General features: G+C 48.4%; 1 protein-coding gene across 1 annotated transcript; it reads left to right on the forward strand.

Annotated features, from left to right (window-relative positions):
• The first annotated feature begins 30,127 nt into the window (after window positions 1-30,127).
• Window positions 30,128-60,034, forward strand: LOC140694344 (RING finger protein 17-like). Its single transcript, XM_072957622.1, has 9 exons — window positions 30,128-30,265; window positions 32,608-32,702; window positions 35,588-35,679; window positions 38,590-38,701; window positions 39,599-39,679; window positions 40,983-41,083; window positions 45,192-45,363; window positions 46,575-46,651; window positions 59,872-60,034. Exons 1-9 carry the CDS (start codon window positions 30,136-30,138, stop codon window positions 60,032-60,034), a joined length of 1,023 nt encoding a protein of 340 aa, XP_072813723.1. The 5' UTR covers window positions 30,128-30,135.
• Window positions 60,035-60,436: the final 402 nt, after the last annotated feature.

The following is a 60,436-nucleotide window of genomic DNA, read 5'->3' on the forward strand; positions in this document are numbered from 1 at the left end:
CAGTGAACCTGGCGTAGCACAGGGCGCCCCCTGAGCAAGCTGAGGGCTCACCAGAGGAAATCCACAGGCTTACCTGGGCAGCCCTCGCCACCGCTGCTGACCTCTCTGCAGCCTCCCCTTCCCCGCCCCGGGCCACCATCCCCTCAGCGCACCGCGCCTGCCTCCTGGGAGGCATCCAACACCTAGGCGTGCAGCCAGGGAACCTGGGGTATCAGAGTCCGACCCCAGGCCAGGCCAAGGGATCATGGGAGCAAATCCTCGGGCTTCTAGGGCAGCCCCGCCTCCTCTCTGCAGCCCCTGACCGAACCTCCCCAGCCTCCCATGACCTGGCTGACAAGGAGACTTCAATCCCGCAAACCTGGGGTGGCAGAGGCTGTCCCCAGGCCAAGGAGAGGGGGAGATGGGAGGAAACTTGCCAACTCGCCAGGGCAGCCCCCTTAGCCGCAGTGCCTCCGGCCCCTCCACCACTGACCTCTTTCACTGACCGCACCACGCCCGCTCCCAAGAGCAGGCTGATTAAATGGCTTCAGTCTGAGGAACGTGGGAGAGCGGCGGTCGCCCCCAGGCTAGGCCGTTGGGGACATGGGAGAAAATCCTCTGGCTCACCAGGGGCACCCCAGTCCCCGGACCCTGTCCCCATCACTGTCCCCTGACTGCACTCCGCCTGTAGTGAGTGTGTCTGTCCGTCTGCCTGCCTGCCTGCCTGCCTGCCTGCCTGCCTGCCTGCCTGGCTGTCTATCTATCTGTTGGAGGAGGGGAGAGGCTAGTCTATGTCTGTGTGTCTCTGTGTGTCTATGGAATGGAGGAAGAGGAGGCTAGTATGTCTATCTCTCGGCCTATCTATCTCTCTGACAATCTATCTAAGCAATGGAGGAGGCAGAGGAGGCGTGTGTGTTTGTCTATCTACCTAATTGAGGAGGAGAAGGAGTGGTGTGTGTGTGTGTGTGTGTGTGTGTGTGTGTGTGTAAGTGTGTGTGTGGGTCTGTCCATTTCTGTATTTGTCTATCTAATGGAGGAGGAGGTGGAGGAAGCTAGCGTGACTTTCCGTCTGTCTGTCTGCATACGCACCTAATGAAGTAGGAGGAGGCTACTGTGTTCGTCTAAGTGTCTTTCTATTGGAGGAGGTGAGTGTGTCTGTCTCTCAGTCTGTCTGGGTGTTTCTTTATCTACTAGAGGAGGAGGCTAGTGTGTCTATCTACTTACCTACCTGATTGAGGAGGAAGAGGAGGCTGCTGTGTGTGTGTATCTCTCTGACCATCTATTTCATGGAGGAGGAGATTGGTGTGTCCATCTACCTACCTAACTGAGGAGTAGGAGGGGGCTTCTGTTTGTGTGTGTGTGTGTGTTGGTGTGTGCCTGTCTGTCTTTGTATGTATGTATCTGTGTACCTATGTAATGGAGGAGGAGGACGAGGTTAGTGTATCTATCTGTTAATAACAAAGAAAGAGACTAGCGTGTCTGCCTATTTATATGTCTGTCTCTCTGTGTATTGGAGGAAGCCTCCCGGGACTCCATTGACCTGGAGAGATGTCAAATGCCACCCTGAGGCAGAAGAAGGCGCCCAGAGAGCTGGCTGAGGGGGACTCGGGAGGAAATCCACAGGCTTGCCTGGGCAGCTCGCGTCCTTCGCTGCTGCCCTCTCTGCAGCCGCCCCGCCCCCTACCCCAATCCCGGCCCCTGGGCGTACAGCCCCAGCATACGCAGAAATACATTCAAAATGGCTTAGACACTTAAACGCAAGACAAGACACCACACACCTCTCGGTAGGAAACGTAGGCCAAACAGTATCCCACGTACACCTCACCCATTTTCTCCTAGGGTAGTCTCCCCAAGCAACAGAAAACTCAGCAAAAATACAAACACAAACGGGAGCAAACTGAATTCATCAGCTTTGGCACACCAAAGGAAACCAGAAGCAGAACTAAACCACGGCCTACGAAATAGGAGACAATCTTTGCCAAACATGAGACTGACTAGGGGTTCATTTCCACCATATCCAAACAGCTCATCCGACTCAACGGACAGAAGACGACCCAATCCAAAAATGGGCAGAAGACGACCTCAGGAAGCAATTCTCCAGCGAAGACCCACCAGCGACCAATGAGAGGCACATGACAAAACAGGCTCAAGGTTGCTAATTATCCGAGGAATACAAGGCAAAACTACAATGAGGTGGCATCTCGCCCCAGTTAGAGTGGCCACCATTCCAAAGCCCACACAGGATCAAGGCTACAGAGGCTGTGGAGAAAAGGGATCCCTCCTACACTGTCGGTGGGAATGTCGTTTGCTGCAGCCACTGTGCAAAACAGGAGGGAGAGTCCTCAAAAGACGGAAAATACACTGGTCAGAAGCTTTGGATCTCGGGGGGAGGCCAACAAGCTCCCAAAGGCCCGGCCTCGCCCCTGCTTCTGCCCCAGCTCGCCTGTGCCCCACAGGGTCCGGGGCGGCCTCCACTCCCAGGGCAGGGCCACCCGCGCGGGAAGGCCTCGCAAGGCCTGAGGGCCAGTCTCGGCTGGCCCGGGGCCGTCCAGCGCCCTCCCATCTCCCGGGGCTGCTCCCACTTTGCCAAAGCCGCCTGTGAGCGGCGGCCAAGAAAGCCGCGCGGTTCAGCCAGTACTAAGGAGGGGGAGGAAGGCACCCCAACCAGGCCGGGGGGGGGCCCGGGACCCGCCTCACGGTCCCAACCTGGACGCGCGGCCTGGACCCCACCGACGCACCCCTCCCCCCACCCCCGGGCGCCTCCCCAACTGCACAGCCCAGGCCTCACCCGCCGACTCCCCGACCTGCGCGCCCCCACCAGCGCCCCCTTACCTGGCTCGCGACGGCAGCAGAGGCGACAGCAAGCGGCGGGAGGCCGAGACCCCAGGCAGCCTTCCTCCTCCGGGAGCTGGTCCAGGAGCACCCAGCTCCCGCCCAGCTTCCTCACGTTCTGGGCGCGCCCCAGGGCCCTGGCGTCCTGGCGCCCCTGCGCGCGCGCGCACGAGCAGCTTTCAGCGCCCCTCCCCCTCCCGCCCGCCTGACAGCAGCATGGAGGCTTGGCTGCGACTCCAGCAGTAGGGATGCTGCGAGTGGGGCCGGGCGGTGGGCCGGTGGAGCTTCGGGCGGCGGGGCGGTGGGGCGGTGGGGCGGTGGGGCGAGCCCAGCCCGCGGCCAGGGCTGGCCGGGTCCCCAACACCAACGCGGCCCCCCACGCCCTCCTCCAGGGTCCCGGCCCCCAAGTAGGACCACCACGGGCCCAGGGCCAGGCCTCACCCCACCAGCCCCACTACCACTGCTCGCCGACCCCCCACCCAGTCAATGCCTCCCCACCCCCTGCCACGCCCGGACCCCGATCCACTGCACCCCCGAGACAAAGCTGCTTCTCCTCACACCCAAATCCCGCCCCAGGTCTGCGCCCCACTCGGTCCTAAGCTACAGCCCCTGTAAACCGCGCTCACCCCAAGGGCCTCACCCCAGGTCCCCCCACCGTCCGGAGATACTCCCCTAACCCTTCACCTAGGAATGAGCCCCCACCCTTCAGCCGGGTCACTTCCGCTCCCAGCAACCCCTCCCCCTCACCCTGTCCGCCCTCATCGCCAGATCGCCGCACACCCGGAGTGCACCCCTACCCCAGATGACCCCCTCAGCCCTCTCCTCGCGAGGGCCGGGCGCTCCGGGCTCCGATCACCACGGCGACAGCCGCTAGACAGGGATGCCCCGGGCCCACGGCAGGCACGCAGTCCTGGCTCCCAGGGGCGCGGCCCCGGCGGCCGGGTGGGCGGGGCTTGAGGCCATTCCAATTCCCTGCCCCACCCCCACGCCCCCATCCCACCCCGAAGCCCAATGCCTCCTCAGAGCCCATGGGATAGGTGGTCCCGAGCTGCACACCGCTTGCCAGTGGGCCTTGGCTGCTTGATGCTGGTGCGGGGAGGGAGGGTGCAGCCTTAGCCCGGCCCTCGGCCCCCGGGATGGACAGCGGGCAGCAGTGGCAGTGGCAGTGGTAGTGGTAGTGGGGGCGGCGGCGGAGGCGGCGGAGGCGGGACAGGGCGGCTGTCCTGGGAGAGCAAGTCCACTTGCTCCCACTTCCCCCGCCGCCTGGCCTCTGCTGCCAGAGCTTCCTGGAAGGAGTTTCCCCCTGTCAGCCTGCCCCTGGGAGGCAGGCCGGCTATGGCCAGGGGGGCGGGGCGGCGGCAGTGGCAGCAGCAGAGCTGGAGATGGCAGGATTGGGGCTGACCCATACTACTAGCCAGGTACTTGCTCCCATTGCCCGCTGTCTCTGTCGCTGCCCCCCGCCCCTGCACATTGACTGCACCACGCCCACCTCTCAGGAGCAGGATCACCTGAGGACAAGCCTCCAGGGACCCTGGGGCAGCAGAGACCGCCCCCAGAGCAGGCTGAGGGGGACACGCGAGGAAATGCACAGGATTGCCTTGGCAGCCCCCGCCCCACGCTGCCGCCCGCCCTCTCTGCAGCCGCCCCAGACCCCGCCACCACCACTGCCCCCTGAGCACACCGCGCCAGCATCCCGGGAGCCGGACAACACGGACATGTGCACCCAGTGAACCTGGCGTAGCACAGGGCGCCCCCTGAGCAAGCTGAGGGCTCACCAGAGGAAATCCACAGGCTTACCTGGGCAGCCCTCGCCACCGCTGCTGACCTCTCTGCAGCCTCCCCTTCCCCGCCCCGGGCCACCATCCCCTCAGCGCACCGCGCCTGCCTCCTGGGAGGCATCCAACACCTAGGCGTGCAGCCAGGGAACCTGGGGTATCAGAGTCCGACCCCAGGCCAGGCCAAGGGATCATGGGAGCAAATCCTCGGGCTTCTAGGGCAGCCCCGCCTCCTCTCTGCAGCCCCTGACCGAACCTCCCCAGCCTCCCATGACCTGGCTGACAAGGAGACTTCAATCCCGCAAACCTGGGGTGGCAGAGGCTGTCCCCAGGCCAAGGAGAGGGGGAGATGGGAGGAAACTTGCCAACTCGCCAGGGCAGCCCCCTTAGCCGCAGTGCCTCCGGCCCCTCCACCACTGACCTCTTTCACTGACCGCACCACGCCCGCTCCCAAGAGCAGGCTGATTAAATGGCTTCAGTCTGAGGAACGTGGGAGAGCGGCGGTCGCCCCCAGGCTAGGCCGTTGGGGACATGGGAGAAAATCCTCTGGCTCACCAGGGGCACCCCAGTCCCCGGACCCTGTCCCCATCACTGTCCCCTGACTGCACTCCGCCTGTAGTGAGTGTGTCTGTCCGTCTGCCTGCCTGCCTGCCTGCCTGCCTGCCTGCCTGCCTGCCTGGCTGTCTATCTATCTGTTGGAGGAGGGGAGAGGCTAGTCTATGTCTGTGTGTCTCTGTGTGTCTATGGAATGGAGGAAGAGGAGGCTAGTATGTCTATCTCTCGGCCTATCTATCTCTCTGACAATCTATCTAAGCAATGGAGGAGGCAGAGGAGGCGTGTGTGTTTGTCTATCTACCTAATTGAGGAGGAGAAGGAGTGGTGTGTGTGTGTGTGTGTGTGTGTGTGTGTGTGTGTAAGTGTGTGTGTGGGTCTGTCCATTTCTGTATTTGTCTATCTAATGGAGGAGGAGGTGGAGGAAGCTAGCGTGACTTTCCGTCTGTCTGTCTGCATACGCACCTAATGAAGTAGGAGGAGGCTACTGTGTTCGTCTAAGTGTCTTTCTATTGGAGGAGGTGAGTGTGTCTGTCTCTCAGTCTGTCTGGGTGTTTCTTTATCTACTAGAGGAGGAGGCTAGTGTGTCTATCTACTTACCTACCTGATTGAGGAGGAAGAGGAGGCTGCTGTGTGTGTGTATCTCTCTGACCATCTATTTCATGGAGGAGGAGATTGGTGTGTCCATCTACCTACCTAACTGAGGAGTAGGAGGGGGCTTCTGTTTGTGTGTGTGTGTGTGTTGGTGTGTGCCTGTCTGTCTTTGTATGTATGTATCTGTGTACCTATGTAATGGAGGAGGAGGACGAGGTTAGTGTATCTATCTGTTAATAACAAAGAAAGAGACTAGCGTGTCTGCCTATTTATATGTCTGTCTCTCTGTGTATTGGAGGAAGCCTCCCGGGACTCCATTGACCTGGAGAGATGTCAAATGCCACCCTGAGGCAGAAGAAGGCGCCCAGAGAGCTGGCTGAGGGGGACTCGGGAGGAAATCCACAGGCTTGCCTGGGCAGCTCGCGTCCTTCGCTGCTGCCCTCTCTGCAGCCGCCCCGCCCCCTACCCCAATCCCGGCCCCTGGGCGTACAGCCCCAGCATACGCAGAAATACATTCAAAATGGCTTAGACACTTAAACGTAAGACAAGACACCACACACCTCTCGGTAGGAAACGTAGGCCAAACAGTATCCCACGTACACCTCACCCATTTTCTCCTAGGGTAGTCTCCCCAAGCAACAGAAAACTCAGCAAAAATACAAACACAAACGGGAGCAAACTGAATTCATCAGCTTTGGCACACCAAAGGAAACCAGAAGCAGAACTAAACCACGGCCTACGAAATAGGAGACAATCTTTGCCAAACATGAGACTGACTAGGGGTTCATTTCCACCATATCCAAACAGCTCATCCGACTCAACGGACAGAAGACGACCCAATCCAAAAATGGGCAGAAGACGACCTCAGGAAGCAATTCTCCAGCGAAGACCCACCAGCGACCAATGAGAGGCACATGACAAAACAGGCTCAAGGTTGCTAATTATCCGAGGAATACAAGGCAAAACTACAATGAGGTGGCATCTCGCCCCAGTTAGAGTGGCCACCATTCCAAAGCCCACACAGGATCAAGGCTACAGAGGCTGTGGAGAAAAGGGATCCCTCCTACACTGTCGGTGGGAATGTCGTTTGCTGCAGCCACTGTGCAAAACAGGAGGGAGAGTCCTCAAAAGACGGAAAATACACTGGTCAGAAGCTTTGGATCTCGGGGGGAGGCCAACAAGCTCCCAAAGGCCCGGCCTCGCCCCTGCTTCTGCCCCAGCTCGCCTGTGCCCCACAGGGTCCGGGGCGGCCTCCACTCCCAGGGCAGGGCCACCCGCGCGGGAAGGCCTCGCAAGGCCTGAGGGCCAGTCTCGGCTGGCCCGGGGCCGTCCAGCGCCCTCCCATCTCCCGGGGCTGCTCCCACTTTGCCAAAGCCGCCTGTGAGCGGCGGCCAAGAAAGCCGCGCGGTTCAGCCAGTACTAAGGAGGGGGAGGAAGGCACCCCAACCAGGCCGGGGGGGGGGCCCGGGACCCGCCTCACGGTCCCAACCTGGACGCGCGGCCTGGACCCCACCGACGCACCCCTCCCCCCACCCCCGGGCGCCTCCCCAACTGCACAGCCCAGGCCTCACCCGCCGACTCCCCGACCTGCGCGCCCCCACCAGCGCCCCCTTACCTGGCTCGCGACGGCAGCAGAGGCGACAGCAAGCGGCGGGAGGCCGAGACCCCAGGCAGCCTTCCTCCTCCGGGAGCTGGTCCAGGAGCACCCAGCTCCCGCCCAGCTTCCTCACGTTCTGGGCGCGCCCCAGGGCCCTGGCGTCCTGGCGCCCCTGCGCGCGCGCGCACGAGCAGCTTTCAGCGCCCCTCCCCCTCCCGCCCGCCTGACAGCAGCATGGAGGCTTGGCTGCGACTCCAGCAGTAGGGATGCTGCGAGTGGGGCCGGGCGGTGGGCCGGTGGAGCTTCGGGCGGCGGGGCGGTGGGGCGGTGGGGCGGTGGGGCGAGCCCAGCCCGCGGCCAGGGCTGGCCGGGTCCCCAACACCAACGCGGCCCCCCACGCCCTCCTCCAGGGTCCCGGCCCCCAAGTAGGACCACCACGGGCCCAGGGCCAGGCCTCACCCCACCAGCCCCACTACCACTGCTCGCCGACCCCCCACCCAGTCAATGCCTCCCCACCCCCTGCCACGCCCGGTCCCCGATCCACTGCACCCCCGAGACAAAGCTGCTTCTCCTCACACCCAAATCCCGCCCCAGGTCTGCGCCCCACTCGGTCCTAAGCTACAGCCCCTGTAAACCGCGCTCACCCCAAGGGCCTCACCCCAGGTCCCCCCACCGTCCGGAGATACTCCCCTAACCCTTCACCTAGGAATGAGCCCCCACCCTTCAGCCGGGTCACTTCCGCTCCCAGCAACCCCTCCCCCTCACCCTGTCCGCCCTCATCGCCAGATCGCCGCACACCCGGAGTGCACCCCTACCCCAGATGACCCCCTCAGCCCTCTCCTCGCGAGGGCCGGGCGCTCCGGGCTCCGATCACCACGGCGACAGCCGCTAGACAGGGATGCCCCGGGCCCACGGCAGGCACGCAGTCCTGGCTCCCAGGGGCGCGGCCCCGGCGGCCGGGTGGGCGGGGCTTGAGGCCATTCCAATTCCCAGCCCCACCCCCACGCCCCCATCCCACCCCGAAGCCCAATGCCTCCTCAGAGCCCATGGGATAGGTGGTCCCGAGCTGCACACCGCTTGCCAGTGGGCCTTGGCTGCTTGATGCTGGTGCGGGGAGGGAGGGTGCAGCCTTAGCCCGGCCCTCGGCCCCCGGGATGGACAGCGGGCAGCAGTGGCAGTGGCAGTGGTAGTGGTAGTGGGGGCGGCGGCGGAGGCGGCGGAGGCGGGACAGGGCGGCTGTCCTGGGAGAGCAAGTCCACTTGCTCCCACTTCCCCCGCCGCCTGGCCTCTGCTGCCAGAGCTTCCTGGAAGGAGTTTCCCCCTGTCAGCCTGCCCCTGGGAGGCAGGCCGGCTATGGCCAGGGGGGCGGGGCGGCGGCAGTGGCAGCAGCAGAGCTGGAGATGGCAGGATTGGGGCTGACCCATACTACTAGCCAGGTACTTGCTCCCATTGCCCGCTGTCTCTGTCGCTGCCCCCCCGCCCCTGCACATTGACTGCACCACGCCCACCTCTCAGGAGCAGGATCACCTGAGGACAAGCCTCCAGGGACCCTGGGGCAGCAGAGACCGCCCCCAGAGCAGGCTGAGGGGGACACGCGAGGAAATGCACAGGATTGCCTTGGCAGCCCCCGCCCCACGCTGCCGCCCGCCCTCTCTGCAGCCGCCCCAGACCCCGCCACCACCACTGCCCCCTGAGCACACCGCGCCAGCATCCCGGGAGCCGGACAACACGGACATGTGCACCCAGTGAACCTGGCGTAGCACAGGGCGCCCCCTGAGCAAGCTGAGGGCTCACCAGAGGAAATCCACAGGCTTACCTGGGCAGCCCTCGCCACCGCTGCTGACCTCTCTGCAGCCTCCCCTTCCCCGCCCCGGGCCACCATCCCCTCAGCGCACCGCGCCTGCCTCCTGGGAGGCATCCAACACCTAGGCGTGCAGCCAGGGAACCTGGGGTATCAGAGTCCGACCCCAGGCCAGGCCAAGGGATCATGGGAGCAAATCCTCGGGCTTCTAGGGCAGCCCCGCCTCCTCTCTGCAGCCCCTGACCGAACCTCCCCAGCCTCCCATGACCTGGCTGACAAGGAGACTTCAATCCCGCAAACCTGGGGTGGCAGAGGCTGTCCCCAGGCCAAGGAGAGGGGGAGATGGGAGGAAACTTGCCAACTCGCCAGGGCAGCCCCCTTAGCCGCAGTGCCTCCGGCCCCTCCACCACTGACCTCTTTCACTGACCGCACCACGCCCGCTCCCAAGAGCAGGCTGATTAAATGGCTTCAGTCTGAGGAACGTGGGAGAGCGGCGGTCGCCCCCAGGCTAGGCCGTTGGGGACATGGGAGAAAATCCTCTGGCTCACCAGGGGCACCCCAGTCCCCGGACCCTGTCCCCATCACTGTCCCCTGACTGCACTCCGCCTGTAGTGAGTGTGTCTGTCCGTCTGCCTGCCTGCCTGCCTGCCTGCCTGCCTGCCTGCCTGGCTGTCTATCTATCTGTTGGAGGAGGGGAGAGGCTAGTCTATGTCTGTGTGTCTCTGTGTGTCTATGGAATGGAGGAAGAGGAGGCTAGTATGTCTATCTCTCGGCCTATCTATCTCTCTGACAATCTATCTAAGCAATGGAGGAGGCAGAGGAGGCGTGTGTGTTTGTCTATCTACCTAATTGAGGAGGAGAAGGAGTGGTGTGTGTGTGTGTGTGTGTGTGTGTGTGTGTGTGTAAGTGTGTGTGTGGGTCTGTCCATTTCTGTATTTGTCTATCTAATGGAGGAGGAGGTGGAGGAAGCTAGCGTGACTTTCCGTCTGTCTGTCTGCATACGCACCTAATGAAGTAGGAGGAGGCTACTGTGTTCGTCTAAGTGTCTTTCTATTGGAGGAGGTGAGTGTGTCTGTCTCTCAGTCTGTCTGGGTGTTTCTTTATCTACTAGAGGAGGAGGCTAGTGTGTCTATCTACTTACCTACCTGATTGAGGAGGAAGAGGAGGCTGCTGTGTGTGTGTATCTCTCTGACCATCTATTTCATGGAGGAGGAGATTGGTGTGTCCATCTACCTACCTAACTGAGGAGTAGGAGGGGGCTTCTGTTTGTGTGTGTGTGTGTGTTGGTGTGTGCCTGTCTGTCTTTGTATGTATGTATCTGTGTACCTATGTAATGGAGGAGGAGGACGAGGTTAGTGTATCTATCTGTTAATAACAAAGAAAGAGACTAGCGTGTCTGCCTATTTATATGTCTGTCTCTCTGTGTATTGGAGGAAGCCTCCCGGGACTCCATTGACCTGGAGAGATGTCAAATGCCACCCTGAGGCAGAAGAAGGCGCCCAGAGAGCTGGCTGAGGGGGACTCGGGAGGAAATCCACAGGCTTGCCTGGGCAGCTCGCGTCCTTCGCTGCTGCCCTCTCTGCAGCCGCCCCGCCCCCTACCCCAATCCCGGCCCCTGGGCGTACAGCCCCAGCATACGCAGAAATACATTCAAAATGGCTTAGACACTTAAACGCAAGACAAGACACCACACACCTCTCGGTAGGAAACGTAGGCCAAACAGTATCCCACGTACACCTCACCCATTTTCTCCTAGGGTAGTCTCCCCAAGCAACAGAAAACTCAGCAAAAATACAAACACAAACGGGAGCAAACTGAATTCATCAGCTTTGGCACACCAAAGGAAACCAGAAGCAGAACTAAACCACGGCCTACGAAATAGGAGACAATCTTTGCCAAACATGAGACTGACTAGGGGTTCATTTCCACCATATCCAAACAGCTCATCCGACTCAACGGACAGAAGACGACCCAATCCAAAAATGGGCAGAAGACGACCTCAGGAAGCAATTCTCCAGCGAAGACCCACCAGCGACCAATGAGAGGCACATGACAAAACAGGCTCAAGGTTGCTAATTATCCGAGGAATACAAGGCAAAACTACAATGAGGTGGCATCTCGCCCCAGTTAGAGTGGCCACCATTCCAAAGCCCACACAGGATCAAGGCTACAGAGGCTGTGGAGAAAAGGGATCCCTCCTACACTGTCGGTGGGAATGTCGTTTGCTGCAGCCACTGTGCAAAACAGGAGGGAGAGTCCTCAAAAGACGGAAAATACACTGGTCAGAAGCTTTGGATCTCGGGGGGAGGCCAACAAGCTCCCAAAGGCCCGGCCTCGCCCCTGCTTCTGCCCCAGCTCGCCTGTGCCCCACAGGGTCCGGGGCGGCCTCCACTCCCAGGGCAGGGCCACCCGCGCGGGAAGGCCTCGCAAGGCCTGAGGGCCAGTCTCGGCTGGCCCGGGGCCGTCCAGCGCCCTCCCATCTCCCGGGGCTGCTCCCACTTTGCCAAAGCCGCCTGTGAGCGGCGGCCAAGAAAGCCGCGCGGTTCAGCCAGTACTAAGGAGGGGGAGGAAGGCACCCCAACCAGGCCGGGGGGGGGCCCGGGACCCGCCTCACGGTCCCAACCTGGACGCGCGGCCTGGACCCCACCGACGCACCCCTCCCCCCACCCCCGGGCGCCTCCCCAACTGCACAGCCCAGGCCTCACCCGCCGACTCCCCGACCTGCGCGCCCCCACCAGCGCCCCCTTACCTGGCTCGCGACGGCAGCAGAGGCGACAGCAAGCGGCGGGAGGCCGAGACCCCAGGCAGCCTTCCTCCTCCGGGAGCTGGTCCAGGAGCACCCAGCTCCCGCCCAGCTTCCTCACGTTCTGGGCGCGCCCCAGGGCCCTGGCGTCCTGGCGCCCCTGCGCGCGCGCGCACGAGCAGCTTTCAGCGCCCCTCCCCCTCCCGCCCGCCTGACAGCAGCATGGAGGCTTGGCTGCGACTCCAGCAGTAGGGATGCTGCGAGTGGGGCCGGGCGGTGGGCCGGTGGAGCTTCGGGCGGCGGGGCGGTGGGGCGGTGGGGCGGTGGGGCGAGCCCAGCCCGCGGCCAGGGCTGGCCGGGTCCCCAACACCAACGCGGCCCCCCACGCCCTCCTCCAGGGTCCCGGCCCCCAAGTAGGACCACCACGGGCCCAGGGCCAGGCCTCACCCCACCAGCCCCACTACCACTGCTCGCCGACCCCCCACCCAGTCAATGCCTCCCCACCCCCTGCCACGCCCGGTCCCCAATCCACTGCACCCCCGAGACAAAGCTGCTTCTCCTCACACCCAAATCCCGCCCCAGGTCTGCGCCCCACTCGGTCCTAAGCTACAGCCCCTGTAAACCGCGCTCACCCCAAGGGCCTCACCCCAGGTCCCCCCACCGTCCGGAGATACTCCCCTAACCCTTCACCTAGGAATGAGCCCCCACCCTTCAGCCGGGTCACTTCCGCTCCCAGCAACCCCTCCCCCTCACCCTGTCCGCCCTCATCGCCAGATCGCCGCACACCCGGAGTGCACCCCTACCCCAGATGACCCCCTCAGCCCTCTCCTCGCGAGGGCCGGGCGCTCCGGGCTCCGATCACCACGGCGACAGCCGCTAGACAGGGATGCCCCGGGCCCACGGCAGGCACGCAGTCCTGGCTCCCAGGGGCGCGGCCCCGGCGGCCGGGTGGGCGGGGCTTGAGGCCATTCCAATTCCCAGCCCCACCCCCACGCCCCCATCCCACCCCGAAGCCCAATGCCTCCTCAGAGCCCATGGGATAGGTGGTCCCGAGCTGCACACCGCTTGCCAGTGGGCCTTGGCTGCTTGATGCTGGTGCGGGGAGGGAGGGTGCAGCCTTAGCCCGGCCCTCGGCCCCCGGGATGGACAGCGGGCAGCAGTGGCAGTGGCAGTGGTAGTGGTAGTGGGGGCGGCGGCGGAGGCGGCGGAGGCGGGACAGGGCGGCTGTCCTGGGAGAGCAAGTCCACTTGCTCCCACTTCCCCCGCCGCCTGGCCTCTGCTGCCAGAGCTTCCTGGAAGGAGTTTCCCCCTGTCAGCCTGCCCCTGGGAGGCAGGCCGGCTATGGCCAGGGGGGCGGGGCGGCGGCAGTGGCAGCAGCAGAGCTGGAGATGGCAGGATTGGGGCTGACCCATACTACTAGCCAGGTACTTGCTCCCATTGCCCGCTGTCTCTGTCGCTGCCCCCCCGCCCCTGCACATTGACTGCACCACGCCCACCTCTCAGGAGCAGGATCACCTGAGGACAAGCCTCCAGGGACCCTGGGGCAGCAGAGACCGCCCCCAGAGCAGGCTGAGGGGGACACGCGAGGAAATGCACAGGATTGCCTTGGCAGCCCCCGCCCCACGCTGCCGCCCGCCCTCTCTGCAGCCGCCCCAGACCCCGCCACCACCACTGCCCCCTGAGCACACCGCGCCAGCATCCCGGGAGCCGGACAACACGGACATGTGCACCCAGTGAACCTGGCGTAGCACAGGGCGCCCCCTGAGCAAGCTGAGGGCTCACCAGAGGAAATCCACAGGCTTACCTGGGCAGCCCTCGCCACCGCTGCTGACCTCTCTGCAGCCTCCCCTTCCCCGCCCCGGGCCACCATCCCCTCAGCGCACCGCGCCTGCCTCCTGGGAGGCATCCAACACCTAGGCGTGCAGCCAGGGAACCTGGGGTATCAGAGTCCGACCCCAGGCCAGGCCAAGGGATCATGGGAGCAAATCCTCGGGCTTCTAGGGCAGCCCCGCCTCCTCTCTGCAGCCCCTGACCGAACCTCCCCAGCCTCCCATGACCTGGCTGACAAGGAGACTTCAATCCCGCAAACCTGGGGTGGCAGAGGCTGTCCCCAGGCCAAGGAGAGGGGGAGATGGGAGGAAACTTGCCAACTCGCCAGGGCAGCCCCCTTAGCCGCAGTGCCTCCGGCCCCTCCACCACTGACCTCTTTCACTGACCGCACCACGCCCGCTCCCAAGAGCAGGCTGATTAAATGGCTTCAGTCTGAGGAACGTGGGAGAGCGGCGGTCGCCCCCAGGCTAGGCCGTTGGGGACATGGGAGAAAATCCTCTGGCTCACCAGGGGCACCCCAGTCCCCGGACCCTGTCCCCATCACTGTCCCCTGACTGCACTCCGCCTGTAGTGAGTGTGTCTGTCCGTCTGCCTGCCTGCCTGCCTGCCTGCCTGCCTGCCTGCCTGGCTGTCTATCTATCTGTTGGAGGAGGGGAGAGGCTAGTCTATGTCTGTGTGTCTCTGTGTGTCTATGGAATGGAGGAAGAGGAGGCTAGTATGTCTATCTCTCGGCCTATCTATCTCTCTGACAATCTATCTAAGCAATGGAGGAGGCAGAGGAGGCGTGTGTGTTTGTCTATCTACCTAATTGAGGAGGAGAAGGAGTGGTGTGTGTGTGTGTGTGTGTGTGTGTGTGTGTGTGTAAGTGTGTGTGTGGGTCTGTCCATTTCTGTATTTGTCTATCTAATGGAGGAGGAGGTGGAGGAAGCTAGCGTGACTTTCCGTCTGTCTGTCTGCATACGCACCTAATGAAGTAGGAGGAGGCTACTGTGTTCGTCTAAGTGTCTTTCTATTGGAGGAGGTGAGTGTGTCTGTCTCTCAGTCTGTCTGGGTGTTTCTTTATCTACTAGAGGAGGAGGCTAGTGTGTCTATCTACTTACCTACCTGATTGAGGAGGAAGAGGAGGCTGCTGTGTGTGTGTATCTCTCTGACCATCTATTTCATGGAGGAGGAGATTGGTGTGTCCATCTACCTACCTAACTGAGGAGTAGGAGGGGGCTTCTGTTTGTGTGTGTGTGTGTGTTGGTGTGTGCCTGTCTGTCTTTGTATGTATGTATCTGTGTACCTATGTAATGGAGGAGGAGGACGAGGTTAGTGTATCTATCTGTTAATAACAAAGAAAGAGACTAGCGTGTCTGCCTATTTATATGTCTGTCTCTCTGTGTATTGGAGGAAGCCTCCCGGGACTCCATTGACCTGGAGAGATGTCAAATGCCACCCTGAGGCAGAAGAAGGCGCCCAGAGAGCTGGCTGAGGGGGACTCGGGAGGAAATCCACAGGCTTGCCTGGGCAGCTCGCGTCCTTCGCTGCTGCCCTCTCTGCAGCCGCCCCGCCCCCTACCCCAATCCCGGCCCCTGGGCGTACAGCCCCAGCATACGCAGAAATACATTCAAAATGGCTTAGACACTTAAACGCAAGACAAGACACCACACACCTCTCGGTAGGAAACGTAGGCCAAACAGTATCCCACGTACACCTCACCCATTTTCTCCTAGGGTAGTCTCCCCAAGCAACAGAAAACTCAGCAAAAATACAAACACAAACGGGAGCAAACTGAATTCATCAGCTTTGGCACACCAAAGGAAACCAGAAGCAGAACTAAACCACGGCCTACGAAATAGGAGACAATCTTTGCCAAACATGAGACTGACTAGGGGTTCATTTCCACCATATCCAAACAGCTCATCCGACTCAACGGACAGAAGACGACCCAATCCAAAAATGGGCAGAAGACGACCTCAGGAAGCAATTCTCCAGCGAAGACCCACCAGCGACCAATGAGAGGCACATGACAAAACAGGCTCAAGGTTGCTAATTATCCGAGGAATACAAGGCAAAACTACAATGAGGTGGCATCTCGCCCCAGTTAGAGTGGCCACCATTCCAAAGCCCACACAGGATCAAGGCTACAGAGGCTGTGGAGAAAAGGGATCCCTCCTACACTGTCGGTGGGAATGTCGTTTGCTGCAGCCACTGTGCAAAACAGGAGGGAGAGTCCTCAAAAGACGGAAAATACACTGGTCAGAAGCTTTGGATCTCGGGGGGAGGCCAACAAGCTCCCAAAGGCCCGGCCTCGCCCCTGCTTCTGCCCCAGCTCGCCTGTGCCCCACAGGGTCCGGGGCGGCCTCCACTCCCAGGGCAGGGCCACCCGCGCGGGAAGGCCTCGCAAGGCCTGAGGGCCAGTCTCGGCTGGCCCGGGGCCGTCCAGCGCCCTCCCATCTCCCGGGGCTGCTCCCACTTTGCCAAAGCCGCCTGTGAGCGGCGGCCAAGAAAGCCGCGCGGTTCAGCCAGTACTAAGGAGGGGGAGGAAGGCACCCCAACCAGGCCGGGGGGGGGCCCGGGACCCGCCTCACGGTCCCAACCTGGACGCGCGGCCTGGACCCCACCGACGCACCCCTCCCCCCACCCCCGGGCGCCTCCCCAACTGCACAGCCCAGGCCTCACCCGCCGACTCCCCGACCTGCGCGCCCCCACCAGCGCCCCCTTACCTGGCTCGCGACGGCAGCAGAGGCGACAGCAAGCGGCGGGAGGCCGAGACCCCAGGCAGCCTTCCTCCTCCGGGAGCTGGTCCAGGAGCACCCAGCTCCCGCCCAGCTTCCTCACGTTCTGGGCGCGCCCCAGGGCCCTGGCGTCCTGGCGCCCCTGCGCGCGCGCGCACGAGCAGCTTTCAGCGCCCCTCCCCCTCCCGCCCGCCTGACAGCAGCATGGAGGCTTGGCTGCGACTCCAGCAGTAGGGATGCTGCGAGTGGGGCCGGGCGGTGGGCCGGTGGAGCTTCGGGCGGCGGGGCGGTGGGGCGGTGGGGCGGTGGGGCGAGCCCAGCCCGCGGCCAGGGCTGGCCGGGTCCCCAACACCAACGCGGCCCCCCACGCCCTCCTCCAGGGTCCCGGCCCCCAAGTAGGACCACCACGGGCCCAGGGCCAGGCCTCACCCCACCAGCCCCACTACCACTGCTCGCCGACCCCCCACCCAGTCAATGCCTCCCCACCCCCTGCCACGCCCGGTCCCCAATCCACTGCACCCCCGAGACAAAGCTGCTTCTCCTCACACCCAAATCCCGCCCCAGGTCTGCGCCCCACTCGGTCCTAAGCTACAGCCCCTGTAAACCGCGCTCACCCCAAGGGCCTCACCCCAGGTCCCCCCACCGTCCGGAGATACTCCCCTAACCCTTCACCTAGGAATGAGCCCCCACCCTTCAGCCGGGTCACTTCCGCTCCCAGCAACCCCTCCCCCTCACCCTGTCCGCCCTCATCGCCAGATCGCCGCACACCCGGAGTGCACCCCTACCCCAGATGACCCCCTCAGCCCTCTCCTCGCGAGGGCCGGGCGCTCCGGGCTCCGATCACCACGGCGACAGCCGCTAGACAGGGATGCCCCGGGCCCACGGCAGGCACGCAGTCCTGGCTCCCAGGGGCGCGGCCCCGGCGGCCGGGTGGGCGGGGCTTGAGGCCATTCCAATTCCCAGCCCCACCCCCACGCCCCCATCCCACCCCGAAGCCCAATGCCTCCTCAGAGCCCATGGGATAGGTGGTCCCGAGCTGCACACCGCTTGCCAGTGGGCCTTGGCTGCTTGATGCTGGTGCGGGGAGGGAGGGTGCAGCCTTAGCCCGGCCCTCGGCCCCCGGGATGGACAGCGGGCAGCAGTGGCAGTGGCAGTGGTAGTGGTAGTGGGGGCGGCGGCGGAGGCGGCGGAGGCGGGACAGGGCGGCTGTCCTGGGAGAGCAAGTCCACTTGCTCCCACTTCCCCCGCCGCCTGGCCTCTGCTGCCAGAGCTTCCTGGAAGGAGTTTCCCCCTGTCAGCCTGCCCCTGGGAGGCAGGCCGGCTATGGCCAGGGGGGCGGGGCGGCGGCAGTGGCAGCAGCAGAGCTGGAGATGGCAGGATTGGGGCTGACCCATACTACTAGCCAGGTACTTGCTCCCATTGCCCGCTGTCTCTGTCGCTGCCCCCCGCCCCTGCACATTGACTGCACCACGCCCACCTCTCAGGAGCAGGATCACCTGAGGACAAGCCTCCAGGGACCCTGGGGCAGCAGAGACCGCCCCCAGAGCAGGCTGAGGGGGACACGCGAGGAAATGCACAGGATTGCCTTGGCAGCCCCCGCCCCACGCTGCCGCCCGCCCTCTCTGCAGCCGCCCCAGACCCCGCCACCACCACTGCCCCCTGAGCACACCGCGCCAGCATCCCGGGAGCCGGACAACACGGACATGTGCACCCAGTGAACCTGGCGTAGCACAGGGCGCCCCCTGAGCAAGCTGAGGGCTCACCAGAGGAAATCCACAGGCTTACCTGGGCAGCCCTCGCCACCGCTGCTGACCTCTCTGCAGCCTCCCCTTCCCCGCCCCGGGCCACCATCCCCTCAGCGCACCGCGCCTGCCTCCTGGGAGGCATCCAACACCTAGGCGTGCAGCCAGGGAACCTGGGGTATCAGAGTCCGACCCCAGGCCAGGCCAAGGGATCATGGGAGCAAATCCTCGGGCTTCTAGGGCAGCCCCGCCTCCTCTCTGCAGCCCCTGACCGAACCTCCCCAGCCTCCCATGACCTGGCTGACAAGGAGACTTCAATCCCGCAAACCTGGGGTGGCAGAGGCTGTCCCCAGGCCAAGGAGAGGGGGAGATGGGAGGAAACTTGCCAACTCGCCAGGGCAGCCCCCTTAGCCGCAGTGCCTCCGGCCCCTCCACCACTGACCTCTTTCACTGACCGCACCACGCCCGCTCCCAAGAGCAGGCTGATTAAATGGCTTCAGTCTGAGGAACGTGGGAGAGCGGCGGTCGCCCCCACGCTAGGCCGTTGGGGACATGGGAGAAAATCCTCTGGCTCACCAGGGGCACCCCAGTCCCCGGACCCTGTCCCCATCACTGTCCCCTGACTGCACTCCGCCTGTAGTGAGTGTGTCTGTCCGTCTGCCTGCCTGCCTGCCTGCCTGCCTGCCTGCCTGCCTGGCTGTCTATCTATCTGTTGGAGGAGGGGAGAGGCTAGTCTATGTCTGTGTGTCTCTGTGTGTCTATGGAATGGAGGAAGAGGAGGCTAGTATGTCTATCTCTCGGCCTATCTATCTCTCTGACAATCTATCTAAGCAATGGAGGAGGCAGAGGAGGCGTGTGTGTTTGTCTATCTACCTAATTGAGGAGGAGAAGGAGTGGTGTGTGTGTGTGTGTGTGTGTGTGTGTGTGTAAGTGTGTGTGTGGGTCTGTCCATTTCTGTATTTGTCTATCTAATGGAGGAGGAGGTGGAGGAAGCTAGCGTGACTTTCCGTCTGTCTGTCTGCATACGCACCTAATGAAGTAGGAGGAGGCTACTGTGTTCGTCTAAGTGTCTTTCTATTGGAGGAGGTGAGTGTGTCTGTCTCTCAGTCTGTCTGGGTGTTTCTTTATCTACTAGAGGAGGAGGCTAGTGTGTCTATCTACTTACCTACCTGATTGAGGAGGAAGAGGAGGCTGCTGTGTGTGTGTATCTCTCTGACCATCTATTTCATGGAGGAGGAGATTGGTGTGTCCATCTACCTACCTAACTGAGGAGTAGGAGGGGGCTTCTGTTTGTGTGTGTGTGTGTGTTGGTGTGTGCCTGTCTGTCTTTGTATGTATGTATCTGTGTACCTATGTAATGGAGGAGGAGGACGAGGTTAGTGTATCTATCTGTTAATAACAAAGAAAGAGACTAGCGTGTCTGCCTATTTATATGTCTGTCTCTCTGTGTATTGGAGGAAGCCTCCCGGGACTCCATTGACCTGGAGAGATGTCAAATGCCACCCTGAGGCAGAAGAAGGCGCCCAGAGAGCTGGCTGAGGGGGACTCGGGAGGAAATCCACAGGCTTGCCTGGGCAGCTCGCGTCCTTCGCTGCTGCCCTCTCTGCAGCCGCCCCGCCCCCTACCCCAATCCCGGCCCCTGGGCGTACAGCCCCAGCATACGCAGAAATACATTCAAAATGGCTTAGACACTTAAACGTAAGACAAGACACCACACACCTCTCGGTAGGAAATGTAGGCCAAACAGTATCCCACGTACACCTCACCCATTTTCTCCTAGGGTAGTCTCCCCAAGCAACAGAAAACTCAGCAAAAATACAAACACAAACGGGAGCAAACTGAATTCATCAGCTTTGGCACACCAAAGGAAACCAGAAGCAGAACTAAACCACGGCCTACGAAATAGGAGACAATCTTTGCCAAACATGAGACTGACTAGGGGTTCATTTCCACCATATCCAAACAGCTCATCCGACTCAACGGACAGAAGACGACCCAATCCAAAAATGGGCAGAAGACGACCTCAGGAAGCAATTCTCCAGCGAAGACCCACCAGCGACCAATGAGAGGCACATGACAAAACAGGCTCAAGGTTGCTAATTATCCGAGGAATACAAGGCAAAACTACAATGAGGTGGCATCTCACCCCAGTTAGAGTGGCCACCATTCCAAAGCCCACACAGGATCAAGGCTACAGAGGCTGTCGTTTGCTGCAGCCACTGTGCAAAACAGGAGGGAGAGTCCTCAAAAGACGGAAAATACACTGGTCAGAAGCTTTGTATCTCGGGGGGAGGCTAACAAGCTCCCAAAGGCCCGGCCTCGCCCCTGCTTCTGCCCCAGCTCGCCTGTGCCCCACAGGGTCCGGGGCGGCCTCCACTCCCAGGGCAGGGCCACCCGCGCGGGAAGGCCTCGCAAGGCCTGAGGGCCAGTCTCGGCTGGCCCGGGGCCGTCCAGCGCCCTCCCATCTCCCGGGGCTGCTCCCACTTTGCCAAAGCCGCCTGTGAGCGGCGGCCAAGAAAGCCGCGCGGTTCAGCCAGTACTAAGGAGGGGGAGGAAGGCACCCCAACCAGGCCGGGGGGCCCCGGGACCCGCCTCACGGTCCCAACCTGGACGCGCGGCCTGGACCCCACCGACGCACCCCTCCCCCCACCCCCCCCGGGCGCCTCCCCAACTGCACAGCCCAGGCCTCACCCGCCGACTCCCCGACCTGCGCGCCCCCACCAGCGCCCCCTTACCTGGCTCGCGACGGCAGCAGAGGCGACAGCAAGCGGCGGGAGGCCGAGACCCCAGGCAGCCTTCCTCCTCCGGGAGCTGGTCCAGGAGCACCCAGCTCCCGCCCAGCTTCCTCACGTTCTGGGCGCGCCCCAGCGCCCCGGCGTCCTGGCGCCCGTGCGCGCGCGCACGCGCAGCTTTCAGCGCCCCTCCCCCTCCCGCCCGCCTGACAGCAGCATGGAGGCTTGGCTGCGACTCCAGCAGTAGGGATGCTGCGAGTGGGGCCGGGCGGTGGGCCGGTGGAGCTTCGGGCGGTGGGGCGGTGGGGCGGTGGGGCGAGCCCAGCCCGCGGCCAGGGCTGGCCGGGTCCCCAACACCAACGCGGCCCCCCACGCCCTCCTCCAGGGTCCCGGCCCCCAAGTAGGACCACCACGGGCCCAGGGCCAGGCCTCACCCCACCAGCCCCGCCACCACTGCTCGCCGACCCCCCACCCAGTCAATGCCTCCCCACCCCCTGCCACGCCCGGTCCCCGATCCACTGCACCCCCGAGACAAAGCTGCTTCTCCTCACACCCAAATCCCGCCCCAGGTCTGCGCCCCACTTGGTCCTAAGCTACAGCCCCTGTAAACCGCGCTCACCCCAAGGGCCTCACCCCAGGTCCCCCCACCGTCCGGAGATACTCCCCTAACCCTTCACCTAGGAATGAGCCCCCACCCTTCAGCCGGGTCACTTCCGCTCCCAGCAACCCCTCCCCCTCACCCTGTCCGCCCTCATCGCCAGATCGCCGCACACCCGGAGTGCACCCCTACCCCAGATGACCCCCTCAGCCCTCTCCTCGCGAGAGCCGGGCGCTCCGGGCTCCGATCACCACGGCGACAGCCGCTAGACAGGGATGCCCCGGGCCCAAGGCAGGCACGCAGTCCTGGCTCCCAGGGTCGCGGCCCCGGCGGCCGGGTGGGCGGGGCTTGAGGCCATTCCAATTCCCTGCCCCACCCCCACGCCCCCATCCCACCCCGAAGCCCAATGCCTCCTCAGAGCCCATGGGATAGGTGGTCCCGAGCTGCACACTGCTCGCCAGGGGGCCTTGGCTGCTTGATGCTGGTGCGGGGAGGGAGGGTGCAGCCTTAGCCCGGCCCTCGGCCCCCGGGATGGACAGCTGGCTGCAGTTCTAGTGGTGTCGTTGGCGGAGGCTTAGGGCGGCTGCCCTTGGAGAGCCAGTCCCCTTGCTCCCACTTCCCCCGCCGCCTGGCTTCTGCTGCCAGAGCTTCCTGGAAGGAGTTTCCCCCTGTCAGCCTGCCCCTGGGAGGCAGGCCGGCTATGGCCAGGGGGGCGGGTCGGTGGCAGTGGCAGCAGCAGCTCTGGAGATGGCAGGATTGGGGCTGCCCCATGCTGCTAGATGTGGGACTTACTCCCATTTCCTGCTGTCGCTCTCTCTGTCCCTGTCGCTGCCCCCACCCCTGCACATTGACTGCACCACGCCCACCTTCAGGATCAGGGTGACTTGAGGAGAAGTCTCCAGGTTCCCTGGTGCAGCAGAGGTCACCTCGAGGCCAGGCTGCTTGGGAGATGGTAGCAAAGCTACTGGCTGGCGGAAATCAACTCTCTCTTCTCCTGCCGTCTCTTCCGCCAGGGCATTAGCTGCCGTCGTTTTGGTCTTCCCTTGTGCTCCCTGACCGAACCGCGCAGTTCCAGGAATGAGGCTGTCTTCAACACGTGAGTGCTGCAAACCTCGGGAACCAGATGCTGCCCACAAGCCAGGCCGCTGGGGAGATGGGAGAATGTAATTTTTATCCTGATTATTTATGTTATTTGTTGGCCTGGGTTCATGCAGAATGCAGCATCTGGCATGGTTGTTTCCTCAAAAGCTTTGCTACCATCCCTGGGAAACACCCAGCCCTGGGGAACACGCAGCCCTGGGGAACACGCAGCCCTGGGACCCCTGGTGATGCCTGATCTGTTTGAAGCCTCTTCCCATGATCAGCCCCTTTCCTGGTCTTTTCTTGGGATTGTCAGCTCTTCTAACCTACTTGTGTCATGTCCTGAGGAATACTTTACACTCCAAAAAACAAAAAGTGTATTGGTTTGGTTTTGAATGGAATGTCCTGTAGTCTCTTCGAAGACCAAGTGTTCTATTGTATCATTTATGACAACTGCTGCCCCCGAGGGGAGTAGATGGTGGCTTTTGTCCTCTCTTTTCAGGGTTAAATGTCAATTTTCAAAGGAAAGGTAAACTCACAGCTCTCACCCAGATATAACAATGAGTAAGTGTTAATGATTTTATTTAGCTTGTATCCAGATGCGGGAACTAGGCAGTTGTTAGAACTGGTTCAAAGGCGCAAAGACGCACATGTTTAGCTGGAGGTGAGGAATGCCCGATGCTTCTGCGAACAGGGCAAAATGGCTTTTCCAGAGAAGGAGGACTGTCCCTCATCTGGCCAGGTGTCTCATGAGGGGCCACTCACAGCGTAGCCCACATCGTCAGTGACTGAAACAAAGTTTGAGACACAACGAGGGACTGAAATCAGCGTCTGAAACAGTGGGTTGTGTTTGTCTGTTGAGCCAACCCCAAATGCACTTCCATCGCCTGCCTCACCTCAGAGTGATCTCAGGCCTGGTCTTGCCCTGACTCTGCCCCTGGACGGTTCCTCGTCATAACAACTTGCCTCAATGCAAACAAACAAAATCTATGAAAACATGGGTGTTGTTTCTCCCTTGGAGTCTGCAGCTTTATGTTTCCAAAAGAAGAAAATCTGATAGCAGTGAATATATGTCTTGGAATGGAAGGAACTAGAGAAATGTACATGAACCACAGAGGAGTCAGAAGAGACCTCCAGAATGTAAGGCAATCTGCTCTCAGCGTGGACCCAGTCTAATGACATCCAGCACAGGACGGCTATGAAAGGGCACATGCCTGGGCTTCACCCGGACCTTCTGGGTCAGAACCTCTAGGTCGTGGGCTTCTGTACTCTCATAACCTCTCCAAAGGACTCTTAAGCACACCAAAGTCTGGGAACCACGAGTTAACCTCTGCTGGCCAAGTTCAAGCCAGAGGTATCGTGGGCTCTGCAACCAAGGGCCCACACCCATCTCAGCCTGGAAGGCAGTCACTTGGCCTGAGTGTGACAAACACAGATGGAGATGCCCGCAGTTAATGAGTGGAATCCCTGACGAGAGCATGAGAGGCCCAGTGCAGGACACTAACACGCTGCTGCCCTATAGGGAGGCTCACAGGGGTACGTTCCTCAACTTTTAGGACCCTGGAGCTCTCCTTGGGATTCTTTCTCAAGAAAGGACCCTGTAGCCCCCATCCTGTCCCCTAACTCTTCATAGCAGCAAGGTTGAAGCTTGCTTATCCCCAGAAAGTCCCCCAGAACTGGCCTGAAGAAGCACTGGTCATCTCTCCATTCATATAAAATTTCATGTCCACGCAGTCCATTTCTTTTGTAATTCCCAAGGCAGAGTTTTCTGGAAGTGGATGTGGAGATTGGTGTAGTGAAATCCAGGAGCACGGTCCAGGAATCAAAACACTGGGATGCTACCCATGGAGGTCAGAGCTTTGGCTTCCCCACCCTAAATGAGGAGGTGGGGTTCAGTGCTTTCTAAAGGTCCTTCCTGCCCCATTGCCCTGTAATCAATCTCTAAGAAAAAAGCCAGAGTCACTTCCTGAAAGAGTCGGGTATTCCGCCTCCTCCGGAATACATATGGAAGACAGTTTATACCTCTTCACTGCACACCTCTGCTAGCAGTAATTTAGGACAGAAAGGTCCGAGGCAAAGTAGCAGAGGACCTGAAAACTACCTTCAAAAAGTAAGAAAGGAACCAAACTGCAAATGCTGTTTGTCATGGGCCTGGCGCCATCTGGTGCATTTGGAGACCATGTCGTGCTGGCTGGGGCATGTTGGTGTACCCTCCTTACTCTCATGTTCTGACACCAAGTGAATGTTCACGACTATACTTCTACTGAGTACACACTGTGCACATTCTGTGAATGTTGTACAATAAATTATTTTAGTGACAACCTGATAATTTTAGTGAGTCTAGTGGAAAAATGGTAAACCCAAGGTTTTATTGAAACAAAAGCAGAATCGAAGTTAAAATATACTTGATCCTTTTTTGAAAAGCATAATAAAATGCCATTGTGAGGCAGGAGGGTATAGCTCAGTGGTAGAGTACCTGCTTAGCATGCATGAGTCCTGGGTTCAATTCCCAGTACCTCCATCAAAAACAATTAGAATAAATAAATAAACCTAATTAGCTCCCCCACCCCGATTTTTTTAATGCCATTGTGGAATCTATCTCTGTATCTATCTTCTGAGATGGCACTTCACTAACAATGTGATATGTAGAAGCACACATGAAAGCGGAACATCAAGGTTCATGACCCTGTCCATCCAAATCACTGGGCTCCCATGTTTCCATTGCACCCCACTTCTTCCCACTCCAACGCAAATACCAACAACAACAAAGCTGAATTTTAAAGTGTAAGGGAAGGTAATAGAGCTTATGGAAGATAATGAATAAAATGAATGTTTAGCTTGGGAGAGATTTCTTAAACAATAGGCAAATATTGCAAACCTCAATGAAAATATCATAGTGAAATAAAACACTTTTGGACAACAAGAGATATCATAAAATGAAAAAATAAGTCACAGCCTGGAAAATGATATCTGTAATGGAATCTAGAATAAAGAATTGCTGCAAATCAATAAGAAATACACACAGAACTCCCCTGCCCTTAAACAAAACATGAAAGCCTAAATGACCAATAAATATGAAATGATGCCAGCCTTATTAGCCTTCAGAGAAATGTAAATCAAAGCAAAAAGGAGATATCAAAGTACAGCCACTGAGTACAGCAAAGTACGTCAAAAAAAACAAAAAACAAAAAACAAATGCTAATCCAAGCATTTGCATAGAAGGTTCATACACTGCTGGTGGGAGTAAACAATTTGGCTAAAAGGGAAAGAAATTTGTCTATCTTGTATACCTTTGGGTGGGGAAAGTATCTCTCTAGGTAATCTAGAATACACACCTGCCCTCGGTGGGCCTGAGATTCAGAATATGCTATTGGAGTAATCTAGGAAAACACAAGCCAAGGAATTAAATTAAAGCAGTCCAAGTTTCATAGTTTCTTGGGGCACCTGTGAGAAGTAAAAACATAATCTGGAGAAATGCATGCTTATTACAGGCTTCACAGGATTCCCACAAATAAGCATTTCCATGTGAGTTTAAAATGCAAAATTACAAAACACGTGAGGAAACAAATCACCATGAATGAAAATCAATAAAAATAATAAATCGCAGTATTAGACCCCTCAAGAATGCAGAAAAAGGAATTTGCAGGTGCATAATAAAGTAAGTGTATCATATTAAAGTAATTTAAAAAATGGAATCAAAGACATGAGAAAGGTATACAGCATTATCCAAAAGGTCAGGCAAATTTGGAAATTAAAAAAATATATAAAATTAGATTAAGCAGTCATTGAAAATTTAAAACTCAATGGTCATATTAAACAGCAGATCTAATGATCCAGCTGGAAAGAGAACTGATTAATTGGGATATACATCTGAAGAAAATCACCCATAACGCAGCACAGAGACATAAAGAATGGAAAATATGAAAGAGAGGTTAACAGAAATAAAGGATAAAAAAAGTCCTATTTACTGTCTAACGGGAGTTCCAAAAGAAAATAATAAGGAAGAGGTAATATTAAAAGAAGACAAATGGCTGAGAATTTGCCAGACCAGTATGATAGGAATGAATTTCTCAGACTGAGGAACTACAATCAGTCTGAAGCAGGGAAAATAAATAGCTACACTTTGACATTACAACGAATATATAGAATGCCAAAGAAAAACAACTTACCTGTAAAGAATGACAGATTTATAGCAAACTTCTCAATAGCAACAGTAAAAGTCAGAAATCGATATGATGTTATCTTCAAACACTGAGAAAAAAAACTGTCAATTTAGAATGGTATGTTACTAAATAATCATTTAAGTATGAAAATGAGATGAAAATATTTGCATTCAAATAAAAGCTGAGAGCATTCACCATTAAGATACTCTCACTAAAGACATTTCTTCAGGGTGTCCTTGAAGGAAAGGATCCTAGAAGGAAGGTATGAAGCACAGGAGGAACAAAGAATTTGCTAAAATGTGAGTAACTGGCCAGACATTATAAAACTGAATTACTTAAATAAAATTAAATTATTTCTTAAGCCAGTTGAAGTGAACATGGGCATTCATAATTTTATCCTTTATGCCTTATTGTGGGGCTAAAATAGCCTACTGGATTTTTTTTAATAATGCAGGGAAGAGAACTCCAGGCAAAGGCCCTAAGGTTGGAAAGAGCTTCACCGAGTTACAGAACTGAAAAAGGCCAGAGTATCTGGAGCACAGTGAGGAGGAGTGGGGCAAAATGAAGCTACAGAGGTCAGCAGAGACCAAATCAAAGAGGCCAAATCGAAGGCCATTTTAAGGATTTGTCACAGTCAAAGGGAAGCCATTAAAGAATTCCACACAAAGGATTTAAACAATCTAAAATGTAAACGTAATTCTATCTGCTCTGTTGGAAAGATCTGGGAGGTACCAATACCTAATATGTGAGGTCTAAATGTATGTCATTGTATTTGTCACTGACCCTGATTTACCCAAGATTTATTCAACTGTACCAAAGGCATAATTCTCTCCAGCCTGCCTGGTGATATTCAGACATGACTCCTCTGTACTGAACCACATTCAGTTCATCTTATGACACAAGAGGAACCCCTATGCAACAAGATTGTCATTATTCAAATCACATTAGAGATATCCTAATGGAAAAGGAGATTGCAGCTACATGCTCCAGTATTGAGTGCAGGGAGAAATCCGAAGGTTGTGAGGCACAGGTGGTTCTAAAGCTGACCCATGAATGATGAGGAAAAAACATGAACTGATGGAGAAAGGAGTGGGCACTGCAGATGAGGGGAACAGGCAACACCACTAAAAAAATGTTGTAGAAATATTAGCACGTTACATGGGAATACTGGCTTGATTAGTACTCTGAATTCCATTATGGATTAGTAGTAGAAACTACTGGATGGTAGCATGGAGATGTATTAATGAATCAGTACTTTTTCCTGAGGTCTACAAAGTAAACAGATTTTTGAGTAGGGGTGAGCTTTTTTAAAATTGAACTATAGTTGAATTATAATATTGTGTTAGTTTCAAGTGTACAGCATAGTGGTTCAGCTTCTGCTTTTTGTTTTTGTTCTTTGCAAATTATATTCCATTATAGGTGATTATTGGGCGTAATTTCCTGTGTTGTACCATAAATCCTTGTTGCTTTTCTATTTTATGTATAGTAGTTCATATATGTTAATCCCATAGTCCTAATTTGTCCCTCCCCCCTTCCACCCCATCCCACTTGGTAGCCATAAATTTGTTTTGTCTGTGAGTCTGTTTCTGTTTCATATATAGATTCATTTGTATTTTTTTATTCCACATGTGATATTATATAGTATTTGTATTTCTTTGACTAATTTCACTAAGTGTAATATTCCCTGGGTCCATCCATGTTGCTGCAAATGGCAAGATCTCATTCTTTTTTATGACTGAGCAATATTCCATTGTATATGTGTACCACATCTTCTTAAGCCAATCATCTGTTTATGGGCACTTCGAGTTACTTCCATGTCTCAGCTATTGTAAATAGTACTGCTATGAACATCAGGCTACATGTATCTTTTCCAACTAGAGTTTTCATTTTTTTCCAGGTATATATGAATTGCTGGACCATATAGTAGTTTTAGACCATTTGTAGTTTTTTAAGGAAACTACCTGCTGTTTTCCATAGAGGCTGCACCAATTTACATTCCCATCAACAGTGTACGAGGTTCCCTTTTCTCCATATCTTCTCCAGCATTTATTATTTGTAGATTTTTTGATGATAGCCATTCTGACTGGTGGGAGGTGATACCTCATTGTGGTTTTGATTTGCATTTCTCTAATAATTAGCAATGTTGGACATCTTTTCATATGTCTGTCAGCCATCTGTATATCTTCTTTGGAGAAATGTCTGTTCGGGTCTTCTTCCATTTTTTGATAGGGTGGTTTGTTTTTTAATATTGAAATGTGTGAGCTGTTTGCACATTTTGGATATTAATCAGGGGTGAGCTTTTGCATAGAATACTTCTATTTCCAAAAAAAAAAGTATACAGAAAAGAGAAAATGAAGACTGTATGCAGGCTTTTATTCGTAGCAGCTGAATGCACCCTGCCATCTCCAGATGCTCCCTCCACAATATACCTGCCGCACTGTTACCAGATCACATCATTCCTTGCTCACACAATTTGGCCAGCACTCTACTGCTTAAATGGTGAAGTCCAAACTCCTTAGTCTGGCATTCATGACCCTGTAAGGCTCAACTACGATATACCTCTCCAAAAAGCTCACTGTAAGTTAAGTTAATACTCTGGCCAAATGATCTATAAGTTAAATTCTGAATAGACCACAGCATCTCCCACCTAGTTTCTCTTGCTTATGCTGTTCTTTCTCCCTGGAATGCCTCATTTACCCTGTTTACTTCCGCAAGACCCACCCAGGTATTAAGGTCTAGTGGAAACCCTCTATCCTCTAGGAAGGCTTTTCATACAACGCAGATAATTCTTTTCTCTCACTCTCCTCCGGCATTTAACACAAGCTACCGTACTAGAAGTTACCCTTTAGGTAGAGGCCTCCATACCTCTCAAGCGGGAACCTGTTAGTTTGTAAATTTTTAGGACCCTCAACTGTTCCCGACCCAGTGCCTTGTACACCGAGAGTTTGACAGCTGTTGGCAATCATGACCACCTTAGTCTGAAGTAGCTAACCCATCCCCCTACCGGTAGGCACCTGGGCCGGCTTCCTCACCGAAGCCCCTATGATGCACGAGGGAAGGGGGACGACTTCAACGCGAAGGATGGTTCACCCCCTGTGAGGTCAACAGCAGTGGAAGGAATGCTGTGTGAAGTCTGATTTAAATGCAGTAAGAGTGCCAAGGCGGTGACGCTCAGACTAAGATCGGACGGGGAAACGGTTTTTGATCACCTCGCGCACCGTTTCTCCGACGGCTGCAAAACAGAAACAGCCCGCGTGCCCCGCTGGCCGGGGGGGGGGGCTTCAATTTCCTTGCCCCTGATTGGCTCTCTGGAGCCGCCGCCTCCGGTGATTGGCCACTGCCGCGAGGGACGTCGGCCCGCACGCGGCGGGCGCCCTCCGAGCCTGAGGAGGCGGCGATGGCGGCTGAGGCGTTGAGGGCTCGGCGCGGCCCGACTTCCTGCGGGCAGGTGGAGAGGCAAGCCCGAGCCCAGGCCACGAGGGAGGCCCTGTGCGCCCGGTGTGGAGGAAGGGCGCCCGGAGCTTCGGGTGAGGGCCTGAGGGTCAGCCCGCGGCCCGCGCGGGGGCGGGGCGGGGCGGGGTGGCCGCGGCGGCGAGGCGTGCGCGGGTCGAGGCCGGGCCCGCAGCCCGCGGGCCGCGAGGCGAGCGAGGCTGGGACGCGCTGAGACGGGCGAGGGCGGCTCTCCTCACCCCCAGCCTCCCCGTGCGCCGCCCCTTCCTCACCGGCCGGTTCGCAGGTCGGTGAGAGGGGAGCTGTGAGGCCCTAGCCGTCATCCTGTGGTGAAGCAACGGAACATGGCTTCCTTGGGTAGTTTTTGTTGTAGTAACGAATAGACCACTGTGAAATTTTTCTAAAATTACACAACGGACGTTGGGGATGGGCCGGGGCACGCGGCTCGGTTTGGCAGACAGCACCTCACTTCTGTGCGTCTTGCGTTCTGACCTTGTGCGGCAAGGGAACGAGCGCCCTTGATTCGCTCCCTCAAGACTCCCCTCAGGTGGAACAGGTTCAAGTTACTTAATGTAACCGGAAAGGCGGTACGGCGCTGTGTCTCTGCCAGGGGCGAGTTGTTGAATTTCAACTCCTGGAGCTGCTGAAAGCCTTATTACGCTGTGTACCTGTTAAATCTTTGCACTTTCGAAGGGAAAGTCAGTTTTCTCAGTCCCTCCAAGACGGACTCCATTTGGGAGACATGAGCGAGTGGGAAAAGTTGGTTAGCTGTGTTTTCGGTGGGGAGCCAAATTTCCCCTACCCCAAATTTCGATCACTGCTGTTGCATAGAAAATCGCCATTATTCGAATGAGATAGTATTACAAAGAAAAGTTTTAGAACATGGCATTTTAAAATCACTGCTTCTTCCATACATTTTTATTATAATGCTGAGAAGTTCTCAATTGGAAAGATAGTGCCTGTGCATACAAAGTTGTGAAACTGCTGTAAGCTGTAATGCAGCACAAGTTATTTTGCTTTGTACAATGCCAGAAACCTTATAAAAGAAAACAATTGAAATAGTTTTGATTTCTTTAGTAACATTATCTCTGGAATTTAAACGAGCTTTAAAATTTAGCTTGATTGTGAGCTAGCTTCAGATGTTTCAGTTGGCTTTAAAACTAAAGCTTTTTTTAATCAAAAGAATGCAATTATTATAACATAAATTATCAAGAACACTAATTTTATAGTGAATGGTGACTAATTTTATCTAGTTTCTTTTTCCCTTTTTTTCTTGCAAAGTCTTTTAAAACGACAACCTGTGAAAGTGACATAGCTATAATGAATGCTTATTATGATAAACTCCAAATTCTACTTAGATTATTAACATCTTGATACTAGGTTTTTCAATCAAAATTACGGTATCATACAGAGGAGAGGCAAGACTCAAGACCACCTTGCTGGTGTGAACATGGCACAGGGGTTAGGGTTCTGGAATTGGCCGCAACATCATTTGCAACATCCTGATTGTGGCACGGGCAATAGAGCCATTGGCATTCCAGTTCTCAGTGTGGTCGGGGAGTCCCTCTCTGGTTTCTTTTTTATTGTGGTTTTAAAAAAAATACCATTAAATGTACCATCTGAACCATTTTTAAAAGAACAGTTCAGTAGTGTTAAGTATATTCACATTGTTGTATAATAGATCTCTAGAACTTTTTCATCTTGCAAAACTGAAATGCTACCCATTAAACACTAATTCCCTCCCTACTCCAAAGATAAGATTATGGTATTTCCCTTCATAAATGCTAAGTTTGTGAAGATGATCTTTATATGAGTCATGTGTGTGTGACATTAGTGGCATCTGACTTCTGTCCTTGCCAGTGTCTTAGATCATGAAGAGAATGGTCTTGCCAGTGTCTCAAATTGGCCCTCTCTGTCCCATCACAGGTTGGGAAATACAAATTAGCAGAGGGCAGTATGATCAAGTAGAAAGAACATTAGACTTGGAAACAGAACTAGATTGGAGTCTAGATTATACCATTTACCCCAGATCACTAAAATGTTTACCCATCCCTAGGTTGAATAAAATATTCCCAGCCTTCTTAGCCATGCAATTTACAATGATCAAATGAAGTATGTGAGAGCACTTTATATGATTATAAGAGATGTCAAATTTGAAGAAGTATAGGTGCTAAATAACCATCTAAATGAATGCAAACAATATTACATAGCTCTGCCTGGTTTTTCTTCTCATTTTTCTCCCTCCTTCTGACCTGTTTTGTTTCTCCTGAATTTCGTTTAATAAGTCATCCATTTCCAACTAAACTACATATCTTTTCCTATACAAGAGAATCCCCTTTAACTTTCCGTCTGATTATACTGAACATTCAACATTAACAAATTGTGCAAAGTTTAATTCACAATAAAATTTCATCTGTAGGTCACCATCATGAACTTCAGTGTGGACATGCTTTTTGTGAACGGTGCTTGTTAGTAACTGAAGAATACAGCACAATTATATGCCCTGATTGTGAGGTAAGTTTTAGTCTTTCATATTGAATGCATTACAACCTAATGTTAAAGGTGAAAATATTGGAGAAATAAGACATACTTTTAGTTAGGAACTAAAAACTTGCATTTTTGCTCCTGAGTCTAAGGAACCTAGCAAAAGATAAGCTGTTCATATCCACTTTATGATTGTTCAAAGTGATCAAAGGGAATGCAAGGTTAAGTTTATACACTTAGCCTATATATTTTGACTTTTTTGGACATTTTTGTGGAATATTGCCTCTATTTATTTTTATCTTAATGAAGTAATATTCCTTTCAGATTTGTACCTGCATTTTCCACACCAATACCATGCAAGCAAATTTTGAACTTTGCCCTGCCCCTCAACCTTTGTGTGTCATCAAATTTACATTCGTAGAGATGCTAGAGTGAAAAAAAAAATGTTAGAAGTTAAGAATCTTTACACAGTTTTAACTGAAATATTTTAAATCAGTTGTATTTAATAATTTCTTAAATTTTCTGGAAGAAATGTCCTGTATCAAATCTGTTGATAGTAACATTAAGCTCTTACTATGAAATGCCAGGCCAAAAGGGCATAAATGAAGAGGCAGATAGAAATATAAGTTTTAGTCCTCAGTTCTGAGGGGACACTCTTAAAAATAACAATTGCTCCATTGTGATTTTCCTAAAGTAACACTTTTACCCTGATAACCTAATAATACATAACTATCTTTGGTACCTTATACTTAAAACCTTCCCAGAACATCCTCTTTCCCACCAGAGGTATATATTTAAATGAGAGACTATCGCATTTAGTAGTCTGCTTTATTTTTCTTAGCAGCATTAACCTATTCTCATGAGAGTCTCCTACATTACTTTTTTTTAATTGAAGTATAATCAGTTTACAATGTTGTGTCAATCTCTCCATAATAGTTCAGTCATACATATACATACATTTATTCATTTTCATACTTTTTCATTATAGGTTACTACAAGATATTGAATGTAGTTCCCTGTGCTATGCAGTAGAACCTTGTTGTTTATCTGTTTTGTATATAGTAGTTAGTATCTGCAAATTTCAAACTCCCAATTTATCCCTTCCCCCCACCCCCTTTCCCCTCTGGTAACAATAAGTTTGTTTTCTATGTCTGTGAGTCTGTTTCTGTTTTGTTATTAAGTTCATTTGTCTTTTTTTTAGTTTCCACATATAAGTGATATCATATGGTATTTTTCTTTCTCTTTCTGGCTTACTTCACTTAGAATGACAATCTCCAGGTCCATCCATGTTGCTGCAGTACTTTCAAAGACTATATAATAAACTATGGTACATAAGAGCTGTAATTCTTAACTAATCTCTTTATGATAAAACATTTAGGTGGTTTTCAAAATTTTTCACCATATCTTTGCACAATTCTTGAAACCCACTCCCACCAAAAAAATCTTATCTGCAGATTCTGTTAGTTTCCAGGTCTAAAAAATATCCGTGTTTGAGTTTGTCCATTTTTTTTAATGTTTGACCATTTAATGGACAAAAAGTGGGTATCTCCTTGTTTTAAATTGAAATTCCCTGACTACTAGTGAAATTGAGCAATTTTTCATATGTTGACTTCTTAGCTCCTCTTCTGGGAGGATTTTTAACGGATCCTTTTTGGTCCTTTCCATACTTTTCTTTTGAATTGTCTTTTTCTAGCTTGTCAGACTATTTCATGTGATAGAGATATTAACACTTTGTCCTGTGTATTTTAAATGTTTTCTCCCAATTTTTCACTTTTAATTTTGTTTATTACATTTTACCATTCAGAAATGTTTCCTTCTTGAATTGTTTTTCCTCCTCCTTAGTGGCTTCTAGGTTTTCTTTGATTAGGCAGATTTTCCATCTCAGAGTTACAGTACTTTTTTTTCAATACTTTTTTTTTAAAGTAAGTATTAAATCCCTTTATATTTTATATGATGTGAGTATGTGACTTTCTTCTTCAGAATAATTAGCTGACTTTCCCACATGATTTATTGAATAATCAATCTTTCCTCTATTTAATTGAAATGCCCCTTATAGTCTATATGAAGTTCCCATATATTTGTGGATCTGTTTCAGGGCTCTGTTCTATTCATTTACAGTTGTCCCTTGGTCAGTGCAGGTTTGAGCTGTGTAAGTCCGCTTATGTAGATAAATACTACAGTACTACATGGTTTGCTGTTGGTTGAATCCGTGGATGCAGAAGCACCGCACATGTAGAGGGCCAGCTGTAAATTACATGCACATTAAGCCCTGCGTTGTTCAAGGGTTGACTTGTATTGTGCCACTACCTTAGTGTTTTAATTACAGTAGCTTTATTTTCTGGTGGGATAAATCTCCACTGAATGTTATATTAAAAATTTTATATTCTTGCTCGTTATGTTTTCATACGAACTTCAGAATTGTATTAATTTTATATCAGTTGTGTTTTAGGGTTTTAAATCTTTGTCTTCAAGACCCTAACCTAATTCTCCATTTATTCAGTTCTTGTTTATGACTGCCAATAAAGTTTTTTGTTTTCTTTTCTTAGAGCTTGTATTTTTCTTACTATAGTTATTCCCAAGTATTTTAGAGTTTTGTACGTACCTTAAAATAGCATTGTAAAAATTTTACAGTGAATTTTAAAAGTATTGTTCCAAGTATTTCCTTTAGAAATGTAGCAGAGTGAAGTATAGTTAATGTTCTGCTTAATTAATTGCCAATTAAATGATTTTTTTAAAAAAATAAAGTAGGATAAAAACATGTAAATGTTGCTTTTTCTTTGATTTAAAGAGGATTTCAGGATCTTTAGAGCTATTTTCAACTTTATCTATGGATGACACACTAGTTTTTTGAATTCTGGATAAACAGAATTTATTGAGTGACTTTCTGGTTTCTTACTTTCATCTTTTATCCTAAGGTTGCTACAACTATAAATACAAAACAAGGATACTGCCCAATAGATGGATATATTAAAGAAGAGTCTTTTATGGAAAAACTGCAGCCAAAAAAGTATGTTCTGTGTGCACTTATTTTAGTGTTTGAAGTTTAACATATTTCTCGAAGAGTTATTTTAGAATTATTGATAAAATGTCATTCTTAGATTAGTGTTTGTAACCCATTGTTTATACATTGCTCTTTAGGTTTGTAATTTATCTTAGCTGTAAATGAAATGGAGACTCCAACTCCTAAAGAAGCAGCATTAGTTTGTTCTTATTTAAAGTGGGGAAAGAAAAGAATGCAAGATTGCCACATCAGAGTAAGAGAAGCTGAGAATAGACTTCAGCAAAAACTAGTGTGCTGAGTGAGAAGATAATGGAGGAAAAAAATAAGAACGTACATTTCTATTGATTCCCAACAGTAGTATGAGTACAATACAATGCAGGATTTTGAAAAGAAGTGGTTTGAGAGGTGATTTATAGAAAGTGATAACTTTGAGATTATTTTATTCATTTTTCCATTCTTGTGTAAGATTTTACATGTATATGTATTAATAAATTCTCTTCTTGAAATAGTATGCAAAGTTTTTTTTAACATATTCCAGCTGGAGATGAGCACCTGTGTTTTTTTTAATTGCACTTATTTATATTTGTCATCTTCTTCTAGTCTACAAGCCCCTTTAATGGCAAGGGCCATATTTTATTGTTTTCTACATCCCTGGTGCTGGACACAGAGTAAACATTTTATAAATGTTAGACGAAGAACCGTGATATTTTGACATTTGCTGTAGTTTTTCTGAAAATCATTTTTTGATCCTAGGCGAATGTACATTTAGGGTTGACTGTGGAATGAATCATGATTTAAAAAATGGTGAAGTTTGACTTTGCAACTTTTTAAGGGTCAAAGAATCTTCTTATTAATTTACCAAGACGCTACTCAGATGGTAATTATATTTTTGTATAACTTTTAACTTCTTAAATCATATTTAATATGGAAGTAAGTTATATGAGAAATAAAATAAATATAGGGTTCCCTCAAGGAACAGTCTCATTGGAAACTTTTCAATTTTGTTATTGGCCCAAACATCTATAGATCACCCAGTTCCTCATATCTCATCCATCTTACCTCCTGAAGATTCTATTTCCACAATATCACCCATATTTATAATTTATCTTCCATTTCTACACCCTGTTTGATTCTTTTAGTCTCTTTTGGCTACCTCCTTAGGACTTCAGACCCTTTCCTGCTCTATGGTTTTCATTACCTATCCAGGTAAAATCCAAAATCCTTTAGACTAACTGTCATGACTTTTCATGTTATTGCTGTAGCTTCTCTGTCCAGATTTATATGCATGCATAGAAACCAACAGAACAGTTTTTCCTTTGGGTAGCATAACCACTTAGCTAAAGTCCAGCAGTTGGTTATTGACAGAACCAGAGGTGAAACTCAGGCTCATGGAATACCAGTACTGCTCCCAACTGCTGTATTTGCATTCCACCGGTCACTTCCTCCATAGGCTCTGAGTGAATAGAGTAATCACTTCAGGAATCTTTTTGGCTTCCTGTGAGTCAGTGGCCATAACAAATTTGAACACCTACAGGAATCTAGCAGATGACTTACTGGGTGAGACAGACTGACATTAAATGAGCGTTAAGGATTGTAGCAGACAGAAGGTTTACCCACTCCAAAGGAGGTAGCCTGTACTCAGCTCCAGCCAATTACTGCTTTGTGTTAAGACCATCCCAGTGTTGCGAGATTATCCTTTTTTTTTCCCAAGAGAAAATATAAATGTGGGCTTCTGTATGAATCTTTCTTGTTATACATCGTCCAAATCAAATTTGATTGTACTTTTGTCTAGATCTATATAATATTGAATATGGTTGCAAAGTGAAATTTCATTTTCAGAAGTAGATGAATCTGTTTTAGGTACCCCAGTTTTTTTCTGAATTACCATTTTAAAATTAGTTCTCCATGTCAAATATACTTATGTTAGAAACTCCTCTATTTCCTAATTTCAGTAGAATTTGGTTTAAATGGTTATATATTTTAAAATAGAAGTATCTTTTGATACATGATGTGTTTCCTTCCTGATTTGTCTTTTAATATTTTGAAACAGGAATTGAATAATGGACTCCTTATGGCCAAAGCATTCACATATGTTTTTAAGAACATGAATGTTCACTTTTTAAGTAATAGAATGTTTAAAAATTATCTAGTCTATTATTTCTCTCTATGAGAGTAACATATTTAATAATAGTTTCTTCCATGAAGTGTCATAGGCTCCTGATTTACTTATTCAACAAACACTGAGTGCTTATTGTGTGCTAGCTAACATAGGGATATAAAGATAAAAATAGGCAAAAACTCTAGCATCTGTACTCAAGAAATGTAGCTTACTTTTTCTTTGAAACTAACTTATCTGGTAAATTCATTACCTTTATATACATTATCTAGGCCTATAAGTACATTTTTTAATAGCTGGCATTTGTGTATATAAATAATTGAGCTTGAGACAGTTAAAGGATTATCAACATGTCTACCAAAAAATATCAGAGAAGGAGAGATGGTTAGGAAATTCAAGCACAATTTATACTGTAAGCTATTATTTTTAGGAATTTGTTAAGAAATTGAATTCTTGCTTAAAATTAAGTTTTATATGAAAGCATATTTAGTCATGGTTTCCCTGTCTTTACTTACCATAGATAATTGAGAGCCCACTGTTAAGTGTTCTTAGAAGTCATGGTATGATTTATTTTTTTAGTTTTTTTGAGTGGGGAGGTAGTTAGGTTTATTTATTTATTTATGTTTAATGGAGGTACTGGGGATTGAACCCAGGATCTCGTACATGCTAAGCACACAGTCTACCACTGAGCTATAACCTCCCCCTGAATTATTTTTGAGAGAGAGTAAAAATCAGACTAGAGGATTGAAACCATTGTATTAATGTTGGTATTTAAAATAAATGTACTTGACATTTTCCAGAATAAAGAACTGTTCTCAGGACTTTAAAAAGACTGCTGACCGGCTAACTGTTGGTTTAGAACATTCAGCCTTCACACGTGGGACTGTTCTGAACCCATCAGCTGTAATGGAGGTATGAAGAATGTTATTCATCAAGTGACACGTGGCCAGACGTTTTTACTTTGTCTCTGGTAGCTTCACTTTCCTCTTCTCTCAAGGTTCCTATAACTGTAGATTCTTTTGAAAACATGAAGGTAACAGAGGTAAACCTATACTCCCTTGCTTGAATCTCTTGATTTGTTCTGAACTGTTTTCAGCAATTCTCTTTTCCTCCCAAGTTAGCCCATTCTGCCTTTGACCAGCTCTGTCAGTGCTCTTGATATTTACCTGCACGTAGCTTCCTCCTTTTGAACCTAGTTATTGAATTCACATTCTATGAGATTGTATAAAGTGCAAGTTTCTAAATTCTAAGGGTGATTTACCAGGTATTTTAACGGTGACTGAAAGGATGGTGTAATTGTTGTTGGAAGATTGAGTTTTACCTGTTACTACTCCATATCACTTTAAATAATGTATTCTTCTAATTTAAGGCTAGAAACAGGACAAACTCCAAAATACTGCTGAATGAAGTATTACATCTTTTTGTTAAGGGGATCATTAGTGGGCTGGGAGAGAAGACAGAGCGCTGTCTTCACCTTCATTGTTTAAATCTTAACATAGCCAAATTATAATCTTTTTTTCTTAAGAACTGTTACTTTTTATGTATATATATTTATTGCCATGATATATTTTTCAGGTAGTTTTAAGATGCAAAATGGTTGTAGGACATAATTCCATTTTTTCCAAAAAGGTACCTAAAAGAAATTTGGGATGCTATCACCAAAACTAAAATGTTAATTGTTGCTTCTTTTCTGATTTCTGTAGTGGGTCTGTAACCGCAATGGTAGCTTGATGCTTTTGCAGCTGCTATGTTGTATCTAAGCATCTATGTTTATACTTTGTGTTTGTATATTCCCCTTCCCTTTCTTAGGAGACTAAAACTGTGGAAGAAATTGATGAAGCATTGAAGATAGCAGGCCAGAATTTTGAAGAATTAAGTATTGCTGTAAAAGTAAGCATTTTGAATGATTAAATTCTATCATAAATTAAGGCATGTTCTCTTTAACTGTGTAATTTGGATGTAATATCACTGAAATTGGAGCTTAGCATTCAGTTATTAAGTATGATTATCAAATGATAAGAGAAATATACAAAAGAATGGACACCTCTCATGGCCTGCTAGCAGTAATCTCATAGCATTGTTGTGCTAGCAGCATGCTGAAATTGGAGCTCTGTTAAGGAGCTGTGATTTCCGCTTGCTGTGAGCTGAGTTTTGTCTTGGAAGCATTGCAGATCACCTTTCTAGCATTGCGTGTTATCTGGCTGTAGATCGTTACACAGAGTCTTATGCTCTTTTCTCCTTAACCCTGTCACCCGAGAGAGAGAGAGAGAGAGAGAGAGAGAGAGAGAGAGAGAGAGAGAGACAGACAGAGAGACTTCTTTATTGAGAAGGAACAAATTCCTTACACCCAGCAGCAGCAAATTCACAGCCAAGGCACTCAAAGGGTTATAGCTGATACGGGAGTTAAGACTTCAACAGGTGAATCTGAAAGGGGAGTGGGGTACAGAATTCAACCCATAGCAGTCTGCCCTTTGGCCCTCCCAGATTCATATCCTTCTCACATGCAAAATACATTCATCCCATCTCACATACCCCAAATTCTTAACCTATTTCAGCGTCAACTCTAGCTCCAAAATCTCATCTAAGTATCTTCTAAATCAGGTATAGGTGAGACTCAGAGAATGACTCATGCTGGGGCAAAATTCCTCTCCAACTGTGAATGTGTGAAACTAATAAATTATCTCCTAAAATACACTGGTTGGATAGGCATAGGTAGATATTCCCATTCCAAAAAGAAATTGGAAGAAGAAAAGGTCACAGATACCAAGCAGTGATTCTTTGAAAATATGAAGAAGTATGTGAAATAGTTAACACTTTATTTCAAATATTTTTAATACTACATTTTAAGTTTTATAAATTTAAGGAATCCTACCAGAGAGAAATTCAGCTATCCAAAACGATTCATTTCCTGTACTGATTGAAATGATAAGAAGTTTAGAAAACTTAGTGGGTTTTCTAGGCCTTTTTGCCAGTTTATCAGTACAAAGTGCCAAAAAAGATGTGATCTTGCTAACAAGTACCAGGATTTAAAGTTTAACCTTGTGAATTAGTCCATTTTTATCATCTAATCTCCTCTTGTGTTATTATTTTGAAAAGTCCAAAAAGTATCTTTTACTTTCAAAATTGTGTTAAAGAGTACAGTTCCTCCAAAATAGAAATACCAAATTATATCTTTGTATTATGTTCTTCCCAGATGCTCGAACCCATACACAGTCAAACAAAAGAGGAAACAGTCAGTCTTATAGAAGTTCTGGAGAAACAGTTTGATCAGCTTTTTACTTCTCTTGATTCCAGGTAATAAGTTAAAAATATAGACTCAATGAAACTGAAGCTTTTAACATTAACTTGTCATTTTATTCCTTTGCATAGATTAAAGTAATGAGTAACTTTTAAACTAGTTTGGAAGGTTATGGGTGGTCCCTATAGGCTGATGTTTACAGCTTCAAAATGAAGAGCAGCGTTTTTTTTGTTTTTGTTTTTATTTGGCTGTTTGCCTTCTGATCCAAAGCTGTTCAGATAATTTCTTTCTTAAACCAGTTAGCATAGATAAATGATTTCAAATTCTGAATCCCGTTGTAGAATTCAGCATACTCGGGAAAATGCAAACATACTCTTTCTGGTACGTAATCTCATCATTTTTTCTTGTGTTTATTTGCATCACAGAAAATAATAACATACTTTCTAATACTCATTTCTAAACAAATACCACCATACTGTTATATAGCCATCCTTTTTTAAAACTTTGATATATAAGAGCTTAAATAATCTTTAATCACATTTTTGTATTTCAAGAGGCAGGCTCATAAAAGTAAGAAATATATTTGGTAATGGTACTTGCCCCTTTGGATCTGGGTTCTTTTTATTTTTTTTTAGTCTAATTAGGATATCTAGAACATAGGCTCAATACACAATGAATGAATCATATTCTTTATTCCTCAATGTTGTTGGTATCTCATGTTTAATATTCAGTTATAAAATTTTAAGTGATAGGTCATGTGCATACATTTTTATTACATTTTTTAACAGTGGTATATATGCATAATGAAGTTTACTTTTGTAACCATTTAAAAATGTACAGTTTAGTGGCACAGGGTACTTTTATGTTTATCTTGTTAAGAACTACCAAACTGTTTTCTAAGTTGGCTACACAGGTTACATTCCCACTAGCAGTGCATAAGAGTTCCAGTTTCTCCACATCCTTACCAACACTTGTTAATTCTCTTTTTTAAAATACAGCCATTTTGAGGATGTGAAGTGGTATCTGATTTTGTATTTGACTTGCATTTCCATAATAGCTAGTGGTATTGTGGACCATATCCTTTCAGTTGACCATTTGCTTATTTTTTTCTGGAGAAATATCTATTCCAGTCCTCTGCCCATTTTTGAATTGGATTATTTGTTTTGTTGTTGCTGGGTTGTAGGAGTTCTGTATCCATTATGGATATTAATCCTTTATCAAATATATCATTTTCAGATAATTTCTCTTGTTCTGTGGCTTGTTTTTTTTTTGACTTTTTAAATTGAAGTGTATTTGATTTACAATGTTGTGTTAATTTCAGCCGTACAGCAAAATGATTCAGTTATATATATATTCTTTTTCAGATTATTACAAGTTAGTGAATATAGTTTCCTGTGCTTTACAGTCAGTCCTTGTTGTTTATACGTTTTATATATAGTAGTGTGTATCTGTTGATCTCAAACTCCTAATTTATCCCTCCACCTTTTCCCTTTTGGTAACCATAGTTTGTTTTCTGTGTCTGTGAGTCTGTTTCTGTTTTGTAACTAAGTTCATTTGTATCACTTTTTTAGATTGCACAGATAAGTGATATCATATGATATTTATCTTTGACTTACTTCACTTAGTATGATAATCTCTAGGTCCATCCATATTGCTGCAAAGGACATTATTTCATTCTTTTTTGTGGCTGAGTAATATCCATATATATATATATACGCGTATATATATATATATATATATATATATACGTGTATATATATATATATATATATATGTTTATGTATGTATGTGTGTCACATTGTCTTTATCCATTTATCTGTTGATGGACATTTAGGTGCTTCCATGTCTTAGATACTATAAATAGTGCTGCTATTAACATTGGGTGCATGTATATTTTCAAATTAGAGTTTTTGCCTTTTCCAGATATGTGCCCAGGAGTGGGATTGCTGGATCATGTGGTAACTCTATTTTTAGTTTTTTTAGGAATTGCCATGCTGTTTTCCATTGTGGCTGCATCAGTTTACATTCACACCAACAGTTGTAGAAGGGTTCCGTTTTCTCCACAGTCTCTCCAGCATTTATTATATTTGTATAATTACAGACTTTTAAAATATTTATTTATTTATTTATTTGGGGAGTAATTAGGTTTACCTATTTATGTTTCAAAGAGGTACTGGGAATTGAACCCAAGATCTTCTGCATGCTAAGCATGCACTTACCACTTGAGCTGTACCCTCCCCCTATTTGTAGACTTTTTGATGATGGCCATTCTCACTGGTGTGAAGTGATATACTTCATTGTGATTTTGATTTGCATTTCTCCAGTAATTTGTGATGTTGAGCACCTTTTCATGTGCCTGTTGGCCGTTTGTATGTCTTCTTTGGAGAAATGTATGTTTAGGTCTTCCACCCATTTTTCTATTGCATTGTTGGTTTGGGGTTTTGGGTTTTTTGATTTTTTTTGATGTTGAGCTGTAAGAGCTGTTTGTATATTTTGGAAATTAAACACCCTGTCAGTTCCACCATTTGCAAATATTTTCTCCCAGTCCATAGGTTGTCTTTTTGTTTTGTTTATAATTTCCTTTGCTGTGCGAAAGCTCGTATGTTTGATTAGGTCCCATCTGTTTATTTTTGCTTTTATTTCTTTTGCCTTGGCAGACTGACCTAAGAAAACATTGCTTCTGTGGCTTGCCTTTTCACTCTCTTGATAGCATTCTTTGATCTAAATAAGTTTTTAATTGATAAAGTCTGTTTTATCTATTTTTTCTTTGTTGCCATGTTTTGGTGTCATATCCAAGAAATCATTGCCAAATCTAATACTGAAGCTTCCTCTCTGTGTTTTCTTCTAACAGTCTTATGGTTTTAGCTCTAACATTTAGGTCTTTGAGTCATTTGGGGCTGATTTTTGTATATAGTGTAAGGAAAGGGCCTAACGTCATTCATTCCCAGTACCATTTGTTGAAAAGATGGTCTTTTCTCCATTGAATGGTCTTGGCACTTTTGTCGAAACTCAGTTGACCATATATGTGAAGATTTAATTCTGGGCTCTCTGTCTGTGTGTCTGTCCTTGTGGCAGCAGAGCAATGTTTTCATTACTGTGGCTTTGTAGCGAGTTTTGAAATCAGGATGTGTGAGCTCTCCGACTTTGTTGTTCTTTTTCAGGATTGTTTTGGAAGGTTGGGGTCCCTTGAGATTCCATGTCACTTTTAGGATGGGTTTTTCTGTTCTGATTTTGATAAGGATGGCTTTGAATTGTAGATTGCTCTGGGTAGTATTGACATCTTAACAGTGTTGTCTTCTAATTCATGAACATGAGAGATCTTTGCATTTAGTTTACCTTCTTTAATTTCAGCAGTGTTGGGTAGTGTACACATCTGTTGCCTCCTTGGTTATGTTTATTCCTAAATACATTCTTTTTTTTTTTATTCTATTGTAAATGGTTTTCTTAATTTCCTTTTCAGACTGTTCAGTGTAGCCGAGTCTTTTTGGAGGCCAGATTTGATTTTGAGGAAATCATTTTACTCATTTGTTTGATGAATAAAATGAGCAATTAGACACTATAATTTTTGGTGCAAAATATCTTTATTTCCATAATAAAGTAATTGCAACATAGGCACAGAAAATTTCTTGAGTAAAATGAGGTAAGTAATGAAGGAGTAATACTATAAGCTTCCTGAGTGATTACTTTGAAGATAATAGTTAATTAAGTTCTGGTTTGGTGAAGTATTTATAAATATCATTTTAAGTTCATGTAATATGTATCTACTTATAGAAATATTTTAATGTACAGATAGATTCTTGTGAGAAATGAGCACAGAATGTGTTTGATGTAATGGCACAAATGACAGCAAGATGGCCAGGGTTCCTCCTACTTTTAAAAGTGGTGGTGGAATCATCCAGGGTTTATCTTACTATGCAGCTCTGACAGCTGTCTCTGTGACATGATAACTGTGTCCTCCTACAGAGGCTGATTTTTCTCTAGTTACATGCACACAGCTTCCACTCTAATACATTTTAGTTCAACTGAATGCCCCTTTTAATAATCTTACTTTATTTACGTTCACAAAATAGTGAAATTATCTTTTCAATACTGTTGAGTTACTGTAAACTTACTGTCATAAAAATGTTTATGAAATACTGAAAAATAACTTTATCGTAAATGAAGGAAAAAGAACCTGTGTGAAGAAGTAGTAAGAAATACAGGTGATTATTTATCAAATGTAATGATGGCTAAGAGCTACATTGAGGAGAAAAAAAATGATTTGGATGCAGCTATGAAGATAGCAAGAGAATTAAAATCGGCACCTTCTCTAAGGACATACTGTGACCTGAATCAGGTAGTTTTAATATTTCATGTGAATTATTTCTGTGGTAGCTTATTTTACCTACTTTGGAATATGATATTTAAAACCTAAGAAAAATTTGTTTTTCAGATTATCCTAACTTGTAATGGCATCAGTTTAGAATTCTTAGGTGTTTGAATTCTAAGACAAACATTAATAAATGTGTTTGGACTTTTGTTATATTATTTATCACTCAGGGAAATGATGTAACACGATTCAAGAACAAGTAGGGTGACCCTCAATCTAGAGTTGTTTCTAGGTCACTAGAATAGAAAATGAGGACAAGTAAGAGTAGCAAATTAAATAGGACTCGTATTTTCCTTTTATAAGCAGTTAGGTATGATTGTCAGCTCTTGGCTTAAAAACTTACCAAGATCCCATTCAGGTTTTTCTCTCAGCCTGCCACCCCAAGATGTGCAGGTCAAGAGACAGGATGCTTCACTCTATCCTGTCCTCTAGTGATGTGCCTGGAGTTGTGCAGAGAGAGAAATATGTTTCTTATGCGCTCGTTGGCAGGACAAGGTTAACCATCAGTCCTCTTTGCTAATTTCTGTCTTGCTCCCTTGGGGTATAGATCCTACTCTATTGTCTTTGAATCCTCAGGGCCTCATTACCCATAGATAATGAGATGTTTGGACTGAACTGAGGTACAAAATAGAAGCCATTGGTTTACCTGCCTCTAAAGTCTTGAACTGCAAATTAAAGGAGAAGAGTTTACCACCATCTCACTTGGCCAGGCCTCCCTCCAGCTATAGTTCTAAAAACAGTAATCGTCAATTCCTGTGTATTACATGTGAGGCATTAGGAAGTTAAAAAAGTAGTAAAATTTGGTCTTTATCCTAGTTAGTCTAGTTAAGAAGATGGGGGGAAAAAAGAAAAACATGAGGATAGCAATGCAGATGCAAAATAAATCTGATCAGAAATGCCTCTGGAACTGTGTAGCTATATTCCATTTATTAACTAGTGTCCTGTGTTGTTGCTGTCTGTTAATACGTATCTCCAAGAGATTTTAAATTTTGGAGTTGGGGGAGTCACAGACACTTACATGCATCCCTCATTTTACTTGCCTAAGATCAAACTGTAAGCATGTTACTTAGTGAAATACCTAAAGGGTATAGTTTTGCTTCTCAAATCTCATTCTGTTTCAACAGTATTTATAACAAAATAAAATGCACACATAAGTGATACTTCTCTTTTGATTCTAGATTATTCAGACTTTGAAGCTAACATTTGAGAGTGAATTGTCACAGGTTAGCTCTCTAAAAGTAAGGAACCCTCCCAAGTAAGTTATAATTCAGGAGAACATCATAATTAAGTATAAAGATGTATTAGAGCCTAAATTTATTAAAATAGCAAGCAATTATTGATTGATAATTCAGTTCAAAAATGTTTCCCAAGTTAGCAACTAAATTAAAATAAGTAATTTATGATAAATTACAAAGTTATTAAATGTTCTGTATTTTGGAGTTTTTAATGTCAGCAACTAATTTTTATTAGAGAAAGTAGTAAACTTATATTAGAACTTTTTTTATGTGAAGTATTTAATTGTAGGTTGAACATGAATTGCGGTGAGATCATCTGTATGTTCAACACTATGGGAAAGACTGAATTTGAAGACTCAACAAAGTAAGTATTTAAAAGAATAGCAACATGCCATTAGTGTCTGACATGGCCTAAGGGACAGAAATATTATCTAAGGGACAGAAAAATTGATGTTTAGTGTCGTACTTGTGAGTCAAAAGCTGAAAAACAATGTAAAGGGCAGCGTGGTTTCTATCATTTAAATTCTGTGTAAGATATTTAAGAATTAAAAGACGTAGAAGGAATCAGCACTCAATGATACGTGTCTGAATCATCTTTGAGAGCCGTTCATTCAGCCAGCATTGAACACTGATTTTATGCTAGGTACTGAGATTTATGCAGAGAAGTTGCACTATAGAGAATGACCCTTGTAACGAAGTGCGTAATTGCTGTGAAAGTTGCACATGCAGAATCTAATGGAGCTGCAAAGGAAGGACATGAGCAGCTCTTGGGGCAGGGGGTAGGTAACAGGGGACTTGGAAAGAGGAGATTTTATGTTTCTTCGTCCATGAGAAATGAGTAGCAGTTGGAGAGGGAGGCAGGTATCTTAACAGGAAGATAACATACTACATTCAAGGAACTGCATGTATAATACCACATGGCAGAAGGTACATGGAGGCTAAATCCTAGACTTTGTATGCTGTGCGGGGGCGTCTGCACTTAGTTTCCTAGACCTGTGCTATCCAATATGGTGGCCACTAACCACACGTGGCCATTTAAATTTAAGCATAAATTAATTAAAACGGAATGAAATGAAGAGTTCAGTTCTTTGGTTGCACTAGCCCCATTTCAGGTGCTCAGCCATGTGTGGTTAGTGGCTGCTGTATTGGGTAGCACTGCACCATTTCATTATCGCAGAAGGCTCTGTTGGACAGCTCAGCTGTGAATAATAGAAAACCACTGAAAGATTTGCAGCATGAAAGCAAATAGAATTAGGTTACATTTCTTAAAGATAACTCTAGTGACCATTGAGAGGATTCTTTGGAAGAATATGAGGTTGGAAGCTGAAGGATGGTTTAGGCTGTTATATAGATAGTGTCAGCAAATGATGAGAAACCAAACATAGGTAGAGCACTGGAGAGGAATAGATAATGACAAATGTTAAGTTGGGAAAAGTGATGAAACTTAGTAGTTTGTTGGGTGTGAGGAATGAAGAAAAGGGAGGCGTCCTCGATGAGTTATAGGTCTGTCTTTGGTGACTAAGTTGGTGGACTGTGGTGTTATCCACCAAGGCTGGGACACAGGAAAGAAAGAAGTTGGGAGGGGGAGATAGTGGGGTATGTGGTTGCTGTGGTTTACTGTGTCTCTAGGGCAAAATGTCCAGAGGGAAGTAGGCCGTATGTGCTGAAACTTAAGAAGAGGTTCTGGACTTGACTCTTTGCTCAGGAGTAGTCCAAATATAAATACTTTAGAAACCACCCCCTGCAGAAGAAAGTAAGTTCATCCAGCTGTAGGTGGTATGTCTCCTGGGGAAATCATCCCCTTAGAAGCACCACATTCATCACCTTGGGAAACTAATGAGGGTCCCACCCACAGCCTCATCAGCTCAGAAACAGGCATGAGCAGATCTAGTCTAAGCCAAGTAAACTCTTGTAAGAGTGCCAGTTTATTAAATTGAGTGCAGTTTATTAAATTAAGGGGCAAATAGAATTGCCACGGGAACTAGAACAGTCACGTTGGCATTCTCTTCCAACATCCAGACAGACACAAGAAGCCAAATCATCAGAGGTTGCTTTGTTTGCAGCATTTTGGGAATAAAGAGAGTAAGATTTATCAACTAACTGAACTGCATCAGTCCTAGACAGCATGCTGCAGCCCTTGCCCCACAGGGAGGATGTTACGAGAGGACTTTGTCTCAAGTCATCATCCCCCGTACATGGAGCCCTGGCCCCCGTTTTCCTCTGTGACTTGCCGTTTTACACTTCCATGGATAATCATCCTTTCCAGTCATTACATGCATCTAGATATTTTCATGACTAGAATATGGTGACTGTCAGTTATTTTTAATCCTAGATGCTATTCTGTCTCTGTAAGAGTTTGTATTGATTCAGATTTAACTCTGAGTAATCTTAAAGTTCTTCCTAGTTTTTAGGGAAAGTATCATTGTGACCTGCCTCTACCGTTTACAGGTGGTAATAAAGGAATCGGTTTGCCCAGTGAGAGCAAATATTGAAGTAGATCAAGTACAGTGCCCTCGAAAAATAATAAATTTTAAATTAGGGACAGGGTAACCTGCAAAAAACAAAACAAAACTGAGAAGGAGCAGGAGAGAGTGGTGTTCTAGAAGTCAGAGGAGAGGTTTATGAGACTGGAGTTGGTTGATGGTGTTAAATGTCTCAGAAAGTTCAGATGAGAGTTGGTTGTGAAAAGAAATGTTTCAGTTACAAAGTTGTGTACATATGTGTGTTGTCAGGAGGTGTTTGGACCTTTATTCAGTGTGTGTTAAGAGACAGATAAGATAGGTCAGTGCTGATTCCAGTTGGCTTTGTTAGTTCTTATTTCTGAAATCGCTCTTAAATGGTGATCTGTGAAGAAACTAAATCTATCATGAGTTAACTAAAACTTTTGCGACTCAACCTCATTTCTTTGATAGAATTTCTATACTTGAGAGCCCAAATCTGTGTGGATTTGTAAAGAAGACAGAAAAATAATGGAGCAAAGTGAATAATCAGCTGTAGGTTGGTGACTGTTGAACAGTCATTCCCAAAGTATTCAAACGAATGGTGACTTTTAGCCTAGGTGGAGGTTTCTAGTAATTTGCTTAGGATTGTACCCCTCACTGCTTCCTATACTTTATTTTTACTTCAGTGAATTAAAAGAAATAATCTTAACATAATTTAAAATTAAATACCTAAGCCAAATAAAAATTTGAAGCTGGTTTTTTTTAGAGTTCTTAACAGTTTTTTTTATTCAAGTACAGTCAGTTACAATGTGTCAGTTTTGAAAATGGATTGAAATTAAAAACTACATCCAGTGTTCTTTTAGGATCAAATCATTGTGATGTGACTATGTCAGGTTCTTTCTTCAGCTTCTCATTGATTTTTACCTCTTGACCTTTTAAAACCCTTGGGCTTGCTTGAGAATGGGCAAAAGTTTCTTTTAGGGTAATGGAAATATTCGAAATTAGATTGCAATGGTTACACAAGTAAATTTAGTAAAAATTACTGGATCTGATAGTGTGTAAATTATACATTAATAAAGCTGTTAAAAACCCGTGAGACACCTGTGTGACTAACTCTGCCCATGTCACAGTATTAACTGTCAGGTGTAAAGGAAACGGTTTGAAGGTGGATATAAAAAATTTATCAAATGACTTAAAGTAGCCTTTATATTTTTAAACAGATGTGATCCTCAAGAAAATGAAATTGGACAGAATGTTCTAAAGAACAATAATCATAAAAAGGAATTTGCTTGTAGTCGTACACAACCATCACTAAAAAAGAAAAAGTTTGACATTTCTGTCCTAACTAATGAAGCCCCACCAACTACTTTGCGATGGGAAACCAATAATGTGCATTTAGAAGCAAAAAACTTCCAGCCACAGAAAGAGATTGTTGCAACAACATCCCCTAAAACCACTGCTGCTTTACCTCAGATGGGATCCAGCCCTGATGTGATCATTGAAGAAATTATTGAAGAAAACCTGGAAAGTGAGTAAAAATACAAAAGCAAAGAAATAATGTATCATGTCTGGAATTAGAGGCAAAATTAGTTCTTCTTTGTCCCTGTACTTAAACATGTTTTTGTTACTTACACCTCACTGTGAGTTAACACCTATTGATTCCATGCCTCTACTGTCACATTCCTAAAGTTCAGATTATTTTTATTTTTAATTCAAGAATATTAGCTAAGCTCTGAGATGTAATTTTAAGATTATTTGACTTTTTAGTGTTCCACCCATATAAAAGATGAGAATAGTGGGAAGGCTATAGCTCAAGCGGTAGAGTGCATGCTTACCCTGCACAAGGTCCTGGGTTCAACCCCCAGTACCTCCTCCAAATATAAATAAATAAACCCAATTACCTCCCCCTCATAAAACAAAACAAAACAAAAAAGGCCAAAAAAAAGATGAAAATATTATAAATAAGTGAGAGATTGTGACTTTGTCCTTAAATTTAAGAAGACCATGTCTTAAATCTTTGTTCTGAGATACCTCCTGTTATAAAATGAACTATCATGAGTACAATAGCATCTGAGTGGTCACATTTTAAATGTATCACAGCTGTTTGATTGGGTTTCCAGTGGTGTCTCCCATCAGCACCAGAGTGAGATCACGCTGTGTGCAATTATCCCGTCAGTCTTCTTCAGGACCATTTTCAAGATCCACTTTGGTTTTTTCCTTCCCCCACCCCACCCCCCCCCAGTCTGTTTCATTGGTTGACTTTCCAGAATATTTTGGATACATAAAAAAGGACACGCTATTTTCTCTCATTTCCACTGGATGATTATTGTCACTGATTAACTCAGTGAGTTAAGAAAACTATCAGTATTTTGCCTACTGATACAGGGGGTCCTGCCACTCCAGTGTTTTACCAATTCAAGTACAGCTTTTTAAACAGTATGTTAAGTGTGCCATTGCCAACATAATAAAATTAATACAGTTGTCTTTCTTCCCTATTTTGATGAAGCATGCTGCACAGATTATCTTACGGAGACACCTAAATATCAAAAAAAGCCTCTTCAGAAGAAATCTCCTTTTGGATCAAAAGCAGGTACTTTATGTATAGTAACTCTTAAGAAGAGTGAGGCCATGAGTAACATGAATTTTACTGATATGTAAAACGTCTTCCTTTTTAATGGTTAAAGTTCTGGCTGTTATTGGCAAAAATATTTCTGAAATTTATAGCACTTCTCTCAGCGATCTCCCCAGTTACACGTGCTTATCTCTTTACCTCATTCTCAGTATGCATATTTTTCTTTGCAGTCTGTTTTGGATAGGTAAAATGATCTGTTTGTTCTGTTTTTATCATGTATCCTTCAATTCCTTCAAGTCTTTGTTTTTTAAACATTTTTACTAGATTTACTAGAACATCTACATCGTTCAAAAATTAAATGTATACATATTAAAACACCCCATGAAACTTTTCCCCTAACCTGTTCTCTTTCCATCTAGTCTCCTCTTCCCTTCCAGAGTTTCTTTATGCATATTCGAACAAATACACAGATATTATTTTTCTAGTTCTCGTTTTTTGTTTTTGTGCACAAAACGTAGCATGCCATACACACTGTTCTGTTCTTTTAATTCCTTTCTTAACATTGTACTCTGAGATCTTTTCATATCAGTAAAAACACTTGGCTTAATTACTACTATATACAAAAAATTTCTCACTGTCTTATTCTACCCAACCCTTGCTTCCACCAAAACATGCACATCTTCCCCTCAATTGCTGCTCAATATGTTGGCTTTCCCAGGCATTTTTTTCATACCTCTCCAGCCTGACAAGATTTAGGAGTCAGAGTGGCTATGAGCTAATTATTGGTTCTTTTGATTTAGTACAGTTTAAAGGAGATTTGGAGCTATACTGGAAACCTAATCATTATCAAGGGGGTTCCAAGTTCCAATTATATTTATAAATAAACGTTGGTGTTTTGTTGTAAAACAGTAGAGTTATAGCACATACTCTGACTTTAGAACCTAACTACCACAGGAACTACAGCTCATTTATTTAACGCATTTTACAAGTAAAATAAAATGTTCATGGTTCGGGTTGCAAAAGAAATCTGTGAAAGTGGGCTCTATTTGTTTTATCAGTCTAGTTACTGTTTTATCGTTTGGACTCTTGTGGGGCCTAGGTCTTCTAGAGTTTGCAGTGCTACAAGACACTTATTATTCTTTTAGAGGATATTGCATTCTGTTTTTAGTGAATTTTTTCCTAACTTTTGGTTTCTTAATATGGTTTAAATATTCTTATCCAGGTTCTCCAGAGCTAGTTTTTGTAAGCCATGTAATACATCCTTGCCACTTCTATATTCGGAAGTATTCACAAATAAAAGATGCAACAGTATTGGAAAAGAAGGTGAATCAGTTTTGCAATAAGAGTTTACACCTTGATCCTTCAGACATTTTGGAGCTAGGTAATGAAATATTACCCCAAGTTAAAATCTGAAGTTTATTTAAATATTGTAATATTTGGCCAACCCATATAGACTTTTTTTGTGATACAGATTTGTACAAGCGTAAAAGGCTTTGAAATTGTTTAACATAAGTTTAATTTTATTTAACTTATTTAGATAACTTAACTAAATATTAAAATTGACTGTCAAATGAGGTACACAAAAACTCCACTATGGAGTAAGGTGAGATATTTTTTAAATATCTTCCTGGGCCACACAGCATGGTAGGTACACTTAATCAGCCCATCTTAATTCTAAGGCTGTATGTGATTTGCTGTAATTTAAACTTTCATTACAAATACTTCCCTTATAACATGGATTAAATATGGTGTATCTATAATAAGATGAGGCTATGATTTGACTTATTATTATAGCATTTTTCTCATTCTGCTAACATTGGTCAACACCTGCATATAACTGATACCAGAAAGTACTGTATGATCTGTTTAGCTTTATATAGTAGTTCTTTAAAAGTGTGATTAATTCCCAGCTTGTCTGTGTCTTTTTTCAGAATATCAGAAGACTAGAACCATCATATACTAACAAAAATGAATAATAATTTTAAAAGTTAAAAAACAGGGTTTAAATTATGAGCATCTAAAGCGGGAAGTGTAGTGTTAAACTTACTTTTTATGGCTGGAAATAATTCTTTAAATTTAATATATGCCCAAAAGCTCAGTTTAGATTCAGAAAATATGCTAAGAAAGCCAGAAATTCATCCTTTGCTTTAAATTGTCAAGGATAATTACTATTTCAAGGCAAATATACATGATTTAAATACTCATTTATCTTTTGAGAAGTGGTTGGTAAGGGAAGAAATGTGATATGATGCTTTAGCAGAGTATCCCCTGTTCCCTTTTCCTACCTATGTTCTTCATTATAAGGACTAACAAGTAGCTCCAGTAGACTTGTATCTCACCTACTGCAAGAAAGAATGTTTTAATAGCATGTAGTTTAAAACTAAAAATATAGGTCATGTGGTATATAGCAACATAAGAAAAGGGTTGATGACAATCTCAAGGCCAAACTAATGTTTTGGTAGAAGTTAAAATTGCCTCTCAGCTATCCTGTGTTTATTAGCATATACAGAGGGGATTATAGAGCATCTTTGTATATAATCTGTGACCAGGTCATACCAAATTTCTCTCTAATGCTGAATTAGTTAAAAGGATGGCCTCCAACACCACCTGCTACCTCTCCTTAGTAGCTACGAGGCTCTGTCTGCCTACTTTCCTCACACATTTGGGTGGAAGACCACTTTCATGGGGTTGTTGTGGGGAGGAGGTGAACTCACACACAAAGTATTGAGAATGTTGCTGAGCCCATTGTAAACGTAAAAATTCGGGCCTCTTTCTGGCTTGATCTTTTTTTTCCTGGTTATTTATTTGTAATTCATCTGATGCCTCCATGAGGCCCTCCTCTGCTGCTACGTCCTTGGTTCATCTTCCCCTTTTCTGAAGTCCACTGTGTGTACATTTCTTAATTTTGGCCTTTCCCACTCTGCCTTTCTTGGTTCCTTTACTCTCACTCCACTTTTAATTGAGGGAAGGTAATTGCTTCTTCCTTTATGCTTCCAAAGAAGTATGTTACAAATTTCAGCATGCATGTATCTGTGCACATGTGTGTGTACATGCAAAAGGCTAGAAGTTCTTTTTTCTTTTAATGTTTTGCATAGTGTATTATAGTAACTTAATTTGCCTGTCTCTTTTCCTTTCTTGAGCTTCTTGAGGCAGCATGGTCTCATTCATCTTTGTTACAGTTCATAAAACACAGGTCCTCAGTAAAGGACTGCTGACTTTGTATTCTTTGTTTTTACCTCCCTGTCTAGCTCATGAGTTTCTGTATTACAGAAACTGTCAGAATATACTAGCTTTATTTATCCCTCTCATAGCATTTGACAAGGGGCTGTGTATTCACTGTATGTCGTCAGTAAATACATGAATTAAGACTTCTTAGTGGTGAAACTAATGTACATGTTTGTAACTTAGAGGTTATTGGGTGTTTTTCTCCATAAACATTGATAATGATTCATCTCCCTCATTGTTTAGGTGCAAGAATATTTGTCAACAGTATTGAAAATGGAATGTGGTGTCGAGGAACTATTACTGAATTAATTCCAATAGGAAGTGAAAATATCAGAAGACGTAGTCCAACCAAATACTTAGTCCATGAAGTTGCACTGATACAAATATTCATGATAGATTTTGGAAATTCTGAAGTCCTGGTTGTCCCAGGGTATGTTATTTTATGATTATTATGTGTTCTTGGCCTGCTTAGACACACTCGTATGTGGAGGAGGGAGATACTAAAGAAAAAACTGGACAGGTAGGGAGGAGTCATTTATCCTCTTTCACTTCCAAGGTATAGACTTTTTATTTTGCTCTGTAATTTGTCTTATTAATTACTAAATTGGTAAAGTGGTATGATTTGTCTGTGTTATTAAGATGGGGAGCTTGCAAAAGGAACTTTCCAATATATCAAACTTAAATACTCTTCTCTGTTGCTTCAAAGCAGGGCATGAGGCACAAAAATAGTCCTACTAAAAAAGTGTTACAGTTAGTTACCAGATGATTGAGTACAGTTTTTAATGAGATTTCCAAAATTTAATTGACATTAGAATTCAATCTATGTGTTCAAAAATGTTTCCTCAATCTCCTAGGAAAATAAACTGATATTGTTCTTGTGGTAAGGACTAGTATTAATTATAGCATGGTCACTTCATTTAATGGTCATAGCTTTATAAATAAATATATTTCTGTGTGGGACTGTCATTATGCCTTTCAAGTTTAAACTGAATGGGTATATGAAGGACAATCCAGATGAAGGCAGTTGAGATTTATTTCTATGGATAGAAATAATGTCTGTGTTTATAAAAGCTAGATTGAATCTATGTAGTGAGATAGCATGAATTAAAATACAACTTTCTAGAAGATTTAACTTAAGGAGAGTATTCTTAGAAATGTATACCTTTTGTGAGGGAAGGCAAGTTTGGGTTAAAAGCATCCTTTTTTTTAATTTTTTACAATATGTGTTTTTATTGAAATATAGTCAGTTTACAATGTCATTGTCAATTTCTGGTGTACATCATAATGCTTCAGTCATACATGAACATACATATGTTTGTTTTCCTATTCTTTTCCACCATAAGTTACTATAAGGTATTGAATGTAGTCTCCTATTCTATACAGTATGAACTTGCCATTTATGTATTTTATATATATTAGTATCTGCAGATCTTGAACTCCCAATTTATTCTTTTCTACTCCCTTCCCCCTCCCAGTAACCACAAGTTTGTTTTTTGTCGGCTTCTGTTTTGTAAGTAAGATCATTTGTCTTTTTTTTTTTTTAAGATTCTGCATATAAGTGATATCATACGGTATTTTTCTTTCCTTTTTGACTTACTTCACTTAGAATGACAGCCTCCAAGTCCATCCATCTTGCTGCAAATGGCATTATTTTATTTAATATGGCTGAGTAGTTTTCCATTGTATAAATATGCCACAACTTCTTTATCCAGTCATCTGTGGATGGACATTTAGGTTGTTTCCATGTTTTGGCTACTGTAAATAGTGCTGCTATGAGCACTGGGTGTCCTCGCGTGTCCTCCTCAGCCTGCTCTGGGGGCGGTCTCTGCTGTCCAAGGGTCCCTGGAGGCTTGTCCTCAGGTGATCCTCCTCCTGAGAGGTGGCCGTGGTGCAGTCAATGTGCAGGGGCGGGGGCAGCGACAGGGACAGAGACAGCGACAGCGACAGCGACAGAGACAGCGGGCAATGGGAGCAAGTACCTGGCCAGTAGTATGGGTCACCCCCAATCCTGCCATCTCCAGCTCTGCTGCTGCCACTGCCGCCGCCCCGCCCCCCTGGCCATAGCCTGCCTGACTCCCAGGGGCAGGCTGACAGGGGGAAACTCCTTCCAGGAAGCTCTGGCAGCAGAGGCCAGGCGGCGGGGGAAGTGGGAGCAAGTGGACTTCCTCTCCCAGGACAGCCGCCCTGTCCCGCCTCCGCCGCCGACGATGACACCCCCACTACCACTGCCACAGCCACTGCTGCCCGCTGTCCATCCCGGGGGCCGAGGGCCGGGCTAAGGCTGCACCCTCCCTCCCCGCACCAGCATCAAGCAGCCAAGGCCCACTGGCGAGCGGTGTGCAGCTCGGGACCACCTATCCCATGGGCTCTGAGGAGGCATTGGGCTTCGGGGTGGGATGGGGGCGTGGGGGTGGGGCAGGGAATTGGAATGGCCTCAAGCCCCGCCCACCCGGCCGCCGGGGCCGCGCCCCTGGGAGCCAGGACTGCGTGCCTGCCGTGGGCCCGGGGCATCCCTGTCTAGCGGCTGTCGCCGTGGTGATCGGAGCCCGGAGCGCTCGGCTCTCGCGAGGAGAGGGCTGAGGGGGTCATCTGGGGTAGGGGTGCACTCCGGGTGTGCGGCGATCTGGCGATAAGGGCGGACAGGGTGAAGGGGAGGGGTTGCTGGGAGCGGAAGTGACCCGGCTGAAGGGTGGGGGCTCATTCCTAGGTGAAGGGTTAGGGGAGTATCTCCGGACGGTGGGGGGACCTGGGGTGAGGCCCTTGGGGTGAGCGCGGTTTACAGGGGCTGTAGCTTAGGACCGAGTGGGGCGCAGACCTGGGGCGGGATTTGGGTGTGAGGAGAAGCAGCTTTGTCTCGGGGGTGCAGTGGATCGGGGACCGGGCGTGGCAGGGGGTGGGGAGGCATTGACTGGGTGGGGGGTCGGCGAGCAGTGGTAGCGGGGCTGGTGGGGTGAGGCCTGGCCCTGGGCCCGTGGTGGTCCTACTTGGGGGCCGGGACCCTGGAGGAGGGCGTGGGGGGCCGCGTTGGTGTTGGGGACCCGGCCAGCCCTGGCCGCGGGCTGGGCTCGCCCCACCGCCCCACCGCCCGAAGCTCCACCGGCCCACCGCCCGGCCCCACTCGCAGCATCCCTACTGCTGGAGTCGCAGCCAAGCCTCCATGCTGCTGTCAGGCGGGCGGGAGGGGGAGGGGCGCTGAAAGCTGCTCGTGCGCTCGCGCGCACGGGCGCCAGGACGCCAGGGCGCTGGGGCGCGCCCAGAACGTGAGGAAGCTGGGCGGGAGCTGGGTGCTCCTGGACCAGCTCCTGGAGGAGGAAGGCTGCCTGGGGTCTCGGCCTCCCGCCGCTTGCTGTCGCCTCTGCTGCCGTCGCGAGCCAGGTAAGGGAGCGCTGGTGGGGGCGCGCAGGTCGGGGAGTCGGCGGGTGAGGCCTGGGCTGTGCATTTGGGGAGGCGCCCGGGGTGGGGGAGGGGTGCGTCGGTGGGGTCCAGGCCGCGCGTCCAGGTTGGGACCGTGAGGTGTGTCCCGGGGGCCCCCCCGGCCTGGTTGGGGTGCCTTCCTCCCCCTCCTTAGTACTGGCTGAACCGCGCGGCTTTCTTGGCCGCCGCTCACAGGCGGCTTTGGCAAAGTGGGAGCAGCCCCGGGAGATGGGAGGGCGCTGGACGGCCCCGGGCCAGCCGAGACTGGCCCTCAGGCCTTGCGAGGCCTTCCCGCGCGGGTGGCCCTGCCCTGGGAGTGGAGGCCGCCCTGGACCCTGTGGGGCACAGGCGAGCTGGGGCAGAAGCAGGGGCGAGGCCGGGCCTTTGGGAGCTTGTTGGCATGCCCCCGAGATCCAAAGCTTCTGACCAGTGTATTTTCCGTCTTTTGAGGACCCTCCCTCCTGTTTTGCACAGTGGCTGCAGCAAACGACATTCCCACCGACAGTGTAGGAGGGATCCCTTTTCTCCACAGCCTCTGTAGCCTTGATCCTGTGTGGGCTTTGGAATGGTGGCCACTCTAACTGGGGCGAGATGCCACCTCATTGTAGTTTTGCCTTGTATTCCTCGGATAATTAGCAACCTTGAGCCTGTTTTGTCATGTGCCTCTCATTGGTCGCTGGTGGGTCTTCGCTGGAGAATTGCTTCCTGAGGTCGTCTTCTGCCCATTTTTGGATTGGGTCGTCTTCTGTCCGTTGAGTCGGATGAGCTGTTTGGATATGGTGGAAATGAACCCCTAGTCAGTCTCCTGTTTGGCAAAGATTGTCTCCTATTTCATAGGTCGTGGTTTAGTTCTGCTTCTGGTTTCCTTTGGTGTGCCAAAGCTGATGAATTCAGTTTGCTCCCGTTTGTGTTTGTATTTTTGCTGAGTTTTCTGTTGCTTGGGGAGACTACCCTAGGAGAAAATGGGTGAGGTGTACGTGGGATACTGTTTGGCCTACGTTTCCTACCGAGAGGTGTGTGGTGTCTTGTCTTGCGTTTAAGTGTCTAAGCCATTTTGAATTTATTTCTGCATATGCTGGGGCTGTACGCCCAGGGGCCGGGATTGGGGTAGGGGGCGGGGCGGCTGCAGAGAGGGCAGCAGCGAAGGACGTGACCTGCCCAGGCAAGCCTTTGGATTTCCTCCCGTGTCCCTCGCAGCCTGCTCTGAGGGCGCCCCATGCTGCCCCAGGTTCACTTGGTGCACATCTCCTTGTTGGCTGGCTCCCTGGACGTGGGCGCTATTCACTCAGGGGTCCTTCTACGGGGCAGTGGGCGGGGCGGCTAGAGAGAGTATGGCAGCGTGAGGCGGGGGCTGCGCAGGTAAGCTTTAGTTTCCTCCCGTGTCTCCCTCTGCCTGCTCTGTGGGCGCCCTCTTCTACCCCAGTTTGACTTGGTGTAATTCCCAGGGTTGGCCGGCTCCAAGGATGCTGGAGCGGTATGCCCAAGGGGCGGGGTCATGGGAGGCGGCAGGGTGGCTTCTGACAGGGCAACAGGGAAGTATGGCGGCAGCCCACGAAAGCCTGTGTATTTCTTCCCTTGTCCCCCTCAGCCTGCTCTGGCGGCGCCATCTGCTACCCTTCGTGCACGGGGTGCACTTCCCCGTGTTGGCCGGCTCGCGGGATGCTGGGGCGATATTCCCAGGGGGCGGGGTCGAGGAAAGGGGCGGGCGGCTGCGAGAGGGCAGCAGCGAAGGATGGGGCTGCTCACGGTAACCTGTGGATTTCATCGACTGTCCCCCTGAGCCTGCTCTGGGTGCGTCCTCTGCTACCCCATGGTCACTGGGTGCACTTCCCCGAGTTGGCTGGCTCCCAGGATGCTGTCGCAGGATGCCCAGGGGGCAGGATCTGGGAAGGGGGCGGGGCGACAGCAGACAGGGCAGCAGCGAAGGATGGGGCTGCCCAGGCTAGGCTGTGTATTTCTTCCCTTGTCCACCTCAGCCTGCGCTGGGGCGCCCACTATTACCCCAGGTTCACTAGGTGCACTTCGCGATGTTGGCCGGCTCCTGAGATATTCTCGTGATATGCCTAGGGGCTGGGGGCGGGGAAGGGGTGTCGGGGCGGCTGCAGACAGGGCAGTAGCGAAGGTTGGCTGCTGTCCAGGCAAGCCTGTGTGTT

Source organism: Vicugna pacos, unplaced genomic scaffold (genome assembly GCF_048564905.1).
Source record: "Vicugna pacos unplaced genomic scaffold, VicPac4 scaffold_21, whole genome shotgun sequence".
In the NCBI taxonomy this organism is placed as follows: Eukaryota; Metazoa; Chordata; class Mammalia; order Artiodactyla; family Camelidae; genus Vicugna; species Vicugna pacos.

What these genes read in the sequence shown, in the direction of transcription:
- LOC140694344 (XM_072957622.1), top strand. Translation starts at nt 30,136, where the DNA reads ATGGCGGCTGAGGCGTTGAGGGCTCGGCGCGGCCCGACTTCCTGCGGG. An exon ending in GAAAAACTGCAGCCAAAAAA is followed by an intron (nt 35,680 to 38,589) that starts GTATGTTCTGTG and finishes GACATTTTCCAG; the next exon opens with AATAAAGAACTGTTCTCAGG. An exon ending in AAAGTAAGGAACCCTCCCAA is followed by an intron (nt 46,652 to 59,871) that starts GTAAGTTATAAT and finishes TGTCCCCCTCAG; the next exon opens with CCTGCTCTGGCGGCGCCATC.